Source organism: Oryctolagus cuniculus, chromosome 6, assembly GCF_051225735.1.
Source record: "Oryctolagus cuniculus isolate XC-2025 breed Fujian yellow rabbit chromosome 6, ASM5122573v1, whole genome shotgun sequence".
Lineage (NCBI taxonomy): Eukaryota > Metazoa > Chordata > Mammalia > Lagomorpha > Leporidae > Oryctolagus > Oryctolagus cuniculus.
The window spans coordinates 73,500,092-73,572,180 of record NC_142872.1 but is presented as its reverse complement, the minus strand read 5'-3'; the positions used below and the strand labels follow the sequence as shown (position 1 = coordinate 73,572,180).

General features: G+C 44.6%; 1 protein-coding gene and 1 long non-coding RNA gene across 4 annotated transcripts; one reads left to right on the top strand and one right to left on the bottom strand.

Moving 5' to 3' along the window:
• Positions 1-16,930: 16,930 nt before the first annotated feature.
• Positions 16,931-32,609, bottom strand: LOC138850072 (uncharacterized). The gene is made up of 3 exons (XR_011389469.2): positions 32,527-32,609; positions 32,087-32,240; positions 16,931-18,806 (listed from the first exon to the last, which is right to left on the bottom strand). It is a non-coding gene; the product is annotated as an uncharacterized LOC138850072 (long non-coding RNA).
• Positions 32,610-32,706: 97 nt separating this feature from the next.
• CLXN (calaxin) lies at positions 32,707-49,424 on the top strand. Of its 3 annotated transcripts, XM_002710494.6 has the most exons (7): positions 32,707-32,890; positions 37,569-37,727; positions 38,386-38,490; positions 39,792-39,943; positions 40,221-40,325; positions 43,239-43,324; positions 48,204-49,424. In XM_002710494.6, the coding sequence occupies exons 1-6, from the start codon at positions 32,833-32,835 to the stop codon at positions 43,296-43,298; spliced, it is 639 nt and encodes a 212-aa protein (XP_002710540.1). In that variant the 5' UTR covers positions 32,707-32,832; the 3' UTR covers positions 43,299-43,324; positions 48,204-49,424. The 3 variants fall into 3 exon arrangements, with proteins under 3 accessions (XP_002710540.1, XP_069931924.1, XP_089191337.1); XM_070075823.2 differs by lacking the exon at positions 48,204-49,424 and having other exon boundaries at positions 43,239-47,317; XM_089335211.1 differs by lacking the exons at positions 37,569-37,727; positions 38,386-38,490; positions 48,204-49,424 and having other exon boundaries at positions 43,239-47,317.
• Positions 49,425-72,089: the final 22,665 nt, after the last annotated feature.

Here is a 72,089-nt window from a genome sequence, read left to right as displayed (position 1 = left end):
GGAACTCATCACGCAGAATATGCGGATGGTCAGGGCCTCTTTCTACACACCTGACAGCAAAGAACCTTGCTCGTCTGGTGCTCAGAAGGGAAACCCACAGTGTGGCACTTGCTCAAAGGTGAGACACCAGCCAGGATGTGAGGTTCACTTCTAGGCTCCTCCCACCTGTGCCAGTGGTGCCTAAACTACTCACAGCCGCAGGATGCATCTCAGATTGAAAGTGATGGCGCAGTCCCCGGACACTGCCAAGGCATCTGAGCCCCACCCCACACCTCATCCACATCCAGCCCCAGTGGTCACACTGGCTGAAGGCTTCACCTTTCTTCAAAAAATAATTAACAAGAGAATTAATTCCATGGTAGACTTTAACCTGTTATTTTAGACAGTGCAAACACACAAAATAACTGCTGTGGAAGTCAAGGCTCTTGTGAGAATGAAGGTCCCAGCGCTGTCCCTGAGAGCTTAGCCGTGGGTGTGAGGGAACCTGTGTCCATAATCTGGACAATCCACAGCCCAGTCCATAAGCGCTGCAGGAACAACCTGAAGCACCTGCCTCATGTCTGGTGCACAGGAAGTGTGCTGTGCTGGCTGCCTTCTGGGCAACAGATATCTCTCTGTTCTTCCTGAGGGCACATGCTGCTGACGTCCACCTGCCTCAGGGGAGCTGGTGTGGTCAGGAAGAGGCAGGTGACCCAATGTGGGCCAGTGAGATGACAAGAAGAATGTTCTAGACCAGCTGCTGGAAACAGGAGAGTAACAAAGGCAGTGACAGCAGACATCCTAGACTCTCTCGACCATAAGGGGAAGCAATCACCTGTCTTCCACCATTATTGTAGAATTTTTGTGATAATCTTTATAAAATTAGTTTCCTTATAGTTATATTTGTCTGAGAGGGTTTTTTTTAGTTGTTATGAATGGGCATTAAATTTTATTTGCTGATTTAACTGTGATACGTATCCTTTAGCTTATTAATATGACATGGAACTGTGATCAGGTTTCAGCAATTGATCCAGCCTTGCCTCCACACTAGGTTATGGTGTATCATTCACGTCACATTTTTTTTAAGATTTACTTATATATTTGAAAGTTACACAGAGAGAGAAGGGGAGGCAGAGAGAGAAGTCTCCCATCCACTGATTCACTCCCCCACTGGCCACAATGGCTGGAGCTGTGTCAATCTGAAGCCAAGAGGCAGAAGCTTCTTCTGGGTCTCCCACATGGGTGCAGGGGCCCAAGGACTTGGGCCATCTTATACTGCTTTCTGAGGCCATAGCAGAGAGCTGGATCAGAAGTGGAGCAGCCAGGGACATGAACTGGTGCTCATACAGGGTGCCGGCACTGCAGGTGGCAGCTTTACCAGCTACGCCACAGCACCAGCCCCCATCTTCACATATTTCTGATTTCTGTTCAAAGACTTTTGAGTCAATACCCACAGGATACTGGTCTGTCAGTTTCTTCTGTTGTACTGTTTCCTCTGGCTTTGATTTCAGTACAATGACTAGAAATGCTCTTTCCCCTTCTGTTCTCTGGACTAGGTGGATCTCAGTTTGTGTTCATTCTTCTTTGCAGGTATGGTAACACTTACCATGGGAGCCATCTGCATTGGAAAGTTCTTTGGGGAGAGGTTCTTAATTACAAACTGAATTTCCTTAGTAGTTATAGGGCTATTCATATGATGTGTTTCTTATGGTGGTGAATAGTAGGGATTTATGTTTGAGGATTAGGTCTATTCCATCTAAGCTGTCAAGTGTATACATGGAGAACTGTTCATTTCACTTGTCATTATCATTACATGTCTGAGGAGTCTACAGTGGGATTTTTCTGGCACAAACTTCAAGTGTTTGACCTCCACCCATTGCCCAGATCCAAAACTGCTTGCTCATCTGGGGTGTTTATTTTAGTTGCATCCCTACTTCCTGTACCAATTGCTGTTTTTGTCCATTTGGGATGCTATCACAAAATGTCACAAGCATATCAACAATTTATAAACAACCCAGACTTCATTTCTCACTGTTCTGGGGGCTGGCGAGTCCAAGATGCAGGTGCTAATAGATGCTATGCCTGCTGAGGGCCCATTCTTAGTTCATAGATGACGGTCTCCTCTGCGTCCTCCTGTGGAGGAGAGGGCAAGAGAGGACAGGAGTCACCTCCTAGAGGCCCCACTTCCTCACCCCATCACCTCCACAGGTTAAGTTTCCACATATGAATTTGGGAGTACACAAACACCCAGATCACAGCTCCAGGGAACTCCCCACAGCCTCCACAGGCCCTGAAGTCCCAAGCCAGGCTGCTCTGTCCTCTCCACTTTTGTGATTGTTCTTGTGCTTACAGGATGCACGGCGCCCACTGTGTCTAGTTGCACGTAGTGAGGAGATAGGAAAAGCACACCTAACTGGTCCCCAAGCAGTCACCTTAACACCTGTGGCCACACCAGATCTGCACAGAGCTTCCTTTCCCCCTGCAGAGCTCCCTGATCTTGCCCTGTTCTCTTCTTTTCATCCCTTAGCTGGTTTAGCTTTTTGATTGATTGGTTGGGTTTGTTAGTTTTAAGCAAAGATCATGGCATTTTTGAGAAGTAGTGATTTCATATTTTCCCAGTCTTAAAGTGAATTCCCAGTTTTCTGATTGAAGCAGAAAGGCATTAAATAAATACGTTTAAAGGAAAAGAAATCTGTTGCAGGAGTTCAGACATCAGCTGGGGCTTTCACACTCCATAATCACAGTGCCTGGGTTGGAATCCCAGCTCTGCTCATGACTCTAGCTTCCTGCTAATGTTCACCCTTGGAGGCAGCAATGATGGGTAAGTAGCTTCATCCCTGCCACCCGTGTGGAAGATCTAGATTGAGTTCCATGCTCCTGGCTTTGGCCTAGAACACCTTTGGCTGTTGCAGACATCTGTAGAATGAACCACTGGATGGAAGATCTCTCTCTCTCTCTCTCTCCCATTCCCTCCTCTTCCTTCCCTCCCTACCTCTCTTTCAAATAAATAAAAACCAATAATTTTACTTTTTTTTTTTTGACAGGCAGAGTGGACAGTGAGAAAGAGAGAGACAGAGAGAAAGGCCTTCCTTTGCCGTTGGTTCACCCTCCAATGGCCAGTGCGCTGCGGCCAGCGCAAGTTAATAATTCAACCAAGCTACCACAAACAAATGCTAATTTAATCAATTAAGTGATAATTCAGTCCAACTATCTTAAGCAAATTCCCTTTTGGGGCCCGCGCCATGGCTCACTTGGTTAATCCTCCCCCTAGGGCACCAGCAACCCATATGGGTGCCGGGTTCTGGTCCCGGTTGCTCCTCTTCCAGTCCAGCTCTGTTGTGGCCTGGGAGGGTGGTGGAGGATGGCCCCAGAGCTTGGGCACCTGCACCTACATGGGAGACCAGGAAGAAGTACCTGACTCCTGGCTTCAGATCGGCATAGCTCCAGCCATGGCGGCCATTTGGGGGGTGAACTAGCAGAGGGAAGACCTTTCTCTCTGTCTCTCTCTCACTGTCTAACTCTAGCTGTCAAATAAAAATAAATAAATAAATAAAAAGTATCCCTTTTCCTACATGTTTGTCACCAGAAATGTTTCTGTTCTAGAACTTTTTCAGATTTTGGAATATTTGCATATGTGTAATAAGATATCTTGGAGATGGTATTCAAGTATAAACATGAAATTCATTTATGTCTCATATACACCTTATACACATAGCCCAAGGTAATTTTACATAGTACTTGTTAACAATTTTGCATATGAAACAAAGCTTGTGTACACTGAACCAGGAGAGGACTCATTTGGAATTTTCCACTGGTGGTGCCATGTCAATGCTCAAAATGTTTCAGTATTTGGAGCATTTCAGATTTTCGGATTCTGAATTTTCTGTTTAGGAATGTTCAATCTATGTAGATAGTTAATAAGTGGAATAAATAAGTTAACTCTGCAATGAAGCGACCCTCAATTTCTGTCATCCACCCAACTGAGCAATGCATACTGCTGACCATCAAAGTTAATGCGCCTCGCTGTGTGCCTACCGCCCTGGTTCCCACTTTCATTTCTGTCGAGGCTGGTATAAAAGTGTGTTATTTTTTCACTACACCATTGACCGTAAGCAGCGTGTATGGTTATTCAAAGGGAACAGTCATTTCACTGACATGAAGCTCCCCTCCCCAGACACACACAGGCTTGCCCATGACCTGTGGGTAGAGAAATGTTCCAGCATATTTGACTCAAACGTTTCCCCCAGGGAGTGGGTGTGTGTGGCCAAGATTAGGGAAAGAGTTCAATGTGACAAGAAGGGTTTGGTTTTCAAGGTGTTGAGCTTTGCCGAGGGACATTTTGGAACTTTAAGAATCGACACAGATACAGATGTGAGGTCCCCAGGAGGAAGTCTCCCCAGGGTTCTGTCCCCAGCTCTCTTGTTCCAAGGGAAGCACAAGTGCATTTTGGAGAAGAGTCTCCTCCACCCCACAATTGCCCCCAGTGCCTCCCTCAAGAGAATGCAAGGGATCCCTTGTAATGTGGGCTCTGTGGGCATCAGGGTTTTATGCTCCATGACTCCACCAAAAATAGAGAGACATAGCAGGGACTGGCTGAACATGGAGGGATTCCTCTTCTAGATCGTTCCTTCCCAGGCAAGTAGTTCTCTGGGCCACACAGAGCACTAGAATTCATAAAAGCCAATGGTTCCCAAACTGCTGAAGTCAGAATCACATCTGGAGCTGTTCAGAAATACACTTCCCCTGGGGTACTTCCCAAATTCATTTAGAGTCAGACTCTCCCAGGGCAATGCTTGGGAGTCTCTGTGTTTCAGAAGGTCCCCCAGGCGCCTATAATGAACCAGGGAAGGTGTGGGGCCCACGGGTCTCACCTGACTCCTTTGTCATTCAGATAGTTAACAGCAAAACCAGAAGCAGAAACGCTGCCTCCGGAGGCCTGGGCTTGCTCCTCACCACCCAGCCTGCGTGGAGTCACTGCCACTGTCCCGGGGGCTGCAGCAGGGCCCACTGCTGTGTCACCAACGCACCGTGCTAGAAACCATCCCCAGCCTCCTGGGTGGACTGATGGTGATCCCAAGGGCAGAAGTCCTTTGCAGCAGTGCCTGGCTCAGCTGGAAAGCAGGGTAACTCCCTGGGCACTCACTGAAGACCTGGGGAGAGAGGAAGGTGTGAAGCTGGGGGGAGCAGCCCTCCCTGGGCTGTCGACAGGAGGATGAATTACAGATTCCACAGCCAGCTCTGACTCAAGAAATGAGAGGCTGGCAGGTACGTGTTTTTTATCTGTGTCTGCTGCTCTGGGAGAAAGGTCCAGGGGAAAGTCTGCTTTACAGAGACCAAGTCGAAGTTTCCAGTGAAAGATGGGAATGAAAGCTTCTCTTATTATTAGCATTATTATTTTTTTCTTTCTGAGTTCCATGGAAGAGTCTGCAGAGCACTGATCCTTATCCAAGGAAGAAAAAGAGAGTGTGTGCTGTGGCCTTCGCGAGCGAGGGCCTGTGGGTTTGGGCCAGGAACAGGAATTCCCTGCACAGACACTGAGTCTGCTGCTGGAGACAGGAGGGGCGGCTCCAAAGAAGGCCACTGTGTTGGCTGCCACCGAGGAGCGCGCGGAGCGCGCACACAGCCTGGGAGAAGGGATGTGTGAAAGGAGTGTTTTTTTTCCCTAGAATACACAGTGCTCTTATTTCCTTAGGGGTGCAGTAAAAACTCACCGTGAATAGACTGCCACATGCGGCCGAGCATCGGGGAGGGTATTTATCTCCCCAGGCCGGGGGTGCTGGGATGGGTCCTGGGACGGACTTTGAATACTTAATAAATCAACATGAAAGATTAAAATGAGAAAGCGTTGGCTAAACATGTTTGGAAGCAGGCTTTGGGACTGCTATTTTTTCCCTACCAAGTGCTGCTTAGGGACTTGACTTTTTGAATCCAATAGAAAATGTGTCTGTGTTTGAGGTGAAAGGCAAAAAAGCAAGGGGAAAAAAAAGAAAACAAAAGCATTTTATGCTTGGAGCTTTGGTTTGCATGCATTTTTGAATTCCAAGAAAATCCAGTTGCTAAATCTAACTGCATATGTTGTACTAAGTAGGAAAAGCAAACAAACACACAAAAAACTGAAACATATCCTTAGCACACAAAAATTCTTAAAATGATCTATTGCAACATATCATTTGTTTCCTATTTCATCAAAATATAAGAATCAGCGGCTGGCATTGTGGCACAGAAGGTTAAGACACTTCCCATAAGGGCGTCAGTTCAGGTCCCAGCTGCTCCATTTTTGATCCAGCTCCCTGCTAATGGCCTGGGAAAAGCAGTGGAAGATGAGCCAAGTGTTTGGGCCCCTACACCCACATGGAAGATCCAGATGAAGCTTCTGGCTCCTGACTTCAGCCTGGCCCAGCCGTGGCTGTTGTGGACAACTGGGGAGTGAACCAGCAGATGGAAAATATCTCTCTCTCTCTCTCGGTATCTCTTTCAAATGAATAAATAAATCTCCCTTTAAAAAGGCAGAAAAACCCCATGAATAACTTTAAGTATTATGACATACATGCTGTGAGCAGACACTGGACAACCCTGGGCTGCTGGAAGCTTGGAGCTGTCTGCCTACACTAGATGATACATCCTGGCAAGTTCTCAGCACCCTTTGGTGCAACCTAAGAATATCTTACTTGGTTAGAGCAAGAGGGTGTGCAAAGCAAGAGTTGGGAGTCCTCCCCTAGCTTAGAGGCCACCCCTTTTAAAATCTGGCCTAACCTCTCTGAACACCAGCATCATAGCTACTTCTATTAGCAAACCCCGTGTGTGCAGCCCAGGCCTGGTTGCCCCTCTTTGAATCCAGAAGCAGTAGATACATGAGTCCTGCTGCTGTGCCCCCTGCTGTGGCTTTTCTCACCCACTGGCACCACCCTGAGCTCACCAAGGGCAGTGATAGCCTTATGCTTCTGTTATGGGCTGAATGTGTTCCTTAAGAATCCCTCTGTTGAGTGTGGGCATTGGGCATAGTGGTTAAGATGCCTTTTATGTCTCCCACATCCCAATCAGAGTGCTTGAGTTTCAGTCCTTGTTCTAATTCCGATTCCAGCTTCCTGCTAATGTGCACCTCAGGAAGCAGCAGATGATGGTTCAGTTAGTTGGGCTCCTGTCACCCATGTGGGAGACCTAGTTTGAGTTCCTGATTCTAGTTTTTATCTGGCCCAGCCCCAGTCTTGGGGGCATTTGGTGAGTGAACCAGTGGGTTAGAGTGTTTCTGTCTGTCTCTCTTTCTCTCTCTCTCTCTCTCTTCCCCCTCCCTTTCCTCTCACCCTTTCAAATAAATTAAAAAAAATTATTTCATATGTTGAATCCCTAACCTGGGAATGCTGATCTATCTGGAGACAGAGTCTTTAAAGTGGTAGTTAAGGTAAAACTGAGGTATTTATGGTAGGCCCTGATTCAATATGCCTGGTGTCCTTAGAAGAAATCAGGACACAGACGTGCACAGAGGAAAGACCACATGCAGATATATGGAGAAGACAGCCATCTGGAAGCCGAAGACACAGACTTCACAGAAACCCACCACACTGGTAGCTTGACCTTGGACTTTTCAGCCTCCAGACTGTGAGAAGATAATTCCTGTTGTTTGAGCTCTCAGTCCGTGGGACTGTGTTAGAGCCACCCTAACTGACCAATGCAGCTTCCGTGTCCTGTGTCACATACATCCAAGCCCTGAGCAAAGAAGAAACTCAGCATCCATTGTTGGGTTTAACTGTTCACTTAACCTATGGGATTCAGGAGCAAAGAAAGATAAAAACAGAATAACAGAACGAAAATTGAAATGGCAGACTTAAGTCTTAGCAATTCAATAATTGCACTCAGTTGAAATGGTCTAAATGTGTGAATTAAAGCAGATTGGCAGAGGGGCTGGTATTGTGGCACAGTGGATTAAGCCATCACTTGTGACATGGGCATCCCATGTCAGAGTGCTGATTTGAGTCTTGCTCACTCCACTTCTGATCCAACTCCCTGTTAATGCAACTAGGAAGGCAACAGGTGATGGCCCAAGTACTTGGGACCTTGCCACCATGTGGGAGAGAGGATGGAGCTCCTAGCTCCTGGCTTCAGTCTGGCCCAGACCTGGCTGTTGAATGAACCAATGGATGGGAGATTTCTCTCTCTCTCTCTCTCTCTCTCTCTCTCTCTTTCACTCTGTCTGTCAAATACATAAATCATTTTAAAACAAGAAAGAGAGACTAGAGGAATAATTATAAAAACATGACTCAATTATATATTGCTACAAGAAACTAAATTCAAACACAGTGACATAAATAAAAAGAATAAGATGGAAAATGATATAACATGCAAACATAATCAAAATAAAGGAAGAATAGCTGAAGTTGTATCTGATAACTATATATTTTTAAAAAGTATTTATTTATTTATTTGAAAAGTAGAAATACAGTGAGAAAGAGAGAGAGAGAGATCTTCCATCCTCTGGTTCACTCCTCAAATGGCTGCATTGGTCAGAACTAGACCAGGCTGAAACCAGGAGCCAAGAGCTTCTCCCAGGTCTCCCATGTGGGTGCAGGGCCCCAAATACTGGGCCATCTTCTGCTGCTTTCCAGGTACGTTAGCAGGAAGCTGGATTGAAAGTAGAGCTGCCAGGACTTGAACCAGTACTCATATGGAATGCCGGCACTGCAGTTGGAGGCTTAACCTTCCACGCTGCAGCACTGGCCCCTAAAGTAGATCTGAGAGCAAAGAAAATTACCAGTGACACAGAAGAATGTCACAAAACAACAGAGTGGACGCACTATCAAGAAGTGAGTAATTCTAAATGTCTTTGTACCTAACATGAAGGTGTCTGATACGTGAAGCACAATCTGATAAAACTGAAAGAAGAGACAGAAAATTCACAGTTGGGGCTGAAGATGTCAACACTTGATCGAACAACTAGACAGAAAACCAGGAAGAAGATAGAATTTAGCACCATCAACCAACAAGATCTGACCACCTATATCGAGGGAGACCATATCCTGGTCAGGAATCAAAACACAAGAAATTTAAAAGAACTGGCATCATACGGGATGTGTTTGCCATTCCCAATGGTACTGAAGTCGTATTAATAAAAGAAATGTATCTTTAAATACTTGATTAAAACACTTTTAAATATTCCATGAGTCAAAAAGAAAAACAAAAAAACTCCTAAAAAGTGAAAACTTCATCAAACTAAAGTAAATGAAAATATAACACATCCAAGTTTGTGAGGTGCAGTTAAAGCAGTGTTGGGAGGGCAATGTATAGCAATAAATGCTTACATTAGAAAAGAGGGAAAGTTTCAGATAATAGTCTGAGCTCCCATCTCAAGACTCTTTAGAAACAAACACACAGAAAACAGAAGCAAGGAAAAGAATAGGAATAAACGAAATTGAAAACCAAAAAATGACAATTGAGAAAATCAATGAAACAAAAAGTTTTTCTTTGAAGAGATCAACATAATTGACAAACCTTGAGCAAGATTTATAGAGGGAAAAAATGCAAGTGCAAATTCAGGGATGAATCAGGTGATAGATATTACTAAAGACCCTGCAGGTACTAAAATGATACAGGAGCAAAAGGAACAACTCTACATACACAAATTTAACAACTCAGGTAAAATGGACAAATTCCTTGAAAAGCACACAGTAGTCCTCCACTACCACCATGAAACACAACTTTAATAGCCCTAGAACTATAAAGAAAATACTGTAAAGGAAATGTAATTGGCAATTAAAAGCATTCCAGAAAGATCATCCCTTTTTCCATGAAAACAAACGTTTAAATAAGAATTAGCACTAACAGTATAGAAAATAAGTAATTTGTTGAGAGATAATAAACATATACAAATATTATTTTAATATTTTTATTTTTAAAATTTAAAAAAACACATTTCTATTGTTTTTAAAATTTTTGAAAGATGAGGAACAAAATAACAGTCTGACAAGTGTCCCAAAGTAAATATATGGATCACACTTAATGCCAACATAGAGCATCAAGGGATAAGATCTAAATAAAAACATTCTGAATTATAGTAACTTTTTTTTTGACAGTCAGAGTGGACAGTGAGAGAGAGAGACAGAGAGAAAGGTCTTCTTTGCCATTGGTTCACCCTCCAATGGCCGCCGCGGCCGGCGCGCTGCGGCTGGCGCACAGCGCTGATCCGATGGCAGGAGCCAGGTACTTATCCTAGTCTCCCATGGGGTGCAGGACCCAAGTACTTGGGCCATCCTCCACTGCACTCCCTGGCCACAGCAGAGAGCTGGCCTGGAAGAGGGGCAACTGGGATAGAATCCGGCGCCCCGACCGGGACTAGAACCCGGTGTGCCCGGTGTGCCGGTGCCGCAAGGCGGAGGATTAGCCTAGTGAGCCACGGCGCCGATGCTGAATTATAGTAACTTTTAAGCAACTGTAGTGTTGGTTATTTACAGTGACTGCACAACTCATAATTTGAACTGATAAAAATTGACAAGAAGTTAATGAGTAACCAATTCTATACCATAATTAATGACAAGATTTGGATATAAGATATGAGGGTGCATCCAAAAATTCATTCACAAAACATATTATGAAAAACTATGCATGGATTTCAATTTGTTTTGCACTAAAATCAATATATATTCTAATTCCATTTCCCACAAACTTTTTGAAATACCCTCACATATACCAAAGAACACAGAAATGATGCCTTTAAAATTCCTTATGTAGGGGCTTAGCAGGTAAAGCCACTGCCTGCAGTGCTGGCAGCCCATATGGGTGGCAATTCGAGTGCTCCACTTCCAATCCAGCTCTCTGCTATGGCCTGGGAAAGCAGTGGAAGATGGCCCAAGTGCTTGAGATCCTGCACCCACGTGGGAGACCCAGAAGAAGTTCCTGGCTCCTGGCTTCAGATCTGCTCAACTCTGGCTATTGTGGCCAATGGGGAAGTGAACCAGCAGATGGAAGACCTTTCTCTTTCTCTCACTCTGCCTCTCCTTCTCTCTGTGTGTAACTATTTTTTTTCTTAAAAAAAAAAAAGATTTATTTATTTACTTGAAAGTCAGTTACACAGAGAGAGAAGGAGAGGCAGAGAGAGAGAAAGAAAGAGGTCTTTCATGTGCTGGTTCACTCCCCAATTGGCTGCAACAGCTGCCTCTGTGCCAATCCAAAGCCAGGAACCAGGAGCTTCTTCCAGACCTCCTACGCATGTACAGAGGCCCAAGAACATGGGCCATCTTCTACTGCTTTCCCAGGCCACAGCAGAGAGCTGGATCAGAAGTGGAGCAGCTCCTGGGAAAACAGTGGAGAATGGCCCGAGTCCTTGGCTGCACCCAAGTAGGGGACCAGGCAGAGGTTCCTGGCTCCTGGCTCCTGGCTTCAGATTGGCACAGCTCCGACCATTGCGGCCAACTGGGGAGTGAACCAGCAGAATGAGGACCTCTCTCTCTCTCAGCCTCTCCTTCTCTCTCTGTGTAACTCTGACTTTCAAATAAATAAATAAATAAATTTTAAAAAAGTTCTTTATGTAAGCCCCAATGCTGTTTATATTATGAACTTTAGGTGAATAATTCTTGAAGCACCTTGCAAATTTAAACTGTGGCCAAGCTACAATGACACGACCTGGTAAAGGCTGACTTGATGTAGTTCTGCTGTAAATACAGATGCTTTTCTGATCTGTTTTTTAAAAGGTGATTCCTTCCTACCAGGGAAGGTCAAATCTAGAATGTAATATATAATGTGATATTACACACAGAGCATGCAAGTGCGCTTACCTGCACGGCTATTTTTCAGTCATGTAGGTTCTGTGGTTCCCCTCAGACTTCCCTCTGCAGAGCGAAGTTGGCTATGCAATGCATATAAATCTGCACTTGGGCCAAGTCTGCAAACCAGACTCCAAGCAGGACCTAGGGCTCAAATGACAGCATATCCATGTCTGCTGTGAGCACTCAGTGGTGGGGGGAGTGGAAACAGAACAGGCTCTTTACCCAAAAAGCTCTATCCACATCCATCTTCCCAGAGAAATAGCCTTCCAGGCACTGCGGCCGATAAGAAATGGCAAGTGATAAATAAAACTCTGACGTCCAAGGACAAATGACCCCCAACACACACATGAAGGGGAAGCTAGGAAAATTTCAATAGGGGTGTCGTGGGAGAAGGCATGCCTGCCAAAATCACCACACACATGTGCATGCATGCATACATGTGCAAAATGCAAGCATCCATGTGTTCACACCTGTTACACATCCAGCTTACGCACCAGCCCCTCAGTAGCTGCTCTCCTTCCTGTTCTAGCTGAGCAACTTTCTTAGCCCATCCACGCTCCAGCGTTCTCAAATGCTGAACCGACTCAGTCCCTACTCGATGGGGTTCTCATGAACAGGGAGCAGCGCCTAGCACACAGAACAGTAATACTCACCGAATGTTAAAACCAAACCACAGACCTTCATTGCCACCTTTCGAGTTTTCACCTGTTAAAACAAAAATCTGTTTTAATCTCTTAAAACAAGATTAAGATGCTTGCAAATTCCAATTAGGGGAGCTCAAGCTTTCTTCCTAGAACAAATCTTTTTTTTTTTTTTTTTTTGACAGGCAGAGTGGACAGTGAGAGAGAGAGAGAGAGAGAGAAAGGTCTTCCTTTGCAGTTGGTTCACCCTCCAATGGCCGCCGCAGCCGACAAGCTGCAGCCCGCGCACCGCGCTGATCCAATGGCAGGAGACAGGTACTTATCCTGGTCTCCCATGGGGTGCAGGACCCAAGGACTTGGGCCATCCTCCACTGCACTCCCTGGCCACAGCAGAGAGCTGGCCTGGAAGAGGGGCAACCGGGACAGAATCTGGCGCCCCGACCAGGACTAGAACCCGGTGTGCCGGTGCCGCAAGGCGGAGGATTAGCCTAGTGAGCTGCAGCGCCGGCCCCTAGAACAAATCTTTATCCTTAACCTACTTGTCCAATTACCTCAGCTGTGTTTTCAGACGCTTGCTCAACACCAATAAGTCCAACTTAAGGAAAGGGAGAGGGGCTACCCGCCCCCGTTCCTGCTGGTGTTCTTGTCCCCTTCACCCCCAGGCAGAAATATCTGGGCACCAGGAGGCAAGGAGGAGCCTTGCCCCCAGTTCCGGAGGCCTCCCTCCCACCCGCAGGCCCCAGAGCTTTTTCAGCGCCAGGAGAAAGGCCAGCAGCGCCAATTCTTGCTGGAAAAGCACCAGCTGTTTGTGAAACAAAGTACTTCCTGAGACCAAGACAGTCCTTATTAGTGCAGGCGCTGGGGGACGCCCCCAGGCTCTTCCTCTGGAACCTCCCTCCGGGTTATTTTTAGGATTCTTTTCTGCCTAGGGAGCCTGTCCCCAGGGTGATGCCCCTGACTTCATGCCTTCTGCTTGCTCTAGACCCTGTCACAGTCTCAGCCACAGAGCGTTGTGCAGGAGGGTTCAGACTCCAGGCAGATGCTGTGGGTAGAATCCTCAGCCATGTCACCTGTGCCAGCCTGGAGGAGTCCCCTGACATCCCTGGACATTCGTGTCCTCAGGCTGCCATGCTACTCAGAAGTGAGGGGCATGATGGATAGACGGTCTGGCCCAGTGCCTGCAGAGTAAGTCCAAATGTGGGTGTGTGGGTGATAGGTTTACCAGTACTTGCATTCTTCCTGGCCACTGGCTAGATGTACCCTTCTATAGATAACCCTTCATCCACAGAGTATACATTCCAAGACCTCCAGTGGATACATGATACTGTGGATGGTACCACACTCCATATGTGCTTGTTTTCCCATACATATATGTATATATATATGCCTATAATAAGGTTTAGTGTGTAAATTAGGCACAATAGGAGAATGAGAACAACTAATAAAATAGAAAATTTATAATGATATACTGTACTAAAAATTTCACGAATGTAGTGTTTCTCTCTCTCTCTCTCTGTCTCTCTGTCTCTCTGTCTCTCTCTCAATACCTTGAGTCTGGGGCTATTGCTAAGCCTCTGCCTGCGGCGCCAGCATCCCATGTAGGCGCTGGTTTCTGTTCCAACTACTCCGCTTCCAATTCAGCTCCCTGCTAATGGCCTGGGAAGGCAGTGGAAGATGGTCCAATTTTTTGGGCCCTGCACCCACATGGGAGACCCTGGCTCCTGGCTTCGGATTGGCCTAGCTCTGGCCATTGCAGCCATTTGGAGAGTGAACCAGCAAATGGAAGACCTTTTTCTCTGTCTCTCCCTCTCTCTGTAACATATGCTTCATAAAAAGTAAATCTTTTAAAAAATACATTGACTTCTTGCTGTACTGTAGCAATATTTCAGAAAACAGAGAGTGAAACTGTGGATAATGGGGAACTGCCATCCATGATATTGACTCAATCTATTTTCATCAGTTTTTTAATAGAATTGGCCAAAGTCTGGAAAAGGGTGTCTTGCTTGACATTGTCTCACAAAGACCCCCATGACCATGTGATGGGGCCCTGGTTCTTCTCAGCTTGCAGTCTTCATTTATTTTTGCAACAGAGCATCCAAGAAGACAGATACAGTGGTTCTGTCCATGCCCCCAGGTGGCCACTCCTCCCAACAAGCAGTGTGGCTTCACCACCTCATGGGTCTGGGTGGGCCTCATGAGAGAGTATGCGAGTCTTTGGAGGTACATCTTCAAGGGGCTGGCAGCTTCCGCTCGGGCCCCTCTGCCACCAGTGCTTCCTGGTAAAGAAGCTGGACTGGCTTCCTGAGAGATGAGAGACCATCTGGAGAGAGACCAGCCATTAGCCAGCAGAGTTGTCTCAAGCCCTACATGCACCTGAGATTCACAGGACTTCTCGGCTGAGCTGAGCCCAGAATGGAACATCAGTACTGACTGTGGCTTATGGTGGTTTGTTTTGTAGAGATCAATAACTGATACCACCACGCTCCAGGCATGAAGGCCCAGTCACAGTTCCTCAATCAACCCAGCCTTGCTCTTGAAGCTGGGCCTTGACACAGTCTCCATCTTCTCTTTCCAGTTTTCTTCCATATGCCTCACTCTCTGCTCTTTCTGAGATGTTTGTTCAAAAGTCCCTTTTCCGGTGAGGTCTTCCTTGACCCTCTAAACTCAGACCCTTCCCCTGAAAATGTCATCTGCCTTCCTTGCAGTGTTGCCTCCATCTATCTAACAGAGGAAGCATTTCAGCTCTCTGTGTGCCTGCCTCACTCAGGAGAGCTCCAACTGGGCAGTTGGCTTGGTCCTAGAACACTATCAAGCATGCTAAGCTATATTAGCTCAGGAAAGCCTCCTTGCTGGAATAAAGAGATTCAACAGCAATCTAGTGGCTCATTATGGGTAAGCAGTTACATCTTTCAAATCCAAAGTAAGCTGTCCAGGCCAGTAAATGGGTCCTTCTTCGAGAGCCTTTGGAGACCAGAGTTCCTCCATCTGAACTCTCCACTGCTATCTACATGATTGAGTCCAAAGGCAGGAATTTCTTTTGTCTCAGTCCTCAGGAAGGGAAAGTCAACTGTGGATATCACAAGTCAGACTTGGAAAGGCACAGAACCCTTCTGTTCCACAAGGCAGCCACGTGCCCAGCCACAAGCCTCAATGGTGAGGAGGAGACAAGACTGGGCCAGGAGTCCATTCCACAAGGGTAGCTTTTCCGAAAATTGTTCTTATGGAGCTTGAACTGAAGCAGTTGACACTGGAACATGATGAAAAGGAGAAAGAAAAGATAGGAATGTGTCTTGGTTTCTGAAGCTCCTCAGCTTGAGCTGAGAGACATGAGGCTTAGCTGATGGGATCCACCAGAAGTCATCAGAGAGAAACAATCACCCAATCTCACCCAGAGAAACGAGGGCACCGGAGAGTGTGCCCTGCTCATCGGCCCAGCACTCTGCACCTCCATAGCTGGTTGGAGGGCGAATCAATTGGCCATTGCGATCACTGGCTCTTCTCCCTAGGGAGGTAGAAAATATCTTCAGAAGATATGGTTGGGAATTAAATCATATGATTAAGTCAAATGACTATGAGAGAAGACTGGAGTCCCGAGGCAGTATAAATATTAGAGATATGGGGAGGCACCAAGCAACCAGTGTAGGGTGCATTTTGTTTCTTGGAAATACCCATTTCTCCAGAAGAACAAATTGTCCCCTGATATGGCCATCATACTTCTCCCCATGTGGTGGTGAGAAGCAAAATAAATGTAGGACCATCACAGAGGTAAACACGTGGATTATTTTACAGCTTGTTTTCCGTAAATGTAAATACAGCCACTACACTTAGCTGGTGAACTAACACAGGCCAGAGATCTGTGCGCCAAGGAGGGAAAAGTCACAGGGAATACTACATCCAAACCATTCTGCCCCAAAGATGGCCCAAGAAACAGAGATGGCCTGGAGAGGGTGAGCACTGGCCAAGTCTGGCCTACCGTCTACATTGAAATAGGCCCCACAGTCCTGTTGCAACAAGGGAGTGCTGGCAGCCTCACCAGAGCCAGCTGGGGTAAGATTCACCGCATGGAGACCATGTAGCTTACATTTCCTTGCAGTGGTTCACACGCAGAACAACTTAGCAATTGTTAACAGGATAACCCCCAAAGCATTTCAAAATGTATCTGTTTGTACAAAACTCGCAATTTTACTACTAGAGCTGGTATTATTTTTAAAGCAAAGATGTAGGAGACCTTATGCAAAGCCCAAAATGGAGAATGGGAGTACTTTAACTGTGTGCTGTTGTTCCTGGCATCATAAAGGGCTTTTATAAGCCATTTACCCTCTGTTTTATGATTGTCCATTGTTCAAAGCTTTGCTAGTAAAAAGCAAACACCAAAATGAACTAATTTTTTATCTAAATAAGGAGTAACTTGATTTACTATTACCTGGTTATATTGATTAATACACACACAACTACAAAAATAGCTTTTCATATACATATGATAGACATCAACAAAAATAACTTTTCATATACATATGATAGACATCAACAATTCAAACAAGAGACTTTGAAATACACTTTTTTGATTCTTATTTTTTAAATTTTATTTGAAAGGCTGTTAGGTGAAATAAACTTTGAAAAACTTGAAATCAAGAACAAGAACAATTGTAGGTTTTAATCAATGTAAAACACTTTTACTACCCTGGCTCAGGTTTTGTTTAAACACATAGCTCTCTGACCACTAAAAGGAGAAAAGTTTAAAGTTCTCTGATTGAGTTTGAAATTACAGAATTCCCCAATTAGCTGACAGCAGCACAGTCCAATCACTGAGAAACTCTTTAATGAGGAGCCAATGGATGCCCGCAAGTAGACACTTATTGAATCACTCTCTTTCTAGTGAGGTCTACAAGTCTCTAATCTCTCAAGTACCTGCTAGTCCCAAAACAATCCCTAAACTTATGAATACTCAGACTTCCCAACCTCAACAGTCAGTTTCTTAAATGCGTTATCTGTGGTCACGTGGAGAAAACCAACCAGTTAATGCCCATGCAATGATGAAGCAATCCTGTCACTTAACCATTGATTCAGCCTTCTCCCCTAAACCATCCACAAAAATGCTTGTGAACAATGCTTTCTAAAATCAGCATTCGTCACACATTGTTTCCTAGGACCACGGGTCTGAGTTGAATGGCCTGCTTCAGAGGAATACAAAAGACACATCAGTTGTGAAGTTTTATTGACACAGAGTCAATTGATGCACATTTTCCACACACCATATAGTTGGGGGAAAGAAGCAGAAACAGCATCAGTAGTCACGTGGATGCAATCAGACTTTTAATAAGAGATAGTTAGATTTGCCAAACTGAAAAGTTGACCTCAATCAGAAATTGATTTTACTAGGGATGAATGAAGAAGAAGAGAAAAAATGTATTTGGCTCAACCTAAAAAAATAATGTCATCGTGTAGGCCCTGCAAAAAATCAATATTTTATTGAAGAATCTCTTGGTTTAACTCTCCATTGTAGCTGAACCTTGTGTATGGCTACGCTAAAATAGAGGACAAATAACGCTGTTTTGATTCATTGTAAATTCACTGGGTAATGTGGAAGGGAAAGTGAGGCTAAGGGATCCTGAGGCTGAGCTGCTGCTGGAGCTTAAGCAGCAGGATGATGAGCAGCCAGAAAATTGGAGGAAACTAATTATCTACAAGTTCAAACCAAACACTGACATGTCAAATGATGTCATGATCACTAGAGCTCGAGTTGGGACTTTTTATTGTTTAGCATGATATATCTTTAGTACAGGACATGATATCACCTTACAGAACACAATGCGGCTGGAGGTAGGCAGATGCTCAAAAACAATAGAAATGAAAAAAATAAGAAAACTGATTTACAAAGTTTCAAGGACATCATTCAAAAGAACACTTGAAAGTAAGGTTCAAAAAAAAAATAAGAGAATTTAAGTGCTTTTTAGAAACATCAAGATGATTCTTCTTGTCAGGAAGTGAACACTTCTTCTCCCAAGACAGGAAGGAGGGTGCATGTGGTTGGCAGGAGGGAAGACAGAGGCTTTAGGCGCTTCCTGTGGGGTGGCTTCCATTTCCTGTGTGAAGATGGAGGGCTGGCACTTCCAGAGCGCTAGGAGGAACAAATGAGACAGCAGCAGGAAAAAGTCTTGAGCGAATTTCCCCTGATGTCAGCCATTCAATTGCAATTAGGGCTTTTGTTTAAGTTTATGGAGGCAGGGTCTCAAAGTAAAATACTCGCCTGTATGTAGACAGTCGTGATTGTCTCAGTCCTTTTCGGCTGCTATAACAAACAGCACAAACTGGGAAACTCAGATGACAAACGGTTGTTATTCAAGTGCTGGAGCATGGGACGCCCAAGATCAGTCATGTTGCATCCAGTGACTGGCGAGAGCCTCTTCCTGCTGCATGGCTGGCCACCTTCCTGCTGTGGAAGAAGTCGTGAGGGAGCTCTCAGAGTCAGAATTCCAACGTTTAATTCTAGGGGAACACGAGCATTCAGTGCATGGGTATCCTAAGATGAGTATTCTGATTAAGTGGAGGAAGTAACGGCACAGCCTTCATTGATTTGCTTTCAGAATGCCATGAGCGCTGCAGTTAATATTCCTCTGTTAAATACATTTGTGGATTAATTGAATTGCTCTTAACTAGACTAATCCTGACAAAAAGACAAAGACATGGGCACCATTCCACCTCAGAAATCCTGAGTTGAGGGCAACACTTACACTCAAAGTCCAAATCAAGAGCAAGAGCATGGCAAAGCTGTCCCCCCGCCCCCCCCCCAAGCTCACTTTCCACAATGCTAAGTGAGATCCCCAATGGTCAGATATGTAAACCACTGCCGCAAGAAACACAAATTTTTCAGAAAGACTATTTAATTTATGAGAGCACAAATGAGACATTGCAGAGGAAACTTGCCCTAAGTGTGCGCAGAGACTTAAACTAATTATAGCATTAGCAAGACAATTAAAAACAAGTATCTGGAATATGGAAAGAAATCTTTACAACTTTTGAAAGATATTTAAAGTTATGAATACTCAATATTAGTGCTGCTTACAAAGTCTTCATTAGCATAACTAGTCTACTTCGGGATGTCTCAATGCTAAAAGGGGGGGGACAGCAAATAGCTTTCAGAAGTCACTCGTTCTTCCCACTAGTGCAAGCATTGTTGAAATAATGCACAGAAATTGTACAAGTTATTCATCAGCAGGTACCACTAAAGATTCACATAAAACAGTTATGTTTTAATGCTATCCTCAAAACAGATAGTGAATTCTATTACCTACTTGAGAGATTTGCTACACTATTCCACTGTATAGAGAAAGGTCAGTCCAGCTAGGTGCACTGTGACATACAACTTGCAAACTCCTGTGCTGGAAAGAAAAGAAGACCTTTTCTTACTAACTCATTGCAGGTCCATTCAGGATACTCCTAAGCAGCTGCCCCTGCAAATTAACCTTGGGCCCAGGCTGCTACCGTTGTTCCCACACCATAGAGCATCTTGCATTCCCTTTGCTTCTAGCTGCACCAGGGAGGGAAATCAAGGCAGAAGATCAGAGATACGATGTGGCCAGGCATGGGTGAGGGTTCTCTCACTCCTGCCCATACTTCAGTGGCCAGCACCTGTTAGATTGTCCCAACTTAATGCAAAGGACTCCCATGCCTACAAGAAAAACTATAGATGTGAATCAAGCTGTCACCATAAATTTCCAACATGAGCGCAAAGGTTTTGCTTAATTCTGTTTCAGGATGGACGTTTTGTGGATATCTAAAGGGCAGATATGTGAAAGAAATTATACTCAAATGTGAAAGGAAATAGTAAATAAAAGCAACATTTTACTTAAAAACTGTTAAGTTTTAACCAGAATGAAAACAAAACAAAAATATCGGGGAAAGGCACTAGAGAGAGCACCACAATCATATAAATCTTTCGCACAATTCATAGGTAAAGTGCTCCAGTAAGGAAGTTAAATTCAAAGAGAACTAAGTCAGTTATGTAGTCAGGTTACAAACATAAGAGCTTTAAAATGTTGTGCAATCTTAACAATAACTCATAATGAGAGAGGTATGATTATGTGCCTTTATCTGTCACACTGATTTTACCAATCATTGGATGCCAGAGTTCAACAAAACCAAAGAAAAGAAATAAATGAAACACTAAGTTGAGAGAAGAAGAGGTAGAGTCATCCCCATTCCTAAGCAACACGATTGACTCCTAAGGGGTTTACTAAGCAATTAAACTAAGTGCAGAATATTTAGCAAGTTCACAAAACACAAGATCAACAAACAAAGATCAATTGTATTTCTAGGTCCTGGTAACAAGTAACTGGAAATGATTTCTAACTTCCTAAAGTGTAATTTTCTTAAAAAAAAAAAAAGAACTACATATATGATAGAAGCAAAAACATAAGACACTGAGGCATCAGTTTTTTAAAGTGCAAAATATTATGGAGAGAATTAAAGAAGACTAACACAAAAGGACTATCCCAGGCATATGCTCCATAAAATTCAATATTTTTATGGTCTCAGTTTCCTTAAAATTAGCCAATAGATTTGACGCTATCTCAATCATAACTACAGCAGGTTTTTCACATAAAAATTGACAAATTGACTCCACAAATGATTTTGAAATGAAAGTACACTCAATCACATTACTCACTAAGGAATAATTTTTAGTGAGATCAACAATAACATTTAAACTTTTTATTTCTAGCTTGTCATATTTCCACGTGTATATTTTATGATGTACAAACACATTAATATAAAATAAATGTCTATGAACATGCATAAGTATCTGAAGAATATATTTGGAAGTGTGGGCACTTTGTTTCTCAAAGGGATGTCAAGGAAACCATAAAAGTGTGGAGACCCAGAACAATTTTAAATGCTGAAAAGTATATTAAGGCAGCTTTTCATGAGACTATCATAAATTAGAGAATTATTATTATTCCATTACAACTTCCAAAAACCTCAGGCTTCAAGCACCTAACATGTAGTTCTCCTTTTTAAAACATAATGGGAATTTGCTTCTGGCTCAAGTGGAATAACAGGGATCAGATGTGCCCTCCTGACTGACTTAAATGAGCAGAAAAGCAGGCAAAATGCATCCAAAATGCTTCAGGCTTTGGACAGGAAACAGCAGAGGATACTGGTTCCAGGGAGAAGGCAAGCAAACGGCTGAGCCCTACTATGGTCACAGCTCACTCCTTAGCGATAGTTCCCTGGCCAGAGTGCAAGGGCAGGCAGGGCTCTCTGTGAGTCGAGCCACAGATTGACTCAGTGGAGCCCAGGATGGCTGGAAGTTGGGAAAAGCACTGCAGATAAGTAGGTCACTTTGGTTTTTGTCTGACTCTTGATCTGTACAAGCAGGATAGTGAATTATCCAGGACTGTGAAAACAAGTATCAAAAAAAGACAGTAAGGGGCCAGTGCTGTGGTGCAGTGGGTGAACGCCCTAGCCTGAAACACTGGCATCCCATATAGGTGCCGGTTCAAGACCCGGCTGCTCCACTTCCTGTCCAGCTCTCTGCTATGGCCCGGGAAAGTAGTGGAAGATGGCCCAAGTCCTTGGGTCCTGCACCCACATGGGAGACCTGGAAGAAGCTCCTGGCTCCTGGCTTCAGATCAGCGCAGCTCTGGCCATTGCGGCTATTTGGGGAGTGAACCATCGGATGGAAAACACCTCTCTCTCTCTCTCTCTCTCTGCCTCTCCTCTCTCTGTGTAATTCTGACTTTCAAATAAATAAATAAATCTTTTTTTAAAAAAAAGGCAGCAAAAGCAGAGCTCATGCAAGGTTAAGAATACTTCATGGTCTCACAAGTCTGACCACCTCACCAAATGAACTTTAACTGGGGCATCAGCTGGAGTCCTTGCAGCAGCATCACCTTGCAGTGGCAGAATATTTGCTCTAGAAAAGAACCGCCTTGGATTTATTCCAGCAAGGTATCAAAGAAAGCAACAAAGAATCCAACAGATTCCAAGTAACATAGCTGGGTACAAGAACAAAATCCAACTCCATTTAAAATAACAGAAAAAGCCAGCATAAAAACAACAAAAGATTCACAACAGTTAGCATCTACTCAAATTGACTGGAAATGAAAATAAAAACATAACATAGCGGTTACGGGAGGCACATTTATTTTGAACTTAGAGGGCAACCTAGAATATTAAAATCTAGCATAGAAAAAAGGAAATATCTCTTATCAATATTTAAGTTTCACCAAGAAAACTAGAAAAATAAGAGCAGAGTAGATCCTTATTAAGAAGGAAGAATGAAACCAGAGTTGGAAGCCTAAATTACTGGAACAGAAAATAAAAAGACAATAGAGGAAATCAAAGAAACCAAATGTTAGTTCTTTGAAAAAGTTAATGGAAATGATAAACCTCTAAGAAGAGTGACTGTGAAGAAAGAGACACAGATTATAACTAATACAGATTAAAAAGGAGACATCACTATAGATCCTACATTCATTAAAAGGGCATTATTGCTATGTTATGAACAACTTTATGCCAATAAGCTTTACATCTTATATGAAATGGACAAATTGCTTAACACACTCAAACTACCAAAGCTCATTGAGAATGAAACAAATAGCCTGAAGTATCCTACATCTGTGTGTTAAAAATTGAAGTTTTGGATTAAAATCCTCCCTATAAGAAAACTTTGCAATCAAATTTTGTCAACCACATAAGGAAAAAATCATTCCAGTGCTACATAAGCATTTACAATAAATAGAAATCAAAGGAACACTTCTAAAATCATCTTATGATTTATCACCATCAACATGATACTAAAGCCTACTATGTTAAAAGAAAACCAAACTGTAAACTGTACTTCTCAAGGAGACAGGTGCAAATATTAACAAAAATATAGCAAAACTATAAGCAGGTGTTTAGCCTAGTAGATAAGATGCCCGTGTCTCCTATCAGAGCACCTGGGGTTGATTCCTGGCTCTGACTCCAGACTCCAACTTTCTGCTAATACAGACTCTGTTATGCGGCAGTGAGGTCAGGTAATTGGGTCCCTGCCACCCGCATGGGATTGAATCACTGGCTTCCAGCTTTGGTCCCCGTCACTGAGGGCCTCTGAGTAGTGAAACAGCAGATTGGATAAATCTGTATGTGTGTGTGTGTGTGGATGTGAGTGTGTGTGTGTGTGTGTGTGTGTGTCTCACTCTCTCAATTCTCTGGCTTTCTAACTCTCCAATAAGTAAAAATTTGCTGCATATATATTTTTAATTGAACACAAGAATGTATAAACAGGATAACACATTATGACCAAGTATTTAGTTTAGTAATACAATATTGTTTTTACATTCAAAAATTAATCAATGTAATATTTTATATCAGCAGACAAAAAGAGAAAAGACTTATGATCATTTCAACCCATATAGAAAAAAACATGGAAAATTTACCATTTGTTCATGATAAAAAGTATCAATAAAATAATAACGGATGGGATCTTTTTTTTTTTTTTTTGGACAGGCAGAATGGACAGTGAGAGAGAGAGAGAGAGACAGAGAGAAAGGTCTTCCTTTACCATTGGTTCACCCCCCAATGGCTGCTGCGGCTGGCGCGTTGTAGCCGGTGCACCGCAATGATCCGAAGCCAGGAGCCAGGTGCTTCTCCTGGTCTCCCATGCGGGTGCAGGGCCCAAGCACTTGGGCCATCCTCCACTGCCTTCCCAGGCCACAGCAGAGAGCTGGCCTGGAAGAGGAGCAACCAGGACAGAATCCGGCGCCCCGACCGGGACTAGAACCCGGTGTGCCGGCGCCGCAGGCAGAGGATTAGCCTAGTGAGCCGCAGCACCGGCCACGGATGGGATCTTACTCATATTTGTAAACACTATAATGAAGACTCTAAGCTAATTAAGAAAAAATTCCCTTCCCTTCTTCCCCCAGAAGTAAGATGGCCAGGACCACTATGCAACACTTCTACTCAACGTTGTATTACAGGTTATAGCCAGGATAACAAAAGAAGACAGGCCGGCGCCGCGGCTCACTAGGCTAATCCTCCGCCTAGCGGCGCCGGCACACCAGGTTCTAGTCCCGGTCGGGGTGCCGGATTCTGTCCCGGTTGCCCCTCTTCCAGGCCAGCCCTCTGCTGTGGCCAGGGAGTGCAGTGGAGGATGGCCCAGGTGCTTGGGCCCTGCACCCCATGGGAGACCAGGAAAAGCACCTGGCTCCTGGCTCCTGCCATCGGATCAGCGTGGTGCGCCGGCCGCAGCGCGCCGGCCGCGGCGGCCATTGGAGGGTGAACCAACGGCAAAAAGGAAGACCTTTCTCTCTGTCTCTCTCTCTCACTGTCCACTCTGCCTGTCAAAAAAAAAAAAAAAAGACAAAAACAAATGGCATACAGTTTGAATAAAAGAAATAAAACTACCTTTTTACTTGTAGACAATATCAACAATATAGGGAATTTTAAGTAGTATAAAAAATTTAATAGGAGGAATATGTGAGTTGAGCACAGTTCCCAAACATATGATCAGTATACAAATAACAATTATGTTCCTGGTACTATCAAAGAACAAATAAGTCTGCTGAATATTGCATTCATATCAGCATGAATAATTCAGGAATATATGAAACAAAAGGTGTGAAGGCCTGTGTATTTACACATCAAAACTATGTTCAGAGAAACTAAGACTTCAATAAATGAATATAGATATATACCATATCCCTGAACTATAAAATTCAATATTGCTACAATGTCAATTCTATCTGAATTATTACATATATACAATGCAATCCCAATCAAAATGTCAGCAAGCATTTTTGAAGAAACTGAAAAGCTTATTCTAAAATTTGTATGCAATAAAAAAGGTGTTTATAATCAAAACATTTTTTAAAAAAATAACTACCCTAAATAGTTTATACTATCTGATTTAAAGACTCACAATAAAACTACCAAAATCAGTATAGTGTGATAATGGCATAGGATAGGCATAGTGATCAATGGAACAGAATAGACACCGCAAAACCAAACCCACACTTACATTTCAATTGACAAAAATGTCAATATGGAAATGGAAAGTGGATCGCCTTTTATTTAAAGTATTTAATAAGCATCAACATTTACTTCAACATATACAAAAGTTTTGTGTATGGACCAGAGATCTAATTCTAAGAGAGATTCTCTACCCACTGGTTCACTATACAAAGGGCAGCAACAGCCAGGGCTGGGCCAGGCTGAAGCCAGGATCCAGGAACGTCTTGCATATCTACTATATGAGTGACAGAGGTCCACGTGCTTGGGCCATCTTGCACTGCCTTCCCAGGGAGCTGGGCCAGAAGCAAAGCAGCCAGGACTTGAACTGTCACTTACATGGAATGCCCAGCATCACAAGCTGTGGCTCAACCTCTTGTGATTCTTTGGGATTTGGGTAAAAATCTTAAAAATAATTGTAGTGCATGTTGAAGTTTAAAATATGGGAAAAGATGGTGTATTTATTTTCCATTCCGTATTACAAGTCACCATAAGTCTAGCAGCTTATAACAACTTCTGCTGATTAACCCATGTCCTGGTAGGCTCATCTGGGTTCTTTGCTCAGGATTTCATGAAACCAAAACCAAAGTGCCAGCCACTTGGAAGCTGCAGGCAGTGGGCGTGGGGACTCTGCTTCCAGGCACAGCCACGTTGTTGAAGAATTAGTTTCCCTGTGGCTGGAGGGCTGACTTTGTCATTTCCCGGACGTGCAGTCAGTAATGGCCCATTCAGTCCTTCCTGTGCTTTTCATCTCTCTGATCATGCAATGGCAGGTAATGGGCCTAGCAGGATAAACTCCTTATTTTAAAACCAATTGATTAGTAACCTGCATCACATCAACAGTCCAGGTACTGTAAGGTAACATGGGGTCTGACACCTCTCTGTTCTCCCCACTCCCCCAGAGGTCCCATTCTTTCCTAATAATACACATCACATCTTCTCTCATCATCACATCAGAATGTGTGAACAAAACAAGCCCCCCACACTTTAGCTTTTAGAAAGTGTTGCCTGGACTAGTAAATCCCAGGGGCTGAACTCCTTGGTGTCAACAATGCACGGCGCGCGGTCTTCCCAGACTCACATATGCACTTTCCATTTTACCCATGCTCCAACATGGAAGGTCAGTGCCCACCACGCCACAGCAGTCACAATCGCTGGAGCCTCACACAGCACACTTGGCTCCCAGTGGGCTCCCAGAACTCTTATTATGATGAATGAACGAATGCAACCAGCGCAACACATGGAAACTAATGCCAAAATTTGTTTCACATAAAAAAAAAAAGTTTTTCCTGAAACAGGCTGAGGTGATATTCACAAATATGAAGACAACAACATTGACAAAAACCTTTCTGCAACTGAGTGTGAAATAACCTTTTCTGATTTTCTGAAATTTTTAGCGTTACAAAGAAAATGCCCTAAATGTAAACTCCCTGTTAGAAATTCCAAGCAGAGCCAAGAAGATAGTTTTCTGTAAACACAGTTGCATTTCTCACTTGTTAGACAAGGGTCTTCTGAATGGCTTGGTTGGCAACATTAATTTTAATGAGAGGCTGAAAAAAAAAAATCTCAGCAGACTTTGTAGATGGCAGCCTCCTGGGACAATGAGAACAGAGCAGCGCCTGCTCCAGATACAGCCATTTGGTATTCCCCACCAGCACGGAGAAAGCTGAAACAAAAACATCCCAAATTGCTTCCTATAGCACACCATAAATCTACAGTGGGAATCACGGGGAATTTGAATGACTGAAGGATAATGTAGCCATGTTAAATTTGCAGATAAAATCTTGGCTTTGCTTAACCAATTTGAAATGTTGAGCAAATATGAAAAGATACAACCAAGCATGGATATGAAATTTCAGGTTTTTATGGGTCAAAATGGTCAACAGCTCACATTTTCATCAGGCTCAACCCAGGGAGCGAGCAGTGAGAGTGTACGGATGCCAACTTTACTTTTGTTTTCCAGAATCACAAAGCTTGATGGACCCTTAAAGAAAATGAAATCCAACTTTCTCATTTCAAAACTCATGCTAATAGGAGTCTAGGTAAATAAAAGTATTTAAAAACCCTCCAATATCACTGAAATAATAAGCCGGAAGCTAATTTCATACTGCTATGAGGGAGTGCCCACAACAGGAGTGACTCTGAGTGATTCCAAGTTCCCAGGGAACCCCATGATCTAATACAGCCACTTGAGCTCCAGACTTTAAATATACAGAGGCTGATCAGAAATCTTTTCAAGCCTGGCAGAGGCTAGGTTTTGAAGAACTGTAGAACCAGAGCTGTGGGCATGAACCTTAACTTGCAGGCATGGGGAAGCAGGAGGAAGCCACGGATGGAATATTCTGGCAATCCTGTGGATAGTTTTAGGAAACACAGGATGGAAGACGAAGAGCCAATGCAGAAATGAGGCAGGAGCAAAGAGGATGGATCAAAGCAAGAGCTACAGCAGCAACAGCAGCTAGCATCACCACAGTCTGAGACGGGTAGACGGGAAGAAAGGATAGAGCTACTGTGTTACGGAAAAGCAACTCAGGAGCACCAGGATGGTGATTTCCTTCCAGTCGAATGAGTGATAGGAAATGGAGAGCTTTTGCTGTAGAACATCTACACAAGTAGATTTAGAGAAAAAAGGTGAAGTCACAACTCTGTGCAATGATGAGGCAGTGCTGTGGCCCTGTGGATTAAGCCAGCAATTGTGATGCCAGCATCTCATATTGGAGCACTGGCTCAAGTCCCATGAGAAGCAGTGGAAGATGGCTCATGGGTCCCTGTCACACATGTGGGAGATCCAGATGGAGTTCCAGGATTCTTGCTTTGGCCTGGCACAGCCTGGGGCTTTGCATCCATTTGAGCAGTGAACAACTGGATGGAGGAGCTCTCTTTCTCCCTCTCTCTTTTGCTATCTCTCTCTCTCTCCCCATAACTCTGTCTTTTGAATGAATGAATGTATAAATAAATGTTTTTCAAAAAGTAAAATGGAACACAAAAGACAAATGTTCACAAATGAAAAGGAGTTTTGTTGAACATGGCTGGAAAGGTTAGAGAGGGCTGGGCTAAGAAATGAAGTCTCATAAAAGGGTAGGACTGTTTGAGGGAATTCCGGGGTTCTCATTTCATGGAGTGACCAACACTACAGATTTGGGGAAATGATTCGAAAGGCCTGGATGCAAGTACTCTGACAAGGCACTTCCAGGTCAGCAATGGCCAAGAGGCCCAGGAAGGGCCTGGTTTGGCCTGTGGGTGAGTCTGTGTCCTACTCTGTAGGGTAGGTGTGTGGTGCCACAGAGTTCCCAGGTGAGAGACATAATGGACAAGGCCCCTGTCAGTCAGAAAGGAACAGAAGTCTGCCATCCCCAAGGTAGCTCTGCACCTACCTCAGAGGCCACGACCCTGAGTGCACATGCTCACAACCCAAGGTTCCATGGATCAGGCCCAGTGAGTGCTGCAGAATTTCTTGGTCAGCTCTTTGGGGCTTAGAGGAGCCAGATTCTGTCCACATGCAACCTGTGGACATTATTACTACCACAACAATTACTCAGCACAGCCACATCTTAATGTACAATTCTGCAAATTACACATAAAATATAAAAATCATCACCTTAGGGCCAGCACCTCGGCTCACTTGGCTAATCCTCCACCTGCAGCGCTGGCACCCAGGGTTCTAGTCCCAGTTGCTCCTCTTCCAGTCCAGCTCTCTGCTGTGGCCCAGGAGTGCAGCGGAGGATGGCCCAAGTCCTTGGGGCCTGCACCCGCATGGGAGACCAGGATAAGTACCTGGCTCCTGGCTTCGGATTGGTACAGCGCGCTGGCCGTAGCGGCCATTTGGGGGGTGAACCAATGGAAGGAAGACCTTTCTCTCTGTCTCTTTCTCTCTAACTCTGCCTGTCCAAAAAAAATCATCATCACCTTAGGAAACCCTAGGCATTTGCTTATCCACTGTTCACTTGACTATGCCTAAAACAAAAGTCTTGAAAGATGCTACCACTGGTGATAGTATCTGGGGAGAAAGTTCAGTGAAAGGAACTCTTCTCTACTGCCCAGATCCTTTTAAAGTCCCCACTGTGAACTCTGTGCACCCTCCATCTGTAGTGCTCCTCACCGTCTATGGGGCTTTTGCACAGCCAGTGCTGTGGAGGAACTGAGGCCCAACTCATCCCTGCAGGGGCCAGCCCCCCTTCCCCATTCTCCATTAATACACACTGTCCAACACAGGTGCTGTTGTCAAACTTTAGAGGAACAGATAGATGATAGACAGATACAGAAACACAGTGATTAAAATAGACTTAGTTAGAGGAAGAGAAAGAGGCTTCATGCAATGTATAGTCTCCTGTGGAGAAGGGATTAGGAAAAGCAAATTAAATTGTTCCCTAAAAGGCAAATGGTCCAATGGTCCCTAGGGAGAGAATGACTGGTAGGAAGGGATTCTCTTGGCATAAGGAAGCTGAGAGAGCTCTTTGAACAGTTGCATTGTGCTGGGCTAGGGTGAGGTCTACCCAAAAGGTTTGAGGAAGATGGGTTCAGTGGGTTTGAAGGGCAGAGAGAAGCTTGTTACTGTCAAGTTACTGCAAAGGAGAACGTGGCCAGAGATAGTAGTGGACACTCCACACGCAAACAGTTGGCTAAACTTCACTCTGCATTTTCATCAGTATGTCTATACAATAAAATTATCAAAATTGAATTTAAATTACGTAGATAAAAAACCTTTCTATTTTCCCTTTACCAAAGTAATTTCATAATAGATTTGTAATATACTTGGAAATCAACTCTATGATGTCATTTCCTAAACAACTTCCAAATGCCTTCATCATAAAAAGTCCACGTTAAATAAAACGCTCTCATGAAGTCAAGGTCCAAGCTGTTTGTCATGGCAACATTCCAGTGAATAGCAAGTCAAAGGGAAGATTGTTTGGCACACGAAATTAAAGGAAACATTACAGCATTAACAATCACTTTGATGTACTTTAGTATTGACAAAAGTATCCATCTCTAGGTTGCTTAAATTTTGCAAAGCTTTATGATCATTTCACACACAGTAAAATTTGTGTACAAAATGAATTAAATACAATTTGTTATTATTCCATTATTGGTTGATTTGATATGAGGTAACCGTACAGCCTTAATTGCCTTACTTCTAAGAAAGCCCTTGGGGGAAAGCAATCCCGTGTCTACTCAGCACTAGCAGCTCAAAACTACAAACGAAATTTCAACTTGCCTTGAAATGCAATCATCCAACTCTATGAGACCTACAGCTTTTGGCTGAAGTCTAAAAATATCAAGTTCCCAAACTTCGCAAGAACACAATGAAAGCTCTGAAGTTCACTCATAGGTTGACAAAACACGCCTCAAATAAATACTATGCTCTCTCAGACAAGGATTTGCAAGATCATGCAGTGGGCCCCCTCTCTTAGAGCGGTGACCTTTGCATGGCAATGCATTTGGGCTTTTTGCTTTTCCTTCATTTGCCAAAAGAAGAGCACAGAAGAAAGGAGCTTATAAGAGGCAAGTTGGTCCCCACAACAAGGAATTTGTGCCTATATTAATCTCAACAGTCTGTGATATTGCCCCCTACCATGGTCTCCCCACTATAAGGCAACATAGCAGATGTGTCCACAGGCCTGAAGCTTGTGAAGTGGTAAGATCCACACACCTGTAGATGCTCCCCCCGCAAGCGCCCAGGGTTTGCTGCTTCTTCCCAAGCTCAGACACACCTTCCGTGTGCTCACCGCCAGTGGAGGCCTGCTCACTCTCCCTGTCAGCAGAGCGAGCATTCAGCACACTTCACCAATGGTTCTTAACAGATTTACCAGCTGGAGATGGGAGAGGGCACATAGCTCCTATTATTGACTGACAACTCTTTTGGCTTCCTGCCTTTGGAAATCAGCACTAAAAGACTCTCTTCAAATTAAACATTTACTACAACTCTGGAATCTAACAAAATCCACTAGGGGTTCACAAGTAAGTATGTTTAGATTATGTCCAGTCCTTTTCATTTGCTCTCTATCATTTATTTCATGGTTGCTGGACAAGTGGACCCATAGGAATACTATTTAACCAGAGGCCTGTTGTAAACTCATAATCACGATCATTTCATATTGCTTAGCGGGTCTCAGGGAGTTTGCTTTAGGGTAATACAGCCCCTGCCTTCCCCAAGCATCCACAGCCCTGGTTTCATTCCTTCATTCCTCAAATAAATGAAACAGCAAAGGAAAATCAGAGAACTCAACACTGGAACTATTTCATTTGGGATTATTACTCCTGGTTGGTAGATTTCCTGCCCTCAGCCTAAAGGTGACAGTATATACACTATAAAAGAGTTACTTCCCAAGGCTTCTGCCCCACTAGAGTTAAACAGGCAGGCAATCCAGAGAACACTGCAGTTTCTGTGCTCCATCCGAGTTAGACACGCCTTTCTCACTGCTGTCTTGAAGAGGATATCCCATCTGTGGTTAAGAAAAAGCAGCAAATCCTCCCATACTACAGATAGAAGGACTATCCTTTGTTGGTAGGCGCAGAATCTGTCTTTAAATGAGAAAAGGATCGATCATGTTTACCGGGATACTTTCCAGAAAAGCAAGGCTGGACAATCCCTCACACTCAAATGGCTCTTGTCAGCCTGTTTTTCTATTTGGAAGACTGTCCCTTTCCTTCCTTATAAAATTGCCAGTGGCTTCGCCTATGTTCCACGTCCCACGAATGAGATGGGGGTAGAGCCAGAGAACCAACCTGCTCCTGTGGCCTCTGGCGCTCAGAAACCCCATCAGATGCTTGAAGATATCACGTGTTAAGACTCCTTCCTGGCACCGTAGCACAAAGGCTGATAACCTTATAGAAGGCGCAGAAGCTCCTCGTCCTCTTGCACAAGGCCAGGAAAAACAACCTGTAGGTTTACACACCTGCTGTTAATTGTAAGGCTCCTTGCAAGACCTCCTCCAGGTCTCCCTGAAGACTGAAGCCTCCCCTAGACATGTGACTTTCACTATCCAAAACATCCCTCGCACAGAGCGCACACGGTAATGGTCACTTACTCTAACGTCAAACAAAGGGGCTCTGAACCCTAAAAAAAAAAAAAAAAAAAAAAAAAAAAAAAAAAAAAAAAAAAAAAAAAAAAAACAGAGAAAACTGCAAATTAAAATTCCAGCGTTAGCAATCAAAAAAGGCAGTACCTGACTAAGGCCCGCTAAGTGGGGCCGCGCGCACGCGCCAAGGGCTCTGGTCTGCAAACCAATCAGCGACAGGCCCAGTCGTTGCCATGGCTACCTATCCTAGTGGGCGGTTCTGTAGCAAGTGAGCCTCAACCCGGGAGCCAATCAACGGCCGGTCCAGCCGTTGCCATGGCCACACTGTTTGTTAGGACTGCGCAAGCGCTCACACAGAGACAGCCGGTGGCTCCAGCCCCTGCACTAGCTAGGGTCAGAGTGGCCGCGTCCTAAGGCAGTAACTATTGCGACCAGATTCGCTGAGTGTCTGGCATGAACCGCAAGAAGCTGCAGAAGTTGACGGACACCCTAACTAAAAATTGCAAGCATTGTAAGTAAGAACCACGTGCTGGACAAGCCGAGTTCTGGGCCAGGTCCGCGGCTGTGCCTGCTCCCCATCTTTGCCTAAGTGAGGATGAAGCGCCGCAGCTGTAGAAGTCTGCAAGGGAGCCCCGGGGTGCTGGTTTCTTGGGGTGGGCACCCATTCCCTGGGTCTCAGGAATCCATATACATCCTACACTCCCCTACATGCACTTACTTGCTTCTCAAAGCCCCATCTTAATTTTATTTCACATTATAGAACGTGACACGTGTGCCCACAAGACATGTGCTTTTAGCTCCAGGCAGGTTGTAAAATAAGTACTAAGAATCACCAGACTGGAGAACAGTGGCACAGCCGAGGTAGACCATGGCCCCTCACCCTGCAGGTCCAAGTTCTGGAGGCTCACCAAGAGCCCACAGGAGAAACGGTTTTCTCAGTGGCACAGACATCTGCATCTCAGAGCAAGAACACTATGAGTCCAAAAGAAGGTGACAACTGAGAAAGATAAAACTCCAGCATTGGCAATCTAAACGCAGTGCCTGGCTGGAAACCAAAGGACTAGCAATGCTAAACACAAGGGAAAGAATCAGCTCCTGCCTGCAGCCTTGCACTGTGTTCCTGCGAGTGGGGTGCTAAGTTAAAGGAGACCTTACAAAGGGACACTTTTCAGAGATATAGCACTTGAACAGGGCAGTTCTGGGATCTCAGAGGCCAACTTGATGATTGTATTCAGACTGAAAAACAGAACCGTGCCTGGGCAAGGGAGTCATGATATGGTTTAGATGAGGAAGATACTATGTGGCAAGCAAGTTTAGAAGTTGTGTGCTGATTGCAGAACTGTGGGCCACTTCAGGGCACAGGAGAAACCATGAGTCCCAGGACAGTCCTGCTGTGCAGAGGAGGAGTGCACATGTTTTAATGTAGTTGTACAGCTGACAGGGCTAACACCTTCTAGTCATCATTAGCATCTGATGCAATGAGCAGTGAAAAATGCTCACTTCATGGGGTGGTGTCATAAAGAAAAGCCGTGGTGCACATAAACATCTTACAATTCTTAGAAAAAGGGTATTCTATAATTTAAGATGTTTTTCTGGTTTTTATGATCTGATGAGGGTTTTGTTTTGTTATTGTTTTAATTAAACTACTTTCATTTCTGGAAAAACAGATATTTTTCAAATATCTAGTAAACATTTTTGATAAATACAAGCAATGCAACAACTGCTGTATACAATACTGAATTTGACTTAGTCTATGTTTCAAGTTTGCAGTGCATTGTCAGCAAACATTCTGTGAACAATTGAAAGATGCACTTTTTAACAAAGATTTATTTATTTGAAAGTCAGAGTTACACACACAGAGAGGAGAGACAGAGAGAGAAGAGAGAAAGACAGAGAGAAGTCTTCCATCCGTTGGTTCACTCCCCAAATGGCCACAACAGCCAAAGCTGTGCCAATCTGAAGCCAGGGCCAGAAGCTTCTTCTGGGTCTCCCATGTGAGTGGAGAGGTCCAAGGACTTGGGCCATCTTTTACTGCTTTCCCAGGCCATAGCAGAAAGCTGGATCAGAAGTAGAGCAGCCAGGACTCGAACCGGAGCCCATATGGGATGCCGGCACTGCAGGCAGTGGCTTTACTTGCTAAACCACAGCACCAGCCTCAATGAGCATATATTTTTTTTAAAAAGTGAAAACATAGCAGGGAAAAAGAGTCAACTCTTGATTTTTGTCCTTACATAAAATTTATAAGCTGAGCCTTATAAACTTTTATGATTATGAGTAAAAAATAACAGTTGTACTGTAGACATAGTTAGAAGTCATTATAATAATTTTAAATTTTCTTAGAGATCTTTTCCCCTAAAGTCAGTTTCTTCTCAATTGGCAAATGGCCATGCCAACAGGATGGAATGGAAATGGATCAGTTTTGTAGAATCGGAGAATGGACCTTACGTGGGTCTCTGGCTAATCTGCCATTCCACTGATAGGATAGAGCATTCCTGGACGCAGAAAGCCATGCCTGGATTTCCCTTAATTTTGCTTATCCTTGTTTTCTACAACCTAAGAAGTATTTCAGCAAAAGTCATTTTCTTATGGCTGACTTTTGATCTATGGGTTATGAAGTAATGCTCTATAGTTTTTACTTCAGCTGAGATGGAGAAATGTGTCATCGAGGACATCATTCTTCATGCAGGATTTTCGTCCCCAAACACTAAATGCATTTTGTTGGTGTTGATACAGTTTTGTTTCTCTGTGTGGTTTAATATGTAAATATATATTCACATAATGTATCATTTTCATCATCTTAAGTGTGGCATTAAATATAGTAATTTCCCTTACCCTCTATGAATATGTTCCAAGACCACCAGTACATTCCCTGAAACCGTGGTTAGTATCAATCTCTGAATATGCTATATTTTTACCAATACATTCCTGTGATAAATTTTGCTATAAATTAAGCACAGGAAGTGATTAACAATGAATGATAACTAATAAAAAAAAGAATGATCACTATAATACAGCAATGTACTATAATGAGAAGTATTTAAATTTAGGAATTGTTTATTTCTGGAATTTTCCATTTAAAATTTCTGATCATGGTTAAAAATGGGTAACTGAAACTGTGCGCAGTGAAGCCATGGGCAGGAGGTAACTACTGTTCATTCACACTGTCGTGTAACCGTCACCACCATCTACCCCTAGGACCTTCTCTCTTTCGCAAATGTAAGTCGGCACCCATTACACTCTAACTCTCCACTCACTCCTCACAACCCTGGTAACCAACATTCTACTTTCTGTCTCTATAAATTTGACTATTTTAGGTACTGCATATAAGTGAAATAATTCAGTATTTATCCTTTTGTGTCTGCTTTATTTCACTTGGCATAATGTCCATAAATGTTCATCCACATTGTAGCATGTGCCCTTCATCTTTAAGGCTGAATAATATTTTGCTGTGTGAATGCACCACATTTTCTTTAGTCATTCATCAATCATTGATCCCAGGATTGCTTCTATCTTTTGGTTATTGAAGTTTATGCTGCTGTGAACATTATACAAGTATCTGAGATCCTGCTTTCAATCTTTTAAAATACATATTTGGAATTGCTGAATGATGTGATAATTCTTTGTTTAATTTTTTGAGGAACTATCATATTGTTTTCCACAGTAGGGAACTGTTATTTTAAAATCATAACCATTACATTCCTTTGTTTATATACTAAATCTTTCCTTTTCCAAAGTTTTCAATCTTGCTCTTTTTTTAAAAAAAGTTTTATTTAAGTTATACAAGTTTCATGTATTTCATATATACAGATTTGGGAACGTAGTGATATTTTTCCATCCTACCCCTCCTCCCACCATGCTCCAACCTTGCTTTTTTTTTTTTTTTTTTTTTTTTTTTTTGACAGGCAGAGTTAGACAGTGAGAGAGAGATACAGAGAGAAAGGTCTTCCTTCCGTTGGGTCACACCCCCCCCAAAATGGCCGCTACCAACCTTGCTCTTAAAATGTGGCTCTCCCAACAAGGAATTACACTCACGCCCAGCCTGTCCTGAAAGATGAGGTGTGACTGCCACTCTTATGCAGTGTCTTATCTTACATTACACAGATTTTGCCCTTTTTTTTAAATAATAGTTTTTCCTGGTTTTGAAATAAAATTCCCCCCACACCCATACTTCATATTTAGTCTCACTTTTATGTTCTTAACGCCAGGCAATAACCCTTCCACCTACATACCTCAAATGGCAGTTGGAACACAAATAATTAACTCGGTGTTTATAAACACCACCCTTTATACAATTATGTGTGCGGGCAAGTAGCTGTGTGTCTATCTATCTGTCAAGCAAAAACTTTCTTCCCCAGAGTACTACTGAATGGTTATATGTTAATTTTCAAAATCTAGCTCATGAATTCACTAAGGTTATAGTAAAATAAAATTTTTTAATTAGTTCTCAGGAGTCCAGAATCTATTTCCAAGGAAAAGTGAACTTGTAGAGCTCATGAACATCTATAATCAAAATGCTGTAGAAATTGTTACCTTTTTATTTTATTATATTTTTAAGATTTATTTGTTTATTTACTTGAAAGGCAGAGTTACTTAGAGAGAGGGAGAGACAGAGAGTGAGAGATCCTCCATCCACTGGTTCACTCCCCAAATGGTCTCAACAGCCAGGACTAGACCAAGCTGAACCAATGAACCAGGAGCTTCATTCAGGCCTCCAAGTGGGTAACAGGGTCCCAAGCACTTGGACTGTCCTCTATAGACTTCATGGGCACATTAGGAGATGGATCAGAACAAGCACACATGTGGGGTGTTGCAGGGGTTGCTTAACCTGCTACTCCACAATGCTGACCCCACCATTCTTACATAAGCTCTAATGGCCCTGTAAAGTTTAGGACTTGACACCACAATCTTTATTCAGTTGACTTGTCTAATATTATTTTTTCCGAGCATTTGTTTACTTGCATCTATTTCATATCCAATTCCTATTAGGAGGGAATACTACTTCTTTTATTTTAGTGGATAACAAAGCATTGATATCTTCTATTATCAGTCAAGAATCTCAACACAAGAGATTTCTGTTCACAGCTACATATGTGATGTCATTGATGCTGTTTGTCTGTAAATTCAGTAATGTAAAATTTGTGAGGACTTAAAGATGCCTTCTGTCATATCTTAATTTTATTTATTCACAGTTAACAAATTTGAAGTAAGCTGTCTTATAAAGCTTTTCTATAACTTGGTGGGAGATGTGGCAGAGCGACCAGGTGCAGTCGTTGGATTAGATCGTAATGCCTTTCGCAACATCCTGTATGTGACATTTGGAATGACAGATGACATGATTATGGACAGAGGTAAGAGACAGCAAGTTCAGGGTAGCTACATCCAGCCACAAAAGTTGGAGAAATCATCATATTCTTGATAGAAAACTTAATTCACTTGAATATAAAAAAAATAATTCTGCAAAGAAAATAGAAAAGGAGGAAGTATCCTCTATTTTATGCATTTAAGGAGGAAACAAAATCAGATTAACTAGGTCTCCCTAACATTGTATCAGAAAATAAAAAATATTTCTATTTCTAATAAGTAAGCATAATAATAAATAGGTTGCAAAGGACATTTGAATTTCCTTACCCACAGAAAATATTCCAACAAAAATTAAGACACAATTCCTTCAGTTAGGTAATAGCAGTACTTTGCTTAAGTAACAAAAATATAAATTATTTATTACATCCAAATATCTAATATAATTCACATATTTATTATTCAAATATATGTTATTAATAAATAATTAATGCATTTAGATATCCAACTATTCTTTGATCTCAAAACACAGAGAAAATTTGAATGTTTAAATGAAAGAGGTTTCTGTGTCTCTGTTTCTTAGTGTCCTCCTGTATCAAGTGAGGACATTGGACCACCTGATCTTGAAATGCTCTCTGAATTTTAAAAGTAATACTAATGTGGACTCAGTACTGAGAATTGTGACATTGCACATCTCTCTTTCTTTAGTATTCCGAGGTTTTGATAAGGACAACGATGGCTGTGTAAATGTATCAGAGTGGGTTAATGGATTATCACTGTTTCTTCGAGGATCTTTGGAAGAAAAAATGAGATGTAAGATTGCAGTCATCCTATTGGTTTGTACATTGTAATTAATATATCTAGAATATTTAAATCAACGCCCTCTAATCCAGCCAATGAAGTCAGTTTGATTGAGTAGCTGGTTGTTCAGTTGACTGGAATCCCCAGTAGCTTCTTATATGGAGTGAATTCAGGTCAACAGAGTTGAAAGAAAATTAATGGAAAGGAAAACCAACAATTTTGAGGAATAATTTATGCTAAAAATATGTATTACTAGATATGCTAATTACATGTGTATACATTTGTGTATTATGCATTTTATATATTTAATTACTTGAGTTGTAACCATGAAACCAGAGCATTGATTCAAATGTTCTGTTTATAGTCTTGATTCTCAATTAATTCTGATGAATGCTACATATTTCAGTAAGTTTTCCAAGAGTTTCAAGATAAAAAGCTATTGTTTCGTAGTATGCTTTTTCATAGATGAGTGTAAGGAAACCATTTCTAAGAATTTTTGAACTGTATTCAACTAGTGAACCAGTGTACATTAACATTTATTGTGAAAATCAGATTGTGCCAAGGGTTGTGGGGTTGATAAAGCATCAACCAGATGGAAATGTCAGGGCGGCACTGTGGCACAAAGGGTTAATGCCCTGGCCTGAAGTGCCTGCATCCCATATGGACACCGGTTCTAGTCCCGGCTGCTCCTCTTCCGATCCAGCTCTCTGCTATGGCTTAGGAAAGCAGTAGAAGATGGCCCAAATGCTTGGGCTCCTGCACCCACGTGGGAGACCCAGAAGCAGTTCCTGGTTCCTGGCTTCAGATCGGTGCAGCTCCATCCCTTGTGGCCACCTGGGAAGTGAACCAGCAGATGGAGGACCTCTCTTTCCTCTCTGTTTCTAGCTCTCTCTGTAACTCTATCTTTCAAATAAATAAAATAAATCTTTAAAAAAATTTTTTTAAAAGATGGAAATGTGCCTGAGAAATGTATCCAAGAAAATATTATTTAAGTGATACTATTAAATTTATAATTTATTTATTGATTGATTGATTGATCTGAAAAGCAAAAAGAGATGATCGACTTCTCTTTGACAGTTTCACTCTTCAGATGCCCACAATTGCCAGGGCTTAGTCTGGGTGTCTCACATGGATAGCAATGACACAAATACTTGAACCATTACCAGCTGCCTGCTAGAGTGCACATTAGCAGGAAGCTAGAATTGGGAATGGAACTAGTACTTGGACCCAGGCACTGTAGAACCTGTCCCAAGCAACACCTTAACTATTGCACCCAACATCACCCCATTTGCTTGCTTTGTTTTGTTTTAAAGATTGCTTTGAAGTGTTTGATTTGAATGGAGATGGATTCATTTCAAAGGAGGAAATGTTTCACATGCTGAAGAACAGCCTTCTCAAACAGCCCTCAGAGGAAGATCCTGATGAAGGAATTAAAGATTTGGTTGAAACAACACTTAAGAAAATGGTAATTCCAGATAATTTAGAGTCTGATGTTGAAATGTATAGAACAGATAAGGGATAGAAATAAGAATTCAAATTATAATTTTCAGTTTCTTGTTTAGTTAACTGAAACAATTGAATTTATCTTTATTATAATAATTATTTTCCATTTTGCTATCTAATCTCATTTGCTGGCACTCTTCTACTATTAGCACTTGACAATTAAAAGAATATTTATTTTGCTAAGTATTTGCATGTTAACTGATGCATTGCTGGTCCCCTCACCCACACACTGGCCCCAGGACCATGATCACGACGGGAAGCTGTCTTTTGCAGACTATGAAAAGGCTGTGAGAGAAGAAACCCTTCTGTTGGAAGCTTTTGGACCATGTTTACCTGATCCAAAGGTAGTGATACCACTTTCTCTGAACCATACCCAACATATAACCTATGAGAAACCACAGGAAATTTTTATTTAATTTTGTAAATTTCTATTTATTTTATTTGAAAGACAGAGAGACAAAGAGCTCCCATTTGCTGAATCACTCCCCAAATGCCTGCAATAGCCAGGGCTAGGCCAGATCAAAATCAGGGGCGCAGAACTCAAGCCAGGTTTCTCACATGGGTGTTATGGACCCAAGTACTTTAGCTGTCAGCGACTGCCTCCCAGGATGTGCATCAGCAGGAAAGTAGATTGGAGAGCCAGACTCAAACTCAAGTCTTCCAATATGCACATCCCAAGTAGCATCTTACCTGCTCCACCAAATTTCTGCCCTAACCCATAGCATTCTGGTTTCATTCTGGTGGATGATAAAGTCTACTGAGGAAGAACCTGCTGGTTTATCTCACAGTACTTTTGTAGCCCAGTATTGGCTTTTTTTTTCATTATTAACTCATTCATTCATGTTAGAAATAATTAATGAGGCTCAGTGTTCACCAGAAGCACAGATGAAAGGCTCCCTGACTATCCTTAACGGCTCAGATTTGCCTGGGAAAATGCAACATAAAAACAATTACACAACAGTATGATAAGTGTTATTATAATAATATTTAATGACTTTTATGGTGCTTCAGCTATGCCAGGCAATGTCATAAGCACTCTGTGATATATCGCCTCATTTAATCCTTTTAACAATCCTGTGAAGCAGGTAGTATTAAGTGGAGGCTCAGAGAATTGAAGCAGCCTGTCCAAGTTCACTCGCTAATGGGTGACGTCCCTGGGTCCCATGGTGCTGAGTCCACAGAGATATAGGTAGTGTTGTGATAGTAGACCAGATGGGCACCTAAACCAGCTGTCTGGAATTGTTCTTAGGACACAGAAGGCTTGTAGGAAGAACTGGGTTTCGAAGGACAATATGACCTGGTCAAAGTGCGCGAGAATAATCTAAGCAAAAGGAATGGTGGATATCCACAGAAGGAGAGAGGGAGGGGGGAAAGAAAGCAAGAAAGAGATGCAAGTAAGTCTGTGTCAGGAGGACACACGGTGTGGGATGAGGCTGGTGACAAGGTTATGGGTGTGCTGAAGGACCAAGCCCTGAGAGCTTGGTACTTGCTTTTTGTCATGAAGGTGATAAGCATTCATTGGGGGATTTAAGGCAGGTGGAGTGATCTGTATGTAATTATAATTAGTCTAGTTTGTATCTCCAGCTGCCTACTGATGCCTACTTGATGGTCACAACTAACTCTCGGTTTCCTCCTAAACATCCTCCTCCCCGAGTTACCCCCTGTCTGAATAAGTGGTATGCTCACACACTCAGTCGCATAGTCAAAAACCTAGGAGCCATCATTAATTTCTATCTTGTAGCATGATTAGCTACTCCTCCAAAATATATACTCAAATATAACCTCTTCTGCACACATCTGTTGGCCACTAAGCTACATCAAGCTTCCATGATGTGTCACCTAGCCCAGACCATCAGCTTTCCTGCTTCCGCTGTTAGTCAAAGGTAAATGCTGCCATGCCTTGCTCAAAACCCTCCAGTGAGTTCTGAAATTGATACAGTGAGCCCTTTCACTCCATCCACATCTCTTACCATCTCTGTTTCTCTCTTGCTACTGGAGCTGTGTCAGCCATCTTGCTCTGCCTCCATCCATGCCATTGCACTTGCTGCTACGTCTGTCCAGAAGTCCTTTCCCCAGACCCTCATATGTCTCAGTCTCTCATTTCCTCCATCTCCACCAAAGGACACTTCCTCATAGAGCCTCATCTTGACTCTTCCCCCAACCCTGCATTACTTTTCTTCTCAGTTATTTTCATTACCTAAATATATTTACTATCTTCTGCCTCACTAAATAGATGTAAGTTCCCTGAGGTCGAGAGCTTGGTCCTCATTTCAGTGTATTTCCCTACAGCCTTTGAATAGATGCCTAATGATGGATAGGTGGATGGATGGATGGATGGATGGATGGACAGATGGATAGATGGACGGACGGATGGATGGACTGAGTGCCTGGTGGGGAGTTCTGGAAATCTTCTCAAGATTTACTTCATTATTTACATTTACCCAACACATTGAAATTCTTCCCTCTCTAATTAAATCTTACCATTCACCTTTAAAATGTTTTCAGATCATCCCATCCGAAAAAGCAAAGGAGAGAGAAAATAAAAGGAGAAAACAAGAGAGGAGAAGGGGAGTGAAAGAGAGAAAGGGTGGAAAGGACATTACCTTAATTCAATATTGACTGCTGTTTTCTGTCAATGACTTTCTTCTCACAATCAAGTGTCTTGAAAAAATTATCCAGATGTAAAACCTGTAGTACCACCTTCTTCTCACCCACCCCTGAATCTACTACTGTCAAAGTCACCCTGCCTTCCTTGTTAAAAAATCTCACAAACGCTCTTGGGTTCTTGTTTGACGGGATCTCATCCCTTCCTCACCCTCCCTGCCTTCAGCTCTCAGACTGACCCTGCTATTTAAGGAAGCAACTTTGCTCCCCCACCGAGGCCTGGCTGTGTCCTCATTCATCCTGCTTTACTCCTGAGTCCACCTTGTGCCGAGAATCATTGCAACTCTCACTGCACTAACAGGCTCCCAGTCTCTGGCCAGTGTCCCCACTCACATGGGGTTCCTGGAGACGTAGAGCAGGTGCTTGTGCTCTTGTTCCTCTTTGTGGCTCAAAACCAAGCACTTTTCTTGGAATGTAATCAGAGCTGATGAGATCTGTGTGTGAAAAAATGCATAAAATCCATAAGGTCTTGTTGCCGGCTCTCCCTCTACTCCCCTGTGTCTCTCTACATCACACTAAGGAGCATACAGAACATTTTGTGTGGTTCTGTCTTTTTTAGAAATCATACTGAGTTGGACACTTTTATTTTACAGAGCCAGATGGAATTTGAAGCGCAAGTGTTCAAAGATCCAAATGAATTCAGTGATATGTGAATGTCTAAATGTCTGTGTTGTCTCAAGTGAGTAAAAAAAAAAAGGCACATATGCGTTGTTTATTTTTTTATTTTTTGCTTGACTCAGAAAGATGATGCTGAATTTTGTGTTTGGGGGTGAGAGGTGAGATTCACTTACACATTTGATTTACCTCTGGTGTGAAGTGCAAGTAAAATATTCATACATGGAATGCAAGAAGCTCCTCATCAGATGTTGTTGAGTTTGGCAAGACAAGTTAACATCACTAGAGGTATTCCATCACAGGACAATCCTTGTAAACACATAACTGTCATAAAACATCTGGATTCAGTCAGTGAATGGACAAATTATATAATCATGAATTATAAATATCAATACTCTTCATGTCATAAAGGCACTAACTAGGTATACTGTATACTGAAAAGTCATTGAAACTACTAAATTTTCTGAGTCAATAAATAATTAAGATGGTTTCAAAAGAATAACAATACTGGTGTGTATCATTGAAACACCTTTCTGCTAGTCATTGAGGGAGATACATAAAATGAAAGATCCAGGGACCAATTAAGATACATGTGTGTGTGTGTGTGTGTGTGTGTGTGTGTGTATATATATATATATATATTGCAGTTGGCCGCCAAAGCTCCCACCTCCTCTGGCTCCCAGTCTCTCCAGCCTGACCTTCCTTTTTATTGCATGCCACAGCCTGAGTGCTCTGAAGGACCGGTGTCCCTGCACTATGACAGTTCCCCCTTGGACACTTTGCCATCAAGGGGTACTATTTGGGCCCAATGGCTGTGACTCCTAAAGACAGAATTGCCTCTCTCACACCTGACCGTGTGCAGGTACTGGTGGCATCAGATGAAGCATGAGAGAGACAGGGATTGATTAGGGTGGTGTGAGCTCCTTTTCTCCCAGTCAGTAGACACAGTGAAAAGGAGTACTACACAGGCTGGCTCCGCGGCTCACTAGGCTAATCCTCCACCTTGCGGCGCCGGCACACCAGGTTCTAGTCCCAGTCGGGGCGCCGGATTCTGTCCCGGTTGCCCCTCTTCCAGGCCAGCTCTCTGCTGTGGCCAGGGAGTGCAGTGGAGGATGGCCCAAGTGCTTGGGCCCTGCACCTCATGGGAGACCAGGATAAGTACCTGGCTCCTACCATCAGATCAGGGTGCGCGGGCCGCAGCATGCCGGCCATGGCGGCCATTAGAGGGTGAACCAACGGCAAAAGGAAGACCTTTCTCTCTGTCTCTCTCACTGTCCACTCTGCCTGTCAAAAAAAAAAATTTAAAAAAAAGGATCTTATACAAATGGGCTTTGACATAATTATTCTCTCTGCAGTAGTAGATAATGAAACACAATGCTTTTGGGTTTCTTTCTCCATTTTTATTGAAGGATAATGGACAAAAGTATATATATTTAAGGTATATGATTTGATGTTTTGATATACATAGACATTGTAAAACATTGCTGCCATCAGGCTGATTAACATATTTGTCTTTTAGTGTATGTCCAGTGTACCCTCTTAGCAAATTTCAAGTGTATAATACAGTATTTCTAACTATAGTCACATTGCTCTTCATTAAATCTCCAGGATTTCATCATCCTGCATAAAAAACTTTGTGCCCCTTGACTAACATCTCACGTGTTCCCCTCCCCCAGTCCTAGGCATCCAGCAGTCTACTTCCTGCTGCTATTTTAGATTCCACAGATAAGTGAGATCATGCAGTATTTGTTTTTTCTGTGTCTGGCTTTTTTCACCTACTATAATGCCTTCCAGGTTCATCCATGTTGCCACAAATAACAATTTCACTATTTTTAAAGGTGCAATAATATTTCACACACAAACACATATCTTCCTATATATATCAAATTTTATTTATCTATTCATCTATTGATTGGCACTTAGGTTGTTTTCATATTGTGGCTACTTTAAAATAATGCTAAATGAATATAGGGATGCAGATAGTTCTTTGCAATGCAGATAGTAATTTCACTTCCCTTGGAAAGAAGTAAGATTGCTGGAACATATGATAATCTCATGTTTAATTTTTTGAGAAAACTCTATACTGTGTTCCATAATAGCTGTACTGGTTTGTACTGCATCAATAGTGTACAAATATTACTTTTCCTACCCATCCTCGCCAACACTTACCTTTTCCATTTTGGATAATTACCATTCTAAAGGCATGAGGTAATATCTCATCATGGCTTTGATTGGCATTTTTCCACTGATTAGTGGTGCTGAATAATTTTTCATACACCCTTTGGCCATTTGTAGGTCATCTTCTGAGAAGTTGGCTGTTCAGGTCTTTTCTTATTTCTTAGCTGTTTTCTGGGTATTGGGTTGTAGGAGTTCCTTATATTTTTAGACCTTAAACAGTTATTAGATACATAGTTTACAAATGTTTTCTCTAATTGTTACCTTTTCACAGTTGATTGTTTACTTTGTTGTGCAGGTTTTTTTTTTTTTAGTTTGAGTCAATCATCTATGCCTATTTTTTATTTTGTTTCCTGTGCTTTTGAATTATATCCAAAAAAAAAAAAATGGCCCATAAATGGCCCATAGCAAAGTTAAGAAGATTTCTCCCTGTGTTTTTTTCTAATAGAATTATAGTTTCAGGTCTTACAGTTAAGTTCTTATTTCATTTTGAGGTGATTTTTGTATATGATGTGAGCTGAGGCTCCAATTTCATTCTTCCTCCTTGGAAATCCAGTTTTCCAGCACCATTTGTTAAGAAACTATCCTTTCCTCAATGTATATTTTTGGTACCTTGTCAAAGATAAGTTGACTGTAGTTTCCTATATTAATTTTGGATTCTGAATGCTGTTCTATTATTGTATATGTATGTTTTTGTGCCAGTACAATATAGATTTGATTACTGTAGCTTTGTGGTATACTTTGAAGTCAGAAAATGTGATGCCTTTAAGGTTGTTCTTGCTCTAGATTGTATTGGCTATTTGGAGTAACTTGTGCTTCCATGTGAATTTTAGAATTTGTTTTTTCTATTTCTATAAAGATTTCCATTGGAATTTGGTAGGGATTACATTGGGTCTGTAGATCACAATGGATTATAGAGCCATTTTAACCACATTAATTCTTCCAAGCCATGATTATGTAATGACTTTCCATTTATCTGTGCTTTCTTTAATGTTCTTCACCATTGTTTTTATACTTCTCAGTGTAAAAGTCATTTCACCTCTGTAGTTAAATTTCCTACTAAGTATTATATTCTTTTTCTTGCTATTGTTAATGGGACTTATTTTCTTCATCTCCTTTTCTGATAGTTAATTGTTTGCATGTAAAAATATGGGTGATTTTTATGTGTTGATTTTATATACTATGACATTATTTAATTTGATTATTAATGCTTATAGATTTTTTTTGAATCTTAAGGATTTTCTACATGCATAATGATGTCATCTGCAAACAGATGATTTTATTTCTTCTTCCTCAATTTGGACATATTAATTTCTAATTGCTCTGCCTAGGACTTACAATACAAAATTGAATTGAAGTGGCAAGAGTGGCCATCTTTGCCCACCAGTTCCTGAAGGGAAAGTTTTAAATTTTTCTCTATTGATTGTAATGGCAGCTGTGGGCTTTTCATATACACTTTTATAATGTTTAAGTAAGTTCTTACTATACTTATTTTGTTGAGAATTTTAATCATATGTGAATTGTAAACTTTAAAGCTTTTGCACCTATTGAGATTCTTATGGTCAATTATTTTATTTCTTGTTGTTAATCTGTTACATATCACATTGATTGATTTGCATATATTGAACCATCCTTGCTTTCCAAGAATAAATTTCACTTGTTCTTGTTGTGTGGTCTTTTCCATTGAAAATTTATTGAAATTGAAAATTATTGAATTGTTTGTTAGTATTTTGTTAAGAATTTTTATATCTATGTTTATCAGGAATTTTTTTGTGTGTGTTGTCATTGTCTAATTTGGAATCAGGATGACATTGGCTTCATAAAATGAGTTTGTAAGTGTTCTGTGTATTTTTTGGAACAAATTAAAAAGGATTTATATCAATTCTTCTTTGAATGTTTGATGGGGCTCACCTGTGCAGCATCTGTTCTGGGACCTTTCTTTGTTGGGAGTATTCTGATGTAGGATGTGATCTCCTTATCTGTTAATGGTCTGTTAAGGCTTTCTATTTCTTCTTAATTCAGTTTTGGTAGGTTTTATGTTTGTAGGAATTTATCCATCTCTTCAGGGCCATCCAATTTGCTGGTGTATAATTTTTCCCCTCCTTTATAGGTTCCCCATTTAATTGCTATGCCTGATGCATGACAATGCCAGTCCCCTCCTTTATGGTGAATGTTGTAGTCCCCTTGCCAATGTCATGGACCACTATGAGCATGATTTAACTTTGTCATATAGAGAATTAATCTTATGTATCTGTTCTAATGTTTTATTATAGATTGATTATGACATTATTTAAGCCTTATAAAAATGGTAGCCAACAATTACTTCTAGTGCATTTTAAGGTGATGCTTGCACTTGATTGTATGAACACAAAGCTCTTCTCAAGAGCTTCTCAAGATCTGTGCCTCCTCATCATAACCTGCCCACATCATTTCTTCTCGTACTACACCTGGATTGCTGGAGCATCCTTATTTCATCACTGCAACAACTCATAAATTAGTTTAGTCTTGAAAATGCACTCACTTGATAGGAGGGGCATCTGAATACACTCACATCACCTTTATGGAAGAGCCCTTTCCTAGGCTTGCACACCCAGCCCTCACCTCTCCACTGCTGGGCATGGTCTGACTCCCACGCTTCTTGGTACAAGTGGGTGAGCCCAGTCACTTGCCTGCCTTGGGGGTGGTGGGTTGGATCTCTGGGTGAGTGGTTATAATTGGGAAGATGCAATGTAGCCTTCCTCTCACTGGCTTACCTTTCTCCCTTCCAGCACCCTGGTGCACCAGCAGAAAACCCAGCTGGACCCCTTCAAAAGAGGCACCAGATAACCTTGCCAGCAGCACGGAGAGATTCTGTTTGGGAAACAAGTGTTTTTCTTTTTTTTTAACTACAGGATTTAAAAACCACCGCTGAGAACTGGTAGCCCTGCATTCTTAACCCACAAATATCTCTCTGCACAAGACTGCACTTGTAGGAAACCAGGCCTGCAATTGCTTGCACCATAAAATCATCCAAAACATCCAGTAAGTTCCCACTCTGCATGACAGCAGGAGGGTTAATGTATTCTAGCCGGTTGTCCATGCGCTCCCCCCACACATGATGTAAAATGACCATTCCGCACCATATGCTGGTGAAGTCATCCCCACCCCTCTGTGGACTCATGGTCTCAGCTCCTCTCTGGGCCCTGCCTGGTTTAGTCTTTTTTAATTAAAGAAGGATGTTAAAGGGAACTGAACTCAAAACTGTGTTGAACCTGTGAAGCCAACCATCTGGAAAGTGTCCCCCTGAGCTTCTCCAGATTCCCCACTTTTCCAGATCAACCACGTCCTACTTTCTTACAGAATCTTCCCCTAACTTCTGCGCAGTTATCTTGGGACAAAGGCTAATTCTTACAGAGCACGGCCAAGAGAGGGCTTGTAATTTCATTAGACACAGAAAGACTATAAAATGTGTATAATAAAATAGAAATTTATCACACACATATATTAATTACAATTAGCAAATTGTGAGGACGGTTTAGTAACACATCAGAAAGAGGTAGAAGTTTTATATTTGCATTTTCTGATTCAGCGGCTGCTGTCTGTTAGAGAGGGAAGCACACGACCACTTGCAGGGCTTTCCAGTCTTAAGTAACCTTTGTGGAAGAAACCAACCCAAACACAGACCAAGTCAATCAGAGTCCCAGTCTCATAATATAAAGCTCAAGGAAGCTTGTTCAGTTTCATGAGAGAGTAAAAATGGGAGGAAATCTAACAGGGTGAAACTAGGTGCACTTCTTCACTGGAAATGTCTTTATCAGGGTGTCACTACCCTGAGCAGCATTTAACTGCTCGCGATTGCATCCCTGGTAATTTGTGGCTTGCTGTGTACCTTCTGCCTCCTACCTAATCCGCCAAGAAAATATTCCTCCCCCTAAGACACACATCCTCTTGTTTATGTTGACCTCTCCCCTGCCTGTTAAGCTCCACACTGCTGCTATTATGTGGCCCCAGCCAGGCTCACACAGACTTCCCTGGGATGAGAGGCTGTCAAATTAAAGGACATTTGAATAAATCGGGTGCAATACAGACTGTCCTCCCTTTAACCTGAAGCCCACCTTCCCATCTCCTGCCCATGTCTCCAGTGTCCTTGTGTAGAGAAAGGGAGCCACAAGCAGCCTGTCCTCTGGTGAGGACACTGCAGCTCTTAGCCACGCAGCACCAAGGGAGAGAACAGTGTGGAAATCAGCAGGGGGGTTTGCAGGCCTCTGTGTAAGTCCCTGCCTCCTGGGAAGCACAGAGCCCCAGAGCACAAGGCAGCCCAAAAGTTTAATTAAAACCATTTGGTCAAGTCTCCCTTCACCAGTCCTTCAGAAGTGCAGTGGAATCAGAAAACAGGATAAAACAACCCTCATAATCTCTTTGTGCTCTTTGTAAAACAGTTTATTGTCAAGATAAAGAAACAGAGGCAGATGGACAAAGATCTTCCATCTGCTGGTTCACCCCTCAAATGCCCATCAAGAACTCCATCCAGGTCTCACATGTGGGTGGCAGGGACTCAACCACTTGAGCCGTCACCTGCTGCCTCCCAGGATGTGCATTAGCAGGAAGCTGGCATCCGAGGCAGATCCAGACTTGAACCCAGACCCTCCAATGTGTGATGCAAGTGTCCAAAGCGTCATCTTAACCCCATGCTGAGTGCCTGTCACAATCCTCACTCTGAATAGGGTGTGATATGAACACCCAGTGAGTGTTCTCGTTCAAGACACTATGCTAAGCCGTCTACATTATTATCTCACAACTCTTGTAAGTGGTAAGCAAACAATATTGATTACTTCCAACCCACAGACTGAGGACACCAGCTTGAGCAAAACCTGGTGCGTGCTGTGTAACAAACAATGCCGAGATTCAGACGTCATCTAGTTCCCACCTCGAGGTCTTCTGTCTAAAGCAACATCAGTTCTTTTGTCCCATGGTCCTGAACTGTGTGGTAACCAAGGGCCTCCAGCTTCCTGGAGAACCTCCAGAAGGCCCTCAGGGCTGTGGGCGGGGCTACCATGTAAAGTATGTACATCGTCGGTGAGGTCATTGCCACCCCTTGTCTGTCCATTCTTCCTGTCCAAATACAGCTTGGGATTTTCTTTCTTTCATTGGAAGTTTCCAGTTTGGATGGGAAGTCTTGCAAATTTGGTACTAATAGCAATTTGGACATTAGGCTGTGCCTTGCCTCACCCACAGCCCAGATGTCCTTGGAATGGTCTCCAGGTTGTGACACTCTGTGGTTCCCAGGTCAAGGGAGGGAGGCAGAAGCGAGAGTTTCAGCAGACCATGGAGGAGAGGCTGAGCCCACCACCGGTGGGTGAGGGGTGAAGGGGATGGCAGAGACCCGGCCACTCAACTGAAGAAGGACAAGGAGTGTTTCCTTGGGCCATGCTGGGTGGAGTCAGAAAAGGGCTCTATCTGGAGAAGATATCAATGATAAAAGGCCACGTCAGCAAGAGCCAAACCCAAGAGTCAGCCACGGCCCTTCCCAGACGCCACTGTCCATAGATACAAAGTGGATCTTGGCTTAGCACCAGGTCTGAGTCTGCAGCCCAGACCTTAACTGGGCTATGGCTCTGACTGCCACTCATTGTCATGCGATGGCCTTGCACAGATCCCAGGAACATGAAAGTCTGGTATCAGTGAAAAGTGACTTACAGAGGCAGGCGAACCCCTTGCACTTACCATCCAAACTGGGGTGATGCTGACAGTGAAAGGACACGTTCATAACAGAGTCGGGACTGTGTGACCTGAGATTGTCCCAGGCACAGCAGGATGTGTGGTCACCCACTGCTGGGCTAAAAACTACCCCACAAATCACACTGTGAAATGGAACTCCCGCCTGCTCTCTCCCCCTCCATCTCCCAGGGCTGTTGTAAGGAAAGACTGGATGCAACAATGTCTGGTATATCATTTCGTAAATGGTAAGGTAATATAAATGCACTGATCATTGCAGATAAGCATTGGGCAATGGCCTGACTGCCCTGACCTGGAGTAGCTTTGTTCTCCATAGGAGCTCATATCTAATGGTTAGAGTCACCAACACCTGGAAATGAGAGGCACTGGCTTTGGAATTGTACCTTGCGCTAAATGTGTGACATAGCTCAAGTCTCTTAACTTCAAGTAAATTGAACACTATTCCTCAAATATCTTTCATAATTGATTTTACTTAGAGAAATGAATCTCATGGAACTAGGGTAGAGCTCCAGTATAAACATCACTAGAACTTTCATGAGCATTACCCTCTTGGATCAGTGTTAGTGAGATGGCCCCACCCCAAAACACATACACACCCATCCTCCCCATCACACGCTTGAAACACATAGGCACAGAGCAGGCACTTGCTGCACTGCTGGGGATGCCCACGCCCCATTTTGGAGTGCCTGGATTCCAGTCCTAGCTCCAATTCCAATCCAGCTTCCTGTGAATGTGCACCCAGGAAAGATTACTGATGAAGACTCAAGTGCTCGTGTCCCTGCCACCCCCATAGGACACAAAGGTTGAGTTCCAGGCCCCTGGCTTCAGCCTGGCCCAGCCTAGGCATTGTGAATATTTGGGAAGTCAATGGAAAACCTCTGTCGGTGTGTCCATATCTACCTTTCAAATAAAATGAAACAATAAAGAAAAGTACACAGACACACGCGAAAGTTTATCCCATTAAACGGACACATCAGAGCTCTTCTCTTTCTCTCTCATCCCACCAAGATGCCACCAACACTAAACCAATTGGCACCACGCTCCTAATAATCATGGTTCTAATCAGCTGCAGTTAAGACTTAATGTGTTACGCAGGCTTTCAAGTGCTGAAATCTCAAAAAGAAGCTAATGGGATACGTGAATTGCACGCAAGCCTAGAAGCCTAAAATTCCATTGAGTGATCAAGAACTGTATCCAGGTTACTTGAGCTCCAGCTGACCACATTCCCACCAAGCCCAGCTTGTCGGGTTCCCAGCGTGGACAGCGTAAATCTGACGAAGGCAACACAGGCTGCTTCCCTCTTCGCATTGCTCATTCCCTGCTGCTGTGTTTTGATTTATGTAAATGCAGAGAGGAGCTGAGAGCCCTGGGAAAGCTAGTGGGTCCCTAACAAGGAAGTGAGGGCACTCTCTTTCCTCCCAAGGAGCTCCAAGTCCATCCTGATTGGATTTATGTAGAGTATGTGCTGGCCCAATAGCTGTAGACCCTAAAAGACAGCAAAAAAATATGCTGAGGGGAATTGTCCCTCTCTCCAAGAAGCATAGGACCTAGGAAATCGGAGTGCCTGTTATCCTGAAACAAACAAAGGCTAAGAGAGGAAGAGACAAAAAGCAGAGGAAAAACATAGAAACATAGACAACAGGAAGAGGAAGAAGTAGAAAAAGAAAAAGGTGAACTAAATAAGGCAAAGTTTTCATGTCATAATTTTTTTTTTCTTTTTAAGAAAACAGAGGTAAACAGGAGACTTAAGGGGTGGGAGGTGCAGACTTTTTCTTTCCTGGCCCCCTGATCATAGGAAACCCAGTGGCAGGCACAGAGTGACAGCGCCCCTTCACCAGTCTATTGAGAAGGGCGCTGTGGGGAGGTAGACTCCCGGGCAGGGCAGGATGTGGAGCAGGCCAGGGCCTGCACCAGCACCAGGTATGTGGTGAGAGGCAGGCGCTGGCCCGCGGCAGGTGCAGCGCAGCCAGTGCCCGGCGGCCTCAGGAAAAGCAAACCTGCAGGTGCAGTCGGGACATGTCCTGTGCTCCCCAGCCACGCGTTTTTCTGAATAGTTGTCCTATCTTCATTGTCTGCCTGCAAGACTGGCTGGCAGTGGGAGGGGATGCAAGGGAGGGAGTGGTGTGCTGGAGTCTGTGATGCTGGCAACTCTGAGGACACTCACAGGCTGCTTCAGGAGTGAGGGGTGGCCGGTGGAGGCTGTGGGTGCCACAGGGGGGCAAGTGTGGGCTGAGCCTTTGCCTGAGGAACAGTGATGGTGAGCCCCAGCTCCACGGCAGCCCCAGGTTTCCTGATTGGCCACCCCTCTGTCTCAGCCTGCTGTCCTAGCCTGTGGTGGCCACAGGTCAGTCCTCCCAGCTGGCCACTGCCCACTGTCCTCTACCCCTGAGTCTCTTCCTCCTTCAGCTGCCATTTCTCCTAGTGACACTCTGAGCTTCCCAGTGCTCACAGTCCAAGAACTTCCAAACCTGGCCCAAATTCTCTTTGTGCCTCCCAGGACAAGGCAGGGTTTAGGACACTCCTGCCTTTAGGCACTTGGAGTTCCCTGTTAATCACCTCTCAGCCGCTCCCCAGGCTGTAATCAGAGGCTGCTTTGCAAATAAGCAGGGATCATATTCAGCTGCAAGGAGCAGAGAGCAACAGAGCCAAGTGTCTTAGTTCAGCTCTGAGTCCTCAGTCCAAGGGGACGCCCACCCAGGTGGATTCCAGGGCTGGGATCCCTGGCATGAGGGAAATGTGAGGGCCTTGTATCTTTGCAGAGAGTGAATGAAGGTGGTGGGAGCTGCTGTCGCACTGAAGGTGACCAATGGAGCCAGGAGGAGGGGACAGAAGGGCGAGGCACTGACGCTGACCCAGGGCAGGGGGCAGACAGCCAGGAAAGAGAAGGATGGGGCACAGCCGTGCCACCAGAACCAAGGTTAGAGAAGACAGCAGGGAGCAAGCAGATCGTTCCCAGTAGTACCCCAAAGAGCAGCGTGGGTCCCAAGATACCCAGAGCCCTAGGGCCCGAGGGGCCGGAGGGCCAAGGAGAATGAGGAAGTGAGGGAGGAGGGCTCTGATGCAAGAACACCAGCTGTGGCTGCCTCTGTCGCCCCCCGCGGAGGCAGCACAGCTTCGCCCATAGCATTCAGCATCTGGATGGGGTGGGAACACAGGAACAGCAGCATCTGTGCCAAGGGGGCCCAGGTTGTCCAGGCTGAGTTCATCCTCCCTGGCTGCCTGTGGCCCTCACCCTCCCCAAGTGGCAGCCTCCGTCCACCTGAGGCGCGCAGGCGGCTGCTCCAACCGCACGCCCTGTCGGGACCTGTTGCTTCAGGGAAAGAATGCAAGAGAACACAATCCCTTCAGACGCTGAGAGGGGTGAGAGAGCCATGCCAGGTGGGGGGTGGTGGTGAACAGTTCTAGCATAAAATCAGAATATAGGATAAATTAAGACCTGACCCTAGGACCTGGAGAGAGAGAGACAGAGAGAGCCCCCACCCCTTATTTTAAGAGAACTGAAGCTTCCTGCTGCTCCATCCTGCAAGAACAAAGCTCCTTGTCCCCAGCTGCAGGTGGCTGCTGCACGGCACAGGCCACCCCTCCCTGCCCAACCTCAGCAGGCCTGCAGCTGCCTCCTGACCCTGGGCCCTGAGCCTGTGCTCTTGACACAGCTCTGCAGCTGCAGCCGCCAGGATCCACCAAATTCACCTCTGGTGGGGCCACACCACGGATCAGGCTTCCTCCACCAAAACCCTTCTGGCAACACAGCAGCCCACTCAGCACCAGCACCCTTGGGGTGCCCCCAACAGGAGAGGTTGGGTGGTCTCTGCAGTCGGGCGGGACTGTATCCTATTTCCCAGACCCTCCCCTGGGACCCTGTCAGGTGCCTGGGACACCTGTGCACCACGTTACACAATTGCACTGGGTGGAGGGAGCAGCAGAGTACCTCCTCGTGAGCACTCTGAGTGGGACCTGGCACACATGAGTCGCTCAGTATCATTACTACACGGAGATGATCGATCCTATAAGTATCTGCATGCTCTGGCTGCCTGACAGGGCTTTTTGCCCTGTCTTCCCCTTCAGTGTCACCTCAAGAAGAGCACAGATAGCCATCTCTGCCTTGGTCCCCCACTGCAGCATCCAGGCGGCGCTGGGTAAGTGCCGCTGGCTGTCGGCCCACCTGCCTCGCAGTTCCGAGCAGGCTTGGAATTCCTCCAGGGTTCCGCGTCCTGAGTGGGCATGCCTGGAAGAGCCAAGGCAGGTGCAGTTCAGCTGCTGCGAGGAGGTGATTAAGAGATTCCTCCTTATATGAGGCACAAATCCCTCCCCTGCCAAAATACTCAGCGAAGAACAGGATCCTCTGCTTCCACGGAACATGGACTGTCAGTCAAATCCCCATGCTCGTTGCCTGAGAATCCAGAGGTGTCCTCCTTTATAAAAACAGTGTCCCAGGATCACTCAGACTATCTGGGAAAAAAATCCTTCCCATACCTATGAGGGTATTGAATTGTTTGTGGAAAACAGAATTAAAAGATAAGTTTACCGGGCTGGCACTGTGGCACAGTGGGTTAAAGCCGCAGCTTGCAGGGCCAGCATCCTAATATGGGCTTGGGTAGAGTCCCTGCTGCTCCACTTCTGATCCAGCTCCCTGCTAATGCACCTGGGAAAGCAGTAGAAGATGGTCCAATTCCTTGGGCCCCTGCACCCACATGGGAGACCTGGAAGAAGCTCCTGGCCCCTGTTTTTGGATCAGCTCAACTCCAGCCATTGCGGTCATTTGGGGAGTGAGCCAGTGGAGGGAAGACCTCTCTGTCTCTGACTCTCTCTCTCTCTCTCTCTCTCTGTAACTCTGTCTTTCAAATAAATAAATGTATCTTTTAAAAAAAGATGTTTATTTGAATACAAAAATATATTGAAGTCAATGCATACAATGAGTCTTCATCAAGGTCATGGAACTGTGCATTGTGAGAAAAACTATGCAGATTTCAAAAATGTGCCCCAAAACAAATTTATTGTTTGATTTCATGTTTCACAGAATTTTTGAAGTGCCCTTGACTGTTAACCACCCAAGTGCAATTTATTGCTGTGTGAGTTTTAGAGTATTTTATGATCTGGTCCCCATTTCAATTCTTGGCTGGGCAAGCGTGTGTTGGCATAGGGGGTTGTGCGTGCAGGCACACACACACTGCTGAAGCCGTCCTTGTGCTGGCTGGACCCCTCCTCCGTGAATGCACACACCCTCTCCCTGCTTGTTTCTGTGCTCCATGCTTGCTTTGCTGATAAATCCTCCAGACTGATGTGCCTGGGCTGATGGGCTGGCCTTCTTGACCATTTCCAGTCAGTTCACAGGAGACTGTGAGAAAGTTGACCCCAGATAATAAAGGTGAGCTGGACACAGTCAGGAGATCACAAGCAGCAGCTCTGCCTCCAGGGCTTTGAGCGCAAGCGTCAGGCCCAAGGCTGCCCCTGAACACGGGTTGCTGAAGGTCAACCTGCCCAGAGGCAGCCCTCCGGTGTTGCCGGCCCTGGGAGTGGATGAACAAGCTGGCTGCCTAACGCATTCTGCTGAGGGCGTGGAGCGGAAAACCCTGAGTCAACCAGGCCACACAAACCTTATGCGCTCACACCCTGTTAAGTCCTTACCAACAGTTAAAGTGAGGGTCCTGATCCGGGACCACAATCGTTGTAGGCGCCCCCATGGAAGAAGTGCACATAGCTGTCCTTCCACAAACAGCAAGTCAGATGGAAGTGAGCAGAAGATAGGGGAAGTGATGTGAAAGAGACTAGCAACAAACAACAGAGCACAATCAAATGGTGAGGAACGAGACGGGGCAGCATGAACCTCACCCTTATTTAGAGGTTCCTGGGTGTGTGGAAGAGCAGAAGCCAGAGGAGGTAGCACTTGTGATGGGCCCGGGGCAGGGAAGGAGGTAAGCAGAGCCTCCTATTGTAACCATCAGGCTGGCCAGCAAGCTGTGTGGGAAGCAAGAGGATGTCCTAGTGCACGCCACCCACGTGTGGTACAGGGCCAGGGATGTCCTGGTGCACGCCATCCGCGTGTGGTACAGGGCCCGTCCCCACACACCTGAGGGTGCACGATGTGGACAGAAAGCTCTCAGAATGCAGTACCTGCTTTGGGTTCCCCCACCCTCCGCAGTGTGAATACCATGGTGGTTGTCTGAGGTGAGCAGAGGGTGGTCTTGCATTGCTTTCATCCCTGCATGGATTCCCACATGGGTCTCCCTGCAGAAAAACTCAGGGAGCAACAGCCCACAGATGCCCGAGGCCTTTGGGTGCACAGCCAAGCAGCCCTCTGCCCTGGTAATTTGTGGCTTACTGGGTGCCTCATGCTGTGATTTAATCCATCAGGAAAATATGCCTTCCCCAAGACACACGGCCTCTTGTTTTTCTGTACCTCCCTCCTGCCTCCTTGCTCCTCACTGCCCTGATTGTGCACGAGGCCCAGCCACGCGGCACACAGAGTTCCCTGCGTGTGGGTTGTCAGGCGAAAAGACACTTGAGCATACAGCAGAAAATGGCTCTTTCTCTGGTCCTTCCCTGAAGGGTGCCTTTATATCCCGCCCTCTCTGTGCCACCACATGTCCGCAGACAGGGACCGCAGGCCCCAGCGCCTGCCCACGTGTGCTGCCGCAGGGCCTTCTCCCAGCCCTGGAGACCCAGCCGAGTGCTGTGGAAATACACCTGCCTGTGTGGCAACATCCAGCAAAGCAGGAAGCAAGACGGCAACTGCTGTCGCTGGAGATTATTTAGAGTATTTCACTACTTGGGTCAGCAAGGGCACTGGTGCACACACAATCAGTAAGAGCAAAGTCCCCTGGTGTCTAATCTCCACTAGTGAATCACACAGGTGGCCTCGAGCTCAGTGGAGTGGGACCACGTGCACAGGAGACCAGCCTGTGGCCCCACTGTCCCCCGAGTGCACTACTCACAAGTTATGTGCCACCGTTTATTTCTCAGTATGCCTTACCCAGTCTTTGTGCACAAGCCCATCCTGGAGAAGTCTCTCAGAGCTGGAAAAAGTTACTCAGATGTTCTCTTCTTTAAAGAATTTAGTTATTTATTTGAAAGGCAAAGGTACAGAGAAAGCGGGAGAGAGATTTTCCATCTGCTGGTTCACTCCCCAAATGGCCACAGTGGCCATGGCTGGGCCAGGCTGAAGCCAGGAGCCAGGAGCTCCATCTGGGTCTCCCACATGGGTGGCAGGGGCCCAAGCACTTGGTGCATTTTCTGCTGCTTTCCCGGGTACATTAGCAGGGACCTGGATCAAACTGGAGCTGCTGGGCCCCAAACAGGTGCTCATATGGGATGCTGGCATTGCATGCTATGATTTAACCTGCTGTGCCACAACACCGGCCCCTACTAAAATTTTCAACATTCAGTAATAAGCAAGCTTTATTTTTATGAAAACATCTACATTGGTTCTGATAGAGAAGAACAACCGGTCACATCTCAAAAGAGTCTGTGACTCCAAGGAATTCCTATTTAGGTGAATGATTGTTTTCATTTCTCTTCCAAGATCACCTGCTGGTATAAAGAGAGCATAAACCCGTAGAGGAGGGGGTCTTCAAAAGGTTATGGGAAATGCATATTAGGTAAAACTATGCATGGATTTTGAATGTTTTGCACCAAAATAGATGTATTTCTTTTTTAAAAATTAATTGATTTATTTGAAAGAGAGAGAGAGAGAGATTTCAGCTACTGGCTCACTCCCCAAATGTCCACAACAACTGGGGCTGTACCAGGACAAAGCTGGGAGCCTAGAACTTGATTCCAGTCTCCCATGTGGGTGGCAGGGACCCAAGTACCCCAGGGAGTACATTAGCAAGGAATCTGGATCAGAAGCTGAACTGGGACTTCACCACTAGCACCCTGATATGGGATGCAGGTGTCCCAAGCAGTGACATTGACTGTGCCAAATGTCTACTCCCAAACTTTTAATTTGATTTTCTACTACAGTTTTGAGAAGCCCTTGTACATGGGATCAGTTGGCTTCTTGAAACACGGAAATCAGGAAGGAAATTGGTGGACAGCAGGTTGGAAAAAAGCAAGTGAGGTCTCACACAACCTGGGGGAGGAAGAAGGGCAAAGAGAATGGCCCCCTGATCATAGGAAACCCAGTGGCAGGCACAGAGTGACAGCGCCCCTTCACCAGTCTATTGAGAAGGGCGCTGTGGGGAGGTAGACTCCCGGGCAGGGCAGGATGTGGAGCAGGCCAGGGCCTGCACCAGCACCAGGTATGTGGTGAGAGGCAGGCGCTGGCCCGCGGCAGGTGCAGCGCAGCCAGTGCCCGGCGGCCTCAGGAAAAGCAAACCTGCAGGTGCAGTCGGGACATGTCCTGTGCTCCCCAGCCACGCGTTTTTCTGAATAGTTGTCCTATCTTCATTGTCTGCCTGCAAGACTGGCTGGCAGTGGGAGGGGATGCAAGGGAGGGAGTGGTGTGCTGGAGTCTGTGATGCTGGCGACTCTGAGGACACTCACAGGCTGCTTCAGGAGTGAGGGGTGGCCGGTGGAGGCTGTGGGTGCCACAGGGGGCAAGTGTGGGCTGAGATGTATCAGAAGAGCAGTGACAGTGGGGACACCCCCTAATACTAAGAGACACTTCCCTCCCAGAGTGGGGACGTTAGATTGGGACCCTTTCCCCAAACACACATTCAAATCCAGCCCTTTGCATTCTCCACAAGCTTCCCACCCTCTGCCACTATTTCTATCCGTTATTTTGTGAGCAAATGGAAGGCTGTGCACTACATGAAGCTATCCAAACCGTAAAAGGTAAAAGTACAGTGCAATGATGCCATCCTTGTATTTTCCTCTCTTAATTCACTTTAGCACCATGAAGAGAGGGTGGGGCTTGAAATCCAAGTCCACAGGGGAGGCTAGGCATGGCCAGCACAGTCTCACATCACTCTGCTGTCACTCTTGGCTGTGCTTTTTAAAATTATTTCTTTCTCTTTTTTTCTTTTTCTACCATAATGTAAACCCATGAGAACATAGCCCTTGCCTGTCCTGCTCCACACCGTTTTGCTCTGGCCTGACACACAGAAGCTGTCAATCTGTGACTGCATGTGAGTAAAGGACTAGATCCCCAGGCGTGAGATTACTGGACAATCTCTTTTCTTACTGGTTCACAACAGAGTTTGTGCGCTAAGCCTAAGATTTTGCAGGAAAGCTGGTGTGCCACCATGGTGCGTTCAGCAAATATAACAGAAGGGCTGCCTCAGCTACCCAAGTCTTGATGCACCCCGATGGCTTAAGACTTACTGCAAAAAATCCAGAACAGGAGTCACTGTTTTTATCCCATCCATCATTGTAAGGGATTCAGTATTGCTCATTTTGGCCAGCATGTAAAATTGAAAATGCCCTCTTAGAGAACTGGCATGCCCGGATCAGTTCCTGGGATAGGTCCTTCTTCTAGAGAGGAGTGAGAGCTGATTCAATGCTTTTACATGAACTCTACATAGGGAAGTTTATGCCACTGAGTATTTCCTCAAAAACTGGAACCAAGGTAAACAGACTGTAGTTGAAGTTTACAGTAGGTTTGGTTTGATGTCAACAAAGGGTATGTTAATGATAAGGATGGAACAAGTTAGGACAATCCGTTAAGAAATAAGCATCCTTGTGAAACTCAAAAGTGAAGCTATCAGATAATTTATGAGTCCCGAGATTACTCCCCTGCAGGTGTAGTAACTGCAGGATTCCATCGGGATGATGATTCTGTTGAGCTTCAGCTCCTGGGTAAAGTCAGGATCCTGAGGGCTTGGAAACTCAGTACATGGCTGACTACAAACTCAACTCTTTGAGAGATGCAGGAGCAGGTCAGCAGGATCAGAAATTATACAGTAGAAGTATCACTGACCCTGCCTCTTCAGGAGGTGGGTCACATCCATAGACACTGACAACGTCTGGAGAAGATATGAGGGCACAGTGCTTCCCTAAGGTTGCTCAGATTCTCGGCACATGGTACAACGCTGATAGAAAGCAGTGGATTTCCAGAACACCTTCAACTCCTTTTTGCTCTATGACGCTGACACCCTGGCCTCCCCAGTTTCCCTGGCACCCCTCAGTGCTGTCAGGAAAGGCCTGTCCTCGCCCATCCTCCTCTGCTTGGAGACTCCTGCTGTCCCTTCACCTCAAATTCAACCTTTTTTTTTCTCTGCCAGAAGTCTGGCCCAATTTCCCTGCCCATGCCTCTCTTGCAGCATCAGAGAGCATTGCACTGGATGTCACTGAGGCTCGGGATCCTAAATCACCTTGGTACCCTTGTCTGGCATAGAATAGCTCCCCAATAAAGTGATTGGAAGGTAGAGTGTTTTCAAACTAAACTCATGGGCTCAGAAATTTGGAAATGGCCCCAGGTTCCCCAGAATTCAGCTCCTCTGCCTTTGTGAGTGACGGATGTCTGTGTAGACATTGCATTCTCAGCTAGCCTCTCAACATGCATGCTACACAGGGACCTGGCCTTCACGGGAATGCGTTCCTCTCCACAATCTTAATCTCAGTTGTTTCAAACACAGAATACACTCTCCAGAATTTCTGCCTCTCAAACTCCAGTTTCATTTCACTTTTCTCTTTGTTTCACTTTATCATAAACATCCTCAAAACCTTCTTCCTAATGCTTTCACCCAGTTTATCAATTTGCACTGACCTTGCTTCCTCTTGGGTTCCTGATCTTCCTGGCTCCTTTTCTTCATCTGGGTAATTCCTCTCTCCACGCTTAAAACTCCAAATGAGAGGCTAAGCAAGCTCTCCATTCAGGGGCAGCCACATGTGAACAGCTTGCCTCCATTGCCCCTGTCACCCAGCATGCAGTGCAGCCACCACCCCTCAGTGACTCTGGTTTTCCTGCAGCTGGCCACCTGCATGGATGCTCCCCACATGGCCTGTGGGGATCACAGATTAAGCACAAGGGCGTGCCATGCAGGAACGCGGTCAGTGGCTGGCATCTTCCAGAAAATTCCAAGACATGATTCAGATCAGCACCCGCGGTGAATTATTTTATGAGTCCATCCTCCTTCCTCTGTCGACTCAGAGTCTATCTATACTTGAAGATGTGCGTCAAATTCTACTCCTTCCGTGACACATTCCCAGCCCCAGGTTTCAAACAAAGCTTGAAAATGAGACAGGCAGATGGGAACTCCCTACTCCCTCCTTCAGATCTTGATGCCATTGTGGTGGTGTTTTTTTAAATAATGTATTTATTTGAGAGGGAGTGAGAGAAACAGAAAAGAGAGAGACAGCTCTCCCATCAAGTGGTTCACCTCTCTCCTGACCCCAAAATGCTTGCAATGGCAGAAGCAAGCCAGCCAGGCCAAGAGCCAGGCACTCAATCCAAGTTTCTGGCATTTGTAACAAGGATTCACATCCTTGAGCCATCACTGCTACCTCATGGTCTGCTTTGTCAGGAATCTGCATGGAACTAGCGACTCAGATATGGATTACAGGCATATTAACCAATACCTTAACTGCTAGGCCAATCACCCACTCCACCATCTTTTGTTGTATCTCCTGATTTGGCACAAATTGTTTAGATCTAAGAGACAGGGGCTTGTACTCCCCACTGCCTCCAAGCATATTTATATTTCAGCATGACAGATGTAGGATCTTGATTGCTATAGACAGGCATTTTATAAATATTGATTGATTAACTGATTAAGAAAAAAAAAAACAGACTACTCACTGATTTAAAGGAGACACCTCCCAGGATGCCGAAGACCAAAATTTCTAGTGTTAGGACCATCCACCATGAAAATTACACCCATTTCCAAAACGATGTTTGTTGGCGGGCCACATACTGAGTCAGATGGCTGGCAGGGCTGATTAAAGAGCATCCTTGCCACAACTGGGATAACTGCAGAATTTTTATTATTCGTGTGGTGTTTTTAATACTTTGCTAATCATTTTTATATCTACGACTTCATTTGATCTTTACAACCCCCCTGGAAGAAGAAGAGGCAGATGGCAGTGATTCACGGATGAACAAACTGAGGCACAGAGAAATCAGGAGACTTTAGCTCCAAGCCTGGGTCAGAGAAAGGAATGTGGCAAAGATGTAACGCTGGCTCTGGGAGACTTCTCAGCCTGGTGGCATATGCAAAATCCACATGGGACCAAGCAGAAGGGCATGATGAGAGTGCTCCAGAAGCAGAGGGCAAGCAAGGCAAGGTAGCCCCGGCTGACAGGCACTCTGATCCCAAAAGCAGCTCCACACAGAGGGCCTGATTCCAGGGGCCTGAGCAAGAGCTCAGGCACCCAGACCTTCCCAAGTGCTGCAGGATCTGCAAGGATGAAAGGGACTTTGAATACGAGAGCCACAGTAATTATGACTGCTTTCATGGAGCAATGCCTGCTTTTGTTGTGCCATGGTGCAAGGGTCTAATTATTCAAACGCAACCATTAGTTCCCACACAGCCAAGATGAGATGATGGCAGATGTTAGAAAGATAGCATCTCCTGGCCATCTGCCCACACCAGGCCCAGCCACCAGCACGTCACAAATGCAAGGGCAGCTGCGGCCAGGAGTGTCCACTCAGGGAGGACCTGGGAGCTCTGGAGGGAAGGAGGGGCCAACACGATGTGAGGGCCCCTGCACGGCTCCAGGTAAACTAGCTGCAGCAGGGACTGGTTGGAATGGAGTGACCCTATTTCCACACAGCCCATCAGGTCACCAACACCGTGTCAGGAACCCATTTCAAACACAAGGTTGAAAGGAAGTCATTCATTTCACTGGAGACGAGATGTACCCAGAAACCTGCTCAACTTCTTGCCACCAGCACCAGGGCACAAAAAAGTGCCTCTCCGAGTCTGTAGGTACACTATTGCTCAAACTTGACTTCTCCAGGCACAGGCACTGGCCTGCCTGCATTCTTCCCATCCCAGCCCTTCTATGAGTAACTGCTAGGAAAACACAAAGGGCTTTAAAAAGTTCAAAGAATTTTTTTTAATGAAGTGACTACATCATTATCACCACCAACCTGCTCAATATTTAAACTTGTATAAACTGAAACAAAAAAAATCTATTTTTAAGTTGAGAGGAGAACAGAAGTAATTTTATTCTTTGCACCAGTCATAGCAACAAGACTTCCTGAAAACAGGCTATCTCAAGATTTTATTGTTTTTTCCTATGCATGCACACACAGGCACACACACAGACACACGTATATGTACCACCACACACCTGTCTCTGTAACGTGCAACCTGCCTGGAAACTTGAAACCTGGAAAGAAAAGACAGAGTTTTCAGGAAATACTCCGGGACAAAGATTTCTGCCACCCTATTCTTGAATCATATTTCCCTCTGGCTTCTTCTTTCATCAAACAATAGAAGGAATATCTCCCATAAAAACTGTGGCATGGGGAGTTCTCAGGTTAACGAAAGGAGAAAGTAAAAACAAAACAGGATCTGTCTTAACAGAGATGGAAGCCATACTGGCAAGGACTTTGACTGGACCATGACACACTCTGCTGTCTGCAGAGACCCCCGCAGGGGCGAGAGAGAGAGAGAAGAGGTGAAGGCTGCTGGGCTTCTGCAAGCTGCCCCTCCATGGCAGTGCTTGGACAAGTGCTGTGCTGCAAAGGGTCCTCCAGCTCAGGGCGTGGCTTCTCCTCCCCAGGTGGAGATATAAAAAGCAAACCTGGGAATGGATGAAGTCACAACACATGTTTCTTTGCTCGGAAAAAGAAAACAGGAGCTGCAGAAGGACCTGCACAAGTCAAGTGAGCCCTGAAAGTGTGTCTCCTTTTTAAAAAGCACAGAAAAATCCACAATTTTTAATTTAATTCATCTGAGAAACTGAGACAGATGGACAGAAAGAGAGAGAGAGAGCACGCTCCCATTTGCTGGAACATTTGCCAAATGCCCATGATAGCTGGGACTGGGCCAGGTTGAAGCTGGGAGCCAGGATTTCAATCCAGATCATCCATGTGAGTGGCAGGAATCCAGTTATTTGAGTCATCATCACTGCCTCCCTGGGTCTGCATTGGCAGGAGGCTGGAATCAGAAGCCAGAGTCAGGCAGTGAACGAAGGTACTCTGATGCAGAACACAAGGGCCTTAACTGATGTCTTAACCACTTGGTTAAACACTCAACTCAGAAAACAAGACTTTCTCGAGAAAATCTTAACTGTGGAATGCAGCAGTAAGCCGACCGAGTGGCTAGCTGCACACCAGCTGAAACAGGAGTGTCAACCTGTTTCATGTCTGGAAACAGCTCTGGAGATAGTGCTGAAGTCACACTTACAGGAAAAAGAAGAGAATTTCAGAAGCTGCAAAATGGTATCCTGGGGCATGAGGATCTGGGAAACAGTGCACACCTTGTAAATCAAATGCTGGTCCTTAGTCAGGGAAAACAGGCCTGGCAAGGGGCTGGCCCTGCAGGAGGGAGGCCAGGCACTGTTATGTTCCTGGGGTGCAAATGAGAATGCAAGACTGGTAACGGTCACAAGCCATTCAGCTCACAGCCAATGCACAACAGTTCTGACCCATGGTGCTGCCTGCAGAACCAGCTCTCAAATAGGGCACCAGACAGCTCCAAGAAGTGGTAGCCTCAGGTGCAGATGAGTAGAAAATGGACTGAGCCACATGAGTCAAGCTTAATGTCTGTGTTAAGCAAAGCGAGCTCCCTACCTCACACCATCAAGTGTCCCAGTGCGCTCCATCCCTCATGGCACTATCAGACCTATCAGTGCTCGTCTTTCCTTATGAGTTTCTTCTTCACAAAGGCATTTGTCTATTTATGTTCTACAGGGAAAATGTTGAAGCCAGGCCAGGGCCACTCTTGCAAGTGTATGTAGTCACAGGTGAGATGGGGCTACAGATTTTTCACCACCATGATAAAGACAGGACACTGCCCCACCTGAAACAGCAGCTCCAGGCTCAGTGTGTGGCTCACACCCTCACCGTCTGCACATGGCAGTGCTCTGCCTTGGGGGAAGAGTGACCCTGGATGATCACACAATTGATGCGTAGGAGCCAAGGCCAAGTCCATGCTCCCATGAGGGATGCAGGATGCTCTTGTCCTAATGGACATATCCCACTGTAGGCATTTACAGGAAGAGGCCAGTCTTGGAATCAGGGTGGGGGAATTTGCCCTACACTGTGGCAGGGGGCAGCAGGTGCCAGGACTGAGGTGTCTTGGGATGGAGGAAGGCAGTCAGCTGAGAAGAGGGAAAGCCCAGAATCCATCTGTGACTGGGTATGTCTGAGGGCACTTTGGGGATTTCTAAACTTGTCTCACAATATTATAAATGCACAAATAGAACAGGATTAAAGGAAAGACATTATATTGAAACAAGTAGTACCCATGCTCTCCTTGGTTAAGAATTTATTAGAGGGCTCAAATGACCTAAAGTTTGGCATAAAAATAAGTGTGGGCCAATGTGCACCCTGGGCAGCAGCAGGTGATGGCTCAAGCAGGTGCATTCCACCCACACTGGAAACCTAGATTGAGTTCCTTGGACTCCCTGCATTGACTGATGCAAGTATTTGGGGAGTGAATCAATGGATGGAAATCTCTCTCTCTCTCTCTCTCTCTCTCTCTCTCTCTCTCTTTTTCTTCTTCTTCTTCTTCTTCTTCTTCTTCTTCTTCTTCTTCTTCTTCTTCTTCTTCTTCTCTCTCTCTCTCTCTTTACCTTTCAAATAAGAACAAAGCAAATCCAGGGGAGAAAGGGTAGTGTGAGTTATGATGTTCTAGTCTCAGACTGTCTTGGGCCTGGCATTTGTGATGAGAGACAGCTGGTGCCTACAGGACATCCAACTCAAATGATCCAAGGCCTCTGAGGGTGGACTGCAAGACCTTTAGATTCTGTCCTACACTCAAATGTCCAAGAGCAGGCTATAAAGCTAACTAAAGCAGGATTTTCCACCACATCGACATCTGCAGAATCACACGACTAATCCATTGCATGGGATAGATTTGCTGAAGTAAGACATCAACATAATATTTTACATTTGGACGAGTCTTCTTCCAGAGTGCCCACATCATAAATAAACCCAAGGATGTTTCCACAGAGACAGATAAATATAGGGTGTGGAGGACTCAGCTGCAATTTTGCTCTGGGTCTTCGGTGGTTTTGTAATGGCCCTGCTTGCCATTCGCTTAGAAGGCACTGGTGGAGCCCGAGAGCTGTGGCGCCCCACCAGCGGAGCTCAGGAGGAGGCGGCTGCTGGGGCAGCATCTGCTCACCTGCTCCCGCGGGGCGCCGCGTCTCCGACGGCACCTGCCCATCAGAGGCGTTGTCATTCTCCTCAGAGCTGTGTACACAAGCGAGTCCGGGCCTGCTCCGAGTTGCCTGCGGTGAACACAGACTCAGACGCACGGCGCTGCGGAGGAGCCCAAGGAGGCCACACCCTGCACCCCGGACTAACACCGGGAGCCTGGCCTCCCCACTCCTCCTCGCTGCCCCTGGGACTGGGTCACAGGGGCCATCGGGGCTCCAGGCCAGAGGTGTGCCCCTCCCAGACCTCACTCTCTACCACAGCCCCCTCTGCCAGCACCACTTCCCAGCAATACCCAGATAACAGAAGGGGGCATGGGGTAGCCTGTGTCCTAAGGCAGAAAACCCTTCAAGGATTCCACCCAAGGGGCCTGAGATCCGGGCAGCGACTTCCTGACCCTGTGATGCTTAGCATACTTGGTCCCCAGTCTGGTTAACCAGTGGTTCAGATCGCTGTCTCGGAGAGACCCACAGCATGCAGGGAACACACGCAGACTCCCATGGCCAGGGGGAGCTGCCACCAGGCCTGTTCCACCCTGAACTTGCAGGCATATCCTCCTCCACACACAGCCTCTCTTTCAGAGCGTGCAGAAGCCTGACTGAGCTGCCAGAGGCAAGGGCTTCTGCTCCCAGGGATTCTACAGTTTTCCATACCGGAGCAAGCCCCGTGCAAGGCCCGTATGGCTCCTGATGTGAGTATGTGGGTTAATGTGCTGAAGGACTTAGGAAGAGGGGCTGCAAGGAAGAATCCTCCCCAATAATGAAGTCAAGGCGGTGTTTAAATATCAAATATGTCACTTCTTTTCTTTGAGAGCTGTCAACTGGAAGTAATTTTCCATTTGACAGGTCCAAAGGTGCGAGAACAAATTTCTCATCTCTGAAAAGCAGATGAAAAACAATCATGAAGGAATGAAATCTAGGCCAAGGCACACTCAGGGAGACATTTTGCCTCATGCACTTTTTTATCTGCAAAAAATTCGATCTTATTATCCACCTGTTTGGGGAAATGCATACCCTCAGAAAAAGGTGAAATCTCCTTTCCTATTGCTGATTTTTTTACCCACCCAGGAAAATTTTATCTCAAAGCAGCCCTAATCCAGAGCTGGAGCAAATGGTGACCTTTGGCTCATAGGACTCACAGGGGGCTGCAGGTGAACCACAGACACCTGAGGTTCCTTATGAATTATGGCGGGTAAGCACTTGGCAAAACCCTGGCTCTGAAACCTTGGCAAAGGCCACTAGGCTTTCAAACATCCTTTTGTGCTTTAAAGCTTAAAGCACTGACCTCAAGCTTCCAAGCTACTTATGTTGAATCTCATGGCCAGACACCTTGCAAGAAGACATTGGGAAGGAGGTGTGTCCTTGTCCTTCCCCTCCCAAAACACACACAGGCCAAAGCATGTGAGTACCCCTCCCCTGCCCTCCCTCTGCTGCCTGGCAGAGCTGGAAGCCTTGCCCTCCCAGCTCTGCATCTGGAAAGCTCTTCCTCCTCATGCCTCCTCTCACCGATCAGGCGCACCTGCCCTTGTTACCCACTATGCAGAGAGACAGATGACTACAATGAGGCCGTCAGATGCTGTGCCTCTGAGTCCCATTTCTCCCCCAAGTCACTCTGGAGGGCAGGATCTAGCCTCCCTGTGTTCACAGACCGCAGGTCTCTCACTCATGACGATCTCACAGGCATGGTTTTGAGCTGCAACCGAGTAATTCACAGCAGTGTGTCATGCGCTTAGAGTCGCAGCTGCTGCTAGCTAACATCAGGGTCAACTTTATGTTTCTCAGGCTACCATCTCTTAAAGGCATTCTCTCTCAAGCTGCTTTGGTCCCCTGAGATACTGTTTCCATCCCTTTACGTTGCTTGCCATAAAAAGGCCTCATTACTTTGGCCGGAGTTTAAACAATCTCACCTCCTTTTCATCAAGCCCACTTAAAAACCACAGTCATCAAATGAAATTTGTAGAAATGTGGCAACCGCCCTGGGAAGCGGACACTGCCAGGTTGCCGTGGCCTTGCGTGTGTCCATGCTCCCAGCACTTGTGTGCGATGATTGTGTTGTTTGTGGTGTGTTTCATTTCAGGCCGCAGGAGGAGGAGGTGCAGAGAGATAAACAATTGGAATTATTTTCCAACAGTCACTGGTTGGTTCTAGAACAGACACCTGTTCCTACAAAAGGTTCCAAGTTCCACCTCCTCAACAATAACTGCAATATGTGTTCTCTCCACATACAGACCAATTAAAGTAAACTACAGGATTCTCTGGGGGAGAGCACATCTGGGAATTCCTCTCACAGCATGGGAACTGAGCAATCAAGCTCTTCACACTGATTGAAGCTGCAGGTTTAACAACGCCAAGGAGGGCTGGGCGGTCTCCCCATGAATTTGTTAATTGTGTTTATTGTACACATGGTCTACCTGTGTCTTTGAGGCCTGGGATCATAAAGTATGAATGACAGTGCCTCCCCGGCAGAGCAGTGGTTCTTACAGGTCAAGGTTGGAGGGGATTCTGTCAGCAGCACCACTACCCGGGGTCCTAACCCTTCTGAGCAGGACAACCAGCCAAGAGAATCCTTCCCTCGAATCAGCAGCATCCAGCCCACTGCTGAAGGGGAAATATGATAGCATAAATACAAGTAGATCACCAAAGAGAAAAGTAATTTAAATTTGGGGGAAATATTTATCTTTTCAGAAAAAGGAGGAAAGATGGAGTACTTGCATGTGACTGCTAACAGCACCTGCACAGAGCAGTGGCTATAGCTCCAGGTGCAAAGCAGCCATGTGCCACGGACTGCCCCAAATGCAGACTTGGGAGGCACCTTCCCACCACCATCCTAGCCCAAAATGTGATTGCATGGATATTGGTCAGGTCTGTGGGGATGTCTCCATCCCAGAGCCAGGGTTCCCCTTGTCTGTCTTCCAGCTGACAGCCAGTGGGGTTCATCTGTTCTGCACACCCCTCACTCCCCTTCATCTGAAAAGTCAGAAGTGCAGGTGCAAGCCCTGGTGCCTGGCATCTGGCATGTTTGCACGCAGGACACACACAGCCATTTGCATCCATAGATAAGTAACTAATGATTTATAAGAGACAAGAACCAAAAGAAGTGGGTACAGAACAAACTATTCTATGTTAAGAACAGAAAACTCCCTAGAAAATTTCAACATACCCTTGAGACTCAAAGATTTCACACTTCGATAATATTTTCTGTATTCTCTTTATATCTGCATTCACCCACTGGCATTTACCCATCTAAATTCTACATTCTTCTATTAACCTCTCCATTAGTTTTACCTTTGTCAAGTGGTTTAACTGAATCAAACATTATTGGAATCACAGACTATAATAACTTCAGGTGCAAATGACCACAAATAGGTATATGAGGATATCTTATTTTACAAGTACTTAGAAAGGCTCAGGTCTCACTCACATGGAATTTACAATCTGTGTTCTGTGGAACTCCACATTCACTGTCAGTGTGCAGCCCACTGTATCAACTATTCATAATTGCCTCATCATATTGTCTCACTGTAGCAACATGCACACCTGTATTGATCCATTCTAGCAAAGCCACCAGACAGGTTGTGAGATGCTAAGGTTAAGTCCACAAAAGGAATGCAACCAAGAGATCCTGTGGAGAGCCAGATATGCAATATGTTCAGCAAATAAAATATTATGTCTTTTAGTTTTTCTAAAACTAAACTTCTATTTAATTTTAATTGTTGTGCCACTCACCAACCCCAACTGAGTGATTATCAAAATTACTGTAAAAATCTATGTTTTTACAAAAGTCAATAATGTGTTGGATCTGGCTCCTAATGGCTCACAAGAAACACCTATTAAGCTTTCAGGAATTTTGTGAGCTACTTGTTAAATTCTGCCGTTATTAAATATCAAATTACAGAAACATAAGCTAACGAACTTTATTAAAGGCAAAGGGAATAAGAACTCAAATTTCAATGCTTCCTATATATCATGCTATGTTTTGTGCTCCTGAAGTCATTTACAGCTATCCTATGAATGTGGTACAAGATACACTGCGCCCAGTCTATCTCCTCACTCAGTGGTATCTCACTGTTAGCAAGAAACTGGCCAGAGTGGTAGTATTTACACCACAGGAATTGGCATGAATCAGAGATTGATTTACTGTTTTCTTGGCCATCTAAACCTAGCAAAGGGAAGGAGAAAATGCTTAGAGTAAACTGCAAAGCATTCTGTATATAGTTGTTACATCATGCACTATTAGGACAAATTGAGAAAATATTCTTCCAGTTTTTAGAAGCTTTTCACCAGTTTAGCAAAGAAATCAGACATGTTCAGCCCAGCATTGTGGCTTAATGGGTACAGCCGACACCTGCAGCAGCTGCAACCCATAAGGGTGCCAGTTCGAGTCTGGCTGCTCCACTTCTAATTGAGCTCCCAGCTAATGTGCCTGGGAAAGCAACAGAAATAGTCCAAGTGCTTGGGCTCTTGCACTCACGTGGGAAACCAGATGAAGCTCCTGGCTCCTTGCTTCAGCCTGGCCCAGCCCTGGCCATTGCGGCCATTTGGGGAGTGAACCGGCAGACAGAAGCTCTCTCCCTCTCTCTCTGTAACTCTGCCTTTCAAATAAATAAATAAATCTTTAGAAAAAAAATCATATTTGTCATTGAAAAGCAAATAAAGTTCCAATATACATCTTCCTTGTTTCATTTTTCCCATACTTGTTTGCATAATTATGAAACTATGAACCAACATGC

Excerpts from the sequence above, each read along its gene's own strand:
- CLXN (XM_002710494.6), top strand. The coding sequence starts at position 32,833 with ATGAACCGCAAGAAGCTGCAGAAGTTGACGGACACCCTAACTAAAAAT. Across the intron at positions 32,891-37,568 it reads AACTAAAAATTGCAAGCATT|TTAACAAATTTGAAGTAAGC; the intron begins GTAAGTAAGAAC and ends ATTTATTCACAG. Across the intron at positions 38,491-39,791 it reads TTTGGAAGAAAAAATGAGAT|ATTGCTTTGAAGTGTTTGAT; the intron begins GTAAGATTGCAG and ends TTTGTTTTAAAG.